General features: G+C 43.9%; 1 protein-coding gene across 2 annotated transcripts; it reads left to right on the forward strand.

Moving 5' to 3' along the window:
- The first annotated feature begins 17,677 nt into the window (after positions 1-17,677).
- VGLL2 (vestigial like family member 2) lies at positions 17,678-39,454 on the forward strand. Of its 2 annotated transcripts, none has more exons than XM_084831435.1 (4): positions 17,678-17,758; positions 23,886-24,216; positions 35,432-35,941; positions 38,468-39,454. In XM_084831435.1, exons 1-4 carry the CDS (start codon positions 17,678-17,680, stop codon positions 38,506-38,508), a joined length of 963 nt encoding a protein of 320 aa, XP_084687561.1. In that variant the 3' UTR covers positions 38,509-39,454. The 2 variants fall into 2 exon arrangements, with proteins under 2 accessions (XP_084687561.1, XP_084687552.1); XM_084831426.1 differs by lacking the exon at positions 38,468-39,454 and adding an exon at positions 38,313-38,356.
- The last annotated feature ends 32,635 nt before the right edge of the window (positions 39,455-72,089 follow it).

A 72,089-nucleotide genomic window follows, 5' to 3' on the forward strand; every position in this document is an offset into this window, starting at 1 on the left:
TCTCTCTGTGTGTGTGTGTGTGTCTCAAACAGGCTATACAAATTGGGATCCATCAAGCTAAAAGTAACCCATCATTCAATAATAATAGTAGTAGTAGTAGTAGTAGTAATATCCCATTCTTTTAGTTTCTTTCCCAGATCAGGTTACAAGGGCAAAACAATGAAAATCATAAAAATATAATACAAGTAATCAAATAAACAAAAGCAGTGGTTTTAACACAAGCAGAAGCTAAAATGTACACATTAAAAGCCCACCAAAACAGAAGTGTCTTCATTTTAGGGCAAAAGACACTCAAGATTTTGACAATCTTCTGTTTGCAAGACCAAGCAAGCTGCAAAACCAGTATGCTCATAATGGATCACCATACATGACTAGTAGGCTACATTCAACATTTCTGTAATTAGTGGTTACATTTATATACCACCCTTCAGCCTAACAATTCAAAGGCAGTTTACATCCAAGTAAAATAAGAACTTCAAAATAAAATCTCACAACAACAAATACCAAAGGACCAACACTTCATAAAAGCTACAGATTCCAAATAAAAATTCAAAACTTAAAAAGCCTGGGAGAATGAAAAGACCTTCTGATGCCAAGAAGATAATAAAATAGGCATGTAAGGTGGCTCACAAATTATCCAGGCCCACTCTAAGATAAAGTAAATGGCAGAGCAGATCCTTCCATTACCTCATCTGCCTCCATCTTCCTGCCTCTACTATGGTACCTCATCGCCATGTGGTTTCATACAATCCAACTAGCACAGAAACACCTGGAAGAAATTCAAGGTGAGTTTATACATGCATGCTCATCACTCAGACACTGAAACATTAAGTATTTACACTTCACAGCTGTAAAGCAGCCATCACAAGGCCAACACATTCTTTCATATAAAACACAATACATTTTTTTAAAAAATGGAGCCAGTTCACACATTCAGCTGTGCATCATCAAGTGATGTGTTATTAAGAGATACAGATGATGATGTAAATCAGCCCTCAAAGATATCATTGAAGAATTTCCAGGAATCATGAGACTTCTGTAATAAAAAAAAAAGTTCAGATACTGTTGTACTTGGACAGATGTTTCAGGTTCACATAAGATTGCCATTCAGTGATTCAGTGCAAAACTGAAATGGAGGAGCATCAACCTAGACTTTTGACACTCACTTCTAAATATGCCTCGAATCTGGCTGCAATTCTGCCTCCTCTTTTTTTCCTATGTAAAATGTTCTAGAAAAGCACAGGTCCCCTTTTCTGCTGTTCAGCAATTTGGCTTACTGGACAATTGGGAGCTATGAAGCAAGCAAGGAGATGCCTTCAATACAAATGGCAGAAAACCCAATGTAAATTTTACTGAACACAGGGAAGAGTTCATTTTCAAGCCAATGCTGTGACAGTGAGGGTGGTGAAGAAACAAGTCTTTGTCACCATTGTGTCTATGCGGTGCCATCTGGTGGAGCTTTTCTGACTGCCTCAAGGTCTTCTACAGCTTGGCCCACAAAGTGATGTGAAAGAGCCCTCAGAGGTACACTGTGACCTTCCTGCCAAGCACTTTATGAATAAAATTGCTTACATCTGCCACAGTTTGGATGCCACTCATTCTGCAATTCAGTTTATGGATGTGCCAGAACACTATTTAGTCCTCTTTTTGCTGGATGGATTTCACTTGTGGTGAGGATATGGACAAGTTACTTGGATAAGGTAGAATCATAGAATCACAGGGTTGGAAGGAGCCTACAAGACCATCGAGTCCAACCCCCTGCTCAATGCAGGAAGCCTGATTCCCAGGCCGTCTCCCATCCAAGTACTAACCAGGGCTGACCCTGCTTAGCTTCTGAGATCAGACGTGCCACCTACCACTTCTGGGCTCAACCCTCACCTACATCTAATAAGAAGGGATTGACTAACTAGTACAGGAAATAGTGAATGCCTCTTTATGAGAGGGAGCAGTCCTGGCTGCCTTGAAGGAGGTGGTTTGAGAGTGGCCCTGAAGAAATTCTTCTTACCACATGCCTTCACATGTACCCAAATTGCAACTCTTGGGCTCTTTAACCCAGAGTCATGGCATGCTATGGGAAAAGGAGGTTTCTAAGAAGGAGAATTAACAACAAGACAACAAGCCAGAGTTTAGAGTAGTTGGATATGTGTTTTACAATATTACAAAAATAGATGGGCAGTATTCAAATGGAACCAGGAATTGTTTGCTTAAATCTGCAAAGGAAGTTGGAGGACAATAGAAGCCAACATGAAGATGCAACTGAGTTAAAGAACGGAACCTAAATGAAAATAAATCTTGCCCAAGACAATGTGGGTAACTTTAGATCATTACAGAGGCAGGAGAGTAAATGTAGAAAGGCAAGGAGACTAGAGTGGCAAAGAGACCAGAGCATGAATATTACCTATCCCAAAGTGAAGGGGGTGGAGGGGAGCTCTTCTTCAGGGGTCTATCATGAACCAGGAGATCAGCCTTTTCACCAAGTTACCAGGGCTGTGTGGGTTATTCCTTAAAATTATGATGGTAAGCCCAGCATTATCACACTTTTATATATGCCTTAATTATAGCCCTTGCGTTCTCTTCAAAGATGCACCTAATGAGTTCTTCATCTGCTGCCATCAGCAGAAAAGGGACACGTGACCTTTACATCCCACTGATAGAGAGCTCATCTTAGGATTGGATGTGGAAAGTGATTGATATAAAGCAGATGCCATATTTCTATCTCTCAGCTCAAACACACCCATAAATAAGAACCACCGCATACTTTCAAGCAGTTTGATACTGAAGTACGGAACAGATGTATTGTCACACATGTGCATGCAATAAATATTACCTGTGTGTGGTTAGTACAGATCAGCTATTCAGTGCATTGTTCTTATTAAAATAACATTGTCAGTTGGTGCAATGACCAGATTTAATTCTGCATTATTATTATTCTGAGAAGAAACTAATAGCATACATTAATTTTAATACTGTATTTTAAATGTTATTTTAATATTTATATGTAAACCACTTAGGGATTTTATTATATTTAGCAGTATATAAATATCACAAATAAATATCTAGAACAGTACAGGGACCATTAAATCCCTCAGTATGCTTCTTCACAGCACCACGATTAATAACAGCAAAGATTCATAAGCCCAGTTTATACAGACACCCAGCTGGCAATCCTTTTCCTCCATGGTGGAGAATTGGGATCATCCTTCCTTCCAGGACCCTCAAGAAATGTGAATTAGGAGAGCTTCACTCTTATGCACACGGTAGCCTGATTTAACACATTCTTTTTTCTCTTTTTAGAGGTGTGCCTTTTTAGAGAAAGAAATATGGATCAAAATGCCTGTGTGAAGTTCTCACATCACATCTTTCCTAAGGTATGTGGTGGAAGGGAGGCCGTGTGACTCCTCCAACATCATGGGAAAGGAACCAGCAGCCTGATGACTGGATTATCTATTTATTACATCTATATACATTTACATAGTTCTCTCCCCCCACCATGTTATCCTCACTACAAGCCTGTGAGGTAGGATAAGCTGAGAGATAGTGACTGGTCCAAGATCACCCAGTGAGCTTCATAGCTGTTTGGAGATTTGAACCTGGGTCTCCTGGGTCCTAGTCCAACACTGTAACTGTTACACCAAAGCACTAGTTCTCATATCCATGCTTATCAGAGTACCGGCTGCTCTGGCTATATGGGATCAGCTTCAGGAAATGCAGCCTGAGGATGTAGACAAGGTCAGCTGAACCCCTCCAAGTACCACCTGTGTACATGACCCTTGCCCATCTTGGTTAATTACATCTGTGCAGAGGGGACTGACTGGGTGAGTCTAGGAGGTGATTCTTGCCTCCATGTGAAAGGGAGTGGTCCCAGCTGCCTTGAAAGAGACAGTTTTGTGGCCTCTCCTTTAAAAAAAAACCCTGTCTGGACCCTGATGATTGTAGCAATTATCACCCAGTCACAAATATCCCCTTTTTGGACATGGTACTCAAAAAGGTGCTGCTGATCCAACTCCAGGTACTTTGATAAAACTGAATATCAGTAATCTGAGATTAGGCCTGATTTGGTCACTAAAACAATTTTGATCACCCTCATGGAGAGAGACAGGGGAAATGCAAGCTAGTCATTGATCTCTCAGTGGCTTTCAGTACCATTCAGCATGGTATCCTTCTGGACTTACTCTGGGAGTGGGAGGTATGGTGAAATGGTTGTTCCATGTCTACCTGCATGGCTGGTTCCAGAAAGTAGCATTTGGGAGATTCAGCTTGAACCTGTAGCCATCTTACCCATCTTTAAAGTGTTTTTTAAAAATATTAAAATTATTGTTGCTGCTTTTATTCATTCATTCATTCATTTATTCATTTTTAAATTCTCTTCATAGTGATTTATCACTCATTTTATTATATTGGGTATAATGTATGTCACCATAAGAGCTTTGGCACATAAACTGAAATCATCATCGCCATCAACCATTTTATCCCCCATGCTTTACAGCCTTTATATGAACCTCCTGAGTGAGATTATCCCGAGATTTGGAGTAAGGTGCTATTAATATTCTGATGAAACTTAGATCTTTCTCCTTGTCCTCTGAGTCAGGTGTTGCTACAGACCTGTTGAAATGATACCTTGATGTGGTAATGGGCTGGATGAGGGCCAATAAATTGAAATTGAATCCTGACAAGACAAAGGTACTGTGGGTGGATGATTATATGGCAAATAGTTGCTTCTCTTGTTTTGGATGAGGTTGCATGTGCCCTGAAAGAACAGGTGTATTGTTTGTGGATCAGTAGAGGCACAGGTGGCCTCGGTGGCGTGGAGCACCTTTTGCCAATTTCAGCTGGTTTCACCAGCTACAACCATTTCTGGACAGAGATAGTCCAACCATGGTGTTCTGTGCTCTGGTAACTTCCCAACTGGCAGCATCAGTTGGTGCAGAATAACAACTGCCAGAATTTTGACTGGTACAGCCAGGTTTGTGCATATTACACCAGCTTTAAAATAACTCCACTGGCTGTGTATTTGCTTCTAGGCAACTCAGTTCACTACACTGGTACTTACCTTTAAAGCCCTAAATGACTTGGGGCCAAAAAACCTGAAGAACCCCCTCTTCCTAAATCAACCTGCTCGAGTGTTAAGATCGTGTGACAAGACCCTTCTCAGGCACCTTTATCAGAGGTACAATATGTGACAACAAATGAAAAGACTTTTTTTGATGGAGGTGCCCTGATTATGGAAAATCAAAGGCTTCCCGACAGAGACTCACCTGGCACCCACATGTTCCAATCTTATCTAGTCTTCTCTCACTTACACTGACTTCCGGATTATTCTTGAGCCCAATTCAGTGTCCTAGTTTTGACCTATAAAGTTCTCCATGCATTCAGACTGCAGAAAAGGCTTTCCCTATGTGTTCTTACCTGTGCTGTAAGGCCCTCCTCCCAGTACTACCTCCTTATTCTTAAACTTGGAAGGTGGCTACTACAGACAGGGCCTTCTTGGTGGTGGCAGCCCAGTTATGGAATGCTCTCCCCAGGGAAATTTGCCTGGTGCCAACACTGTTGTCTTTTCATCACCAGGTTAAGACTTTTTGCCCGATACACACATTTTTGCATTCAATTTCCCCTAATATCATGCATTTTTGTATGCTATTTTCCTGAATGTATACATTTTGTGTGCACTTTCCCCTAATATATGCATTTTTGTACATACTTTTAGTAGGCAAACCGTGCCACAAAATTTGGAGAAGTACAAATATCAAAGTATAACTGCATTTTATTTATTTTTATTTATTTTATTTTATTAAATTTCTTAATCGTCCATCTGGCTGGTCATCTGGTTCATGTATTGGTATGGGAAGTCCAAATTGGGGAAGTTTCCATTAAAATCTTGAATAGCTCAGACAAGGGCCCAATAGGGACCAATCTGTATATCCGGCACTTCCTCAGAGTGGCATCCCCCAGTGTGCAGTTTCCTTAAGTGGAATTTGAACATGGTCTTGAAGGCCTTAATAAAAGTGCCCTTTGACCCCTTGGAAATGTTCTCCCTCAAGATCCTGACCTTAAAGACCATTTTCCCGGTGGCCATCATCTTGACCAAAAGGGTCTCAGAACTAGGGACACTATACCCTGAGAAAGAGGCATTTTTTATAGTGACAAGGTCATTCTACAGCCAGACCCCTCATTCATTCATTCATTCATTCATTCATTCATTTATTACATTTCTGTACTGTCCAATAGCCGAAGCTCTCTGGGCAGTTCATACCAAAGGTCATCATAGCCTTCCACTGTGCACAGTAGCTATTCATCCCCTCTTTCTGCCTCCAGCCCTCCACACTCCTGGAAAGGGAGTGGTACCTTAGATGCCCAGAGGGCAGTAAAGTTCTGTCTTGACAAAACCAAGACTCACAGGCAGCACAGTACTCTATTTGTTGCTTTCAAACCTTCCACGTCAAGAAGGTCTCTGTAGTGTCCCTGTCCCAGTGGCTACCTGAGTGTATCACCCTGGCTTACGCCTCCAGCAACCTAGCAGTTCCAGAGGGGACCCTGGCACTCTCAGTCAGAGGGGGCGAAGTGTGTGTGTGACCATTTCAGTGGCCTTCTGGAAAAGGGCTCCTGTAAGGCACCTACCCTGTCACACATTATAAACTCAACTCATTCTCCTTTGAAAGGGTATCTTTAGCACGTGTGTTCTCCAGACAACTTCAGTCCAAGGAGGGGACTAGCTTGGGGAGGGGGTGTCTGTTGGCCCACCTGAAGATGTACTGCTTTTTTACATCCCCAAGGTAGATGGACTTCTGTACTCAAGCTAGACAAGCCTCACAACCCTCTTTCCTTAGTTTGCCCAACAACGCAGTAACTGGTGGCATAGGTGTTATTAAAAGAGCCCAGAATCTTCTGAGCTGTCCTAGTTGCCTTTTTTTTTTTTTTACAATTTCCCATTGACTTGAATTGGAAAACAGAAAAGGCCATAACTTTCAGTTTATATGATAAATTCATGAAATTTGGCAACCTGGTAGCCCCCATGGAGGGTATTGAGCCTGCCAAATTTTAGGGAGTTTGGTCCATTGGCTCTTGTGCTAGTCACTGATAAAATTTGCTTTTTTAAAGAAAATCTCTCAAAGCAAAGAGCTATATATTTTTGTGTTTCCACATAGGTGCATGGAATTGGAGGACCTGGCAGCCCCTATGGAGCTGACTGACCAAAGTTCAGACAATTAGGTCTGGTGGCTGTTGTGCTAGCCACAGGTCAAATTTGCTTTTTTCAAGAAAATCTGTCAAAGCAAAGAGCTATTTATTTATTTATTTATTTGGTGCTTCCACATAAGTGCATGGAATTTGGGGTCCAGGCAGCCCCTATGGAGCTGACTGAACCTGCCAAGTTTCAGACAGTTAGGGCCAGTGGCTTTTGTGCTAACCATGCATAAAGTTGCCTTTTCTCACAGACTAAAACAAAAGGCCAAAACTGTTAAGCCACACAGGGGATTAGACATCCTAATCAGAAGGTGTTTAAGGTTACCATTAGGAGGTCACTATCCCTAATCTCTGGTGTAGGTTTTTTTGAAGTGCAAATAGTAGTTTCCTTTTGTCTGTCCTGAATCTGCCACTATCCAGCTTCACGGATGACCTGAGGCTCCTCACTAAGGGAAGAAAAAAGTTAAACATCTCTTTAGCTGCAATACACATTACCTGAGAAAAAGTCACACTGAACTCAGCTTATTTATTGCACTGCTCCATTTTCACTACTCCATATAATTTTATCAACCTACCCCCTTATTTGCCTTTCTTCTAAATTACATAGCCCAAACACTGAAACCTTTCCTTATAGAGGAATGATTGCACCTCACTCTCAATCACCCCACTGTGACTGGAGACTGCTGGGTTAAAAGTTCAGCCCTATGGCAGCTAGATGTCATTTGCCAAGGCTCAGTTCCACCCTTCCAACTTCTCCTCTCCCCGCTCCCCAATCTTAAGAAATTTGTTACATTTCCCAAACAGGTTGTCTGGGCTTCAGAATTGTCTGAAGTGATTTGGACCAATCCGACCCGATTTGGTCCAATCCAGACTCTCTTCACATCTGGACTGATTTGGTCCAAATCACCCTGTTTCGGTTCAGAATCTGGATCCAAAGCAGTGCACAGCCCTACTTAATACAAGCCTGCTTCTTCCCTCTGAACTCAGTAAGCCTTGCTGTTACTAGGAGGCCTTAGGACTCACTTCCTTAGGAGAGAACTTTCTTTCTCTTTATTCCACCCAGAGCATATCCTGGGGAATTCTTAAAGAGAATTCTCTTCAGTGGGCAACAGAAGTTCTGAACTGTATTTGACTTTATACAAACAGACAAGAGGGTTGGCTTTTCTCCTCCTCACTCAAACCTTTGAGAAAAGTGGGTGCAAATGGTTGCAGAGAAACAAATCTGGGGCTGTTTTGTTTGTCAGTTGCCATTATCCAGCAATAGGAAGGGCTGTAGCTCAGTGGTAGAGCACATGCTTGGCATGCAGAAGGTCCCGGGTTCAATCCCCAGCATCTCCAGGTAGGGCTAGGAAAGAATCCTGCCTGAAACCCTGGAGAGCCGCTGCTGCCGATCAGTGTCGACAGTACTGGGCTAGATGGACCCAGGGTCTGACTCAATATAAAGCAGCTTCCTGTGAACAGAAAGCTTCAATAAAAATAGGAGTTTTTGGTTTGTTTTTTTAAGTGGAGGGGAGATAAATATTACTCATTTATACAATCCTACGTATGCCTACTCAGAAGCCCCAGTATGTTTAATGAGGCTTACCCTTGGGGAAAGTGTGCATAGGATTCCAGCACAACTGCTTTTGCAGGGTGGTTTGCACCCTGATGTTCTGCAGGTTTACTCAGAAATAAGTCCTGACTTGTGAGCATGGTATTGCAGGCTTACTACAGTGCCTACCCAATTCCAGTGTAATTAATTTGCTGCCCTTTCAGCTCAGTCCTATACATGTTATTTGTGTGTGTGTTTTCATTTTGCATGAACTCTAGCTTCAAGGCACTTAGTACATGCTCAGAGTTTCTCTATAACTTAGCCCTAGTTTTGAAAACAAACTTATTGGCTGAATCCTGGTGAAGTCTTGGCACAAATGAAGTTATGGGGAGGAAGATACAACAAGAGGTTGTGCATAACAAGGAGGAGGTAGAGAGGAGTTGCACAAAACAAGACATCTGTCTTTATGAAGAGTTGCTGGAGGATGGTAGGATGAGGAGGGATGGTTGCATGGAGGGGAACAGAATTGGTAGGGGGAGAATGTAAGTGCTCAATGGTAAAATAAAAGCATTCTGCATATGCTCAGAGGCACTCTATTTTTAAGAACATAAGAAGAGCCGTGCTGCACCAGACCAAGGTCCATCTAGTCCAGTGTTCTGTTCACACAGTGGCCAAGCAGATGTCCACGGGAAACCCACAAGCAGGACATGAGTGCAACAACACCTTCCCGCCCATGTTCCCCTGCTGCTAACATTGGTGAAATGTAAATACATTCTAGTAATTATAAATTTGCATGCATATATATCCTTCAGAAACTTTCCTGGGGGACACCTCTAATAACCTGTGCATTTTCATACAAATTTACCCAAGAAACTATTGGGGGGGGGGGAGAGTGAAGGGAAGGGAAAGCAAATCACTCCCTCCCCCAAATTGGAGAACTCCCCTTCCACATGAACTGCTGCACCTATTCTTCTGAAACTTGGCTGGTTTCTTACTTAGGGACACCTCTAGGCTGTCTGTAATTTTCAGAACCATGGTCCACAAGGAACATAGGGAGATAAGTATGTCCTCTTTTGGAGACCTCAAAATGTCAAGGCCACCCTTGCACAAAACCCCAGGTGGCTATCATTCTGAAATTTGGCAGATATGATCTCCTCTGATGGGGCAATGAATCCTGACATTTTTATCCAATTCTTCCAAGGAATAAAAATGTTATTGGCAGTTCCCTTTAAAAGAAAATAAAAATACAACCCCTGCACCTATTTTTCTGACATTGGGAGGTGTAATCTCCTTCTATGGTTACTATGCCTGAAATTATCATCCAGTTCTGACCAAGAGAAAAACGTTGCAGGTTTTTTTCTAGTTTCTTATAGTAGTCAACAGGAAGCATAAAGACTAATTTTTCTAAACCTTGACTCAGGATTGGTGCTGAGCTGAAGTGGACTGACTTCAAACTGGCCCGAGCAGAAGTGGGATGTTTTCCAGAACACTGAAGCAAGGTCTGAGTTGAAGGCGGGGAGCAGTCAGTGCACACTTCTTATGTATGTATGTAATCTATACATACGCACACACATATTAGACGCAGGAAGGGTGTGTACATGCAAATTTGTGTTATGGGCCTGTGCCCTGGATCTTTTAAGAACCTAGCAATGCCCCTATCTGGTGGAATGACAGAAGTAGATTGGTGGCTGAAAGGTTATGCTGACTCGGATGGGCCCTGTCCACATTCAGCTTTGCTGGAAGAATCCACAGGCAATCTAAAGATGGAAACTGCCTGACTCCCAGCCCCAGAGGCTTAGCCTAACCCCAAGCTAGTTGGTTCAAGGGAACGGAAATTCACCGGTGAGTATAGAATTTCCATTTCCATCTTAACCATGCAATCTATACATGTCTTCTCTGAAGTAAACCCTATTGGATTACTCCCAGGTATGCATGTACATGATTACAGCCTAACGGTGCAATCCTATACATTTCTAATGAGACGTTAAATCCCACTGATTTCAATGGGACTTACTTCCAAGTAAGCATGTTTAGGATTGCAGCCTAAGTCTTCAGTTTCTGTCCTGCATTCTTGCAGACATCTTCCCCCCACCCTGCAATATCCTATTTTCCACTTTTTTATTTCTTTACACGTTTCACAGTGTAAGATTATACTATTTATTTCAAAATGTATCAATTAACCTTGTATTCCTTTCTGCTTCACATCTTCATGCAGTTTATGTTATTGTTCCTTATTCATGGCATTCATTGCCAGCTGATATGCAGTGAATTGATTCTCACTTTCTTGCCATGTTTAAAAATGTCTAAGGGCGCAATCCTATGCATGTTTATTAGACAGAAAAAAGGCCTACAACTCCCAGTATTCCCCAGCCAGCCATGCATAGGATTGTGCCCTATAGCAATCACTGAGAGTGCAGGGAAAATGTAAGGTAGCAAACCTATTCACATTTACTCAGGAGTAAAGTCACTGAATTCAGTAAATATCCCTAAGACTGAGCTGTGGCGAGACTAATGTGCCTTTTTTCATTTAGCATTTGGGGTTACATAGTTGTTTTAATGTTTTAATGTTTCTCTGTTTTTAATCTGTTTTACTGTAGTAAGGTTTTATTGCCTCAAATTGTTGTACACTGCCGTCATACCTTTTCAGCAAATAGGGCAGGATGATGATGATGACGACGAGGATTGGCTATTTACAATCTGGTTATTTACAATCCCGTTTAATTTACTCAAATGTTTGGGATTTGATCTCCCTTGGAGATGTTTGAGGCTGAATCATTTAATGTGTATAGAGTCTTAATCCTACAAACAGAAGGGAAATCTTTGTCCCGCAAGGCTGCTTTGTGTTTGTATCACCAGCAACTAACTAAGGATTTCCCCAAGCATGGAAGGAAATCCTGGGTGTTTTAGAAATGACATACTCAGTTTACATTGCATTCTGTCAACATAGCTGCTGTGGCTGCAGGATAGAGGAATATGGCTGGGGTAATATTGCATTCTGGCAATCTGTGTCTGTGAGAAATGCAATCGCTGTGTCATCCAGTAAGGCTTCTCTGTTTTGTGCAAAGTTCCAAATGGTTCCTTTTTATTTAAGGAGGGGTGGGGAACTTCAGGGCAAGGGGCAAAATCCAGCCTCCTGGGGTCCCAATCTGGCCTTCTGAGGTTCCCCAGATGGCCAAACCCCTTCCCCGGGCCCTTCCCCCAACCACTGACCATTTGGTGATTTCCCAACTATTGTGCGTACCCATTCCCCAACCCCCATTTGACAAGGCTGAAATGCCTCTCCTAAGGCTTAGTTACTGGCAGTCTGAGCTTGACGCTACAACATGTATTTTGGCACCACTCCGTTTGCCTGAGGCCCTGCCTGACACTGGAATGCAGCCCCCCCCCCCAGCTTCTCTGAAATTGAATTAGGCTCTTGGGTTGAAAGAGGTTCCCCAACCCTGATTTAAGGACCTCATAGGACCTTGAATTGTGCCAGGAAAAAATTAAGATATATCTCTGCAAGTCTAAAGCTAAACTAACTTGGAAGGAAATTCTGAAAATCAATTCTCCTTCTTCTTCTTCTTCTTCTTCTGGACCAATTAACACTTTAATTGATTGGATCAAACATGGATATAACCATTATGCCTTAAATGTAGTCCGAGCTATTCTTCCCTCTTCCTCGTAAAGAGGGAGCCATAATTCAAATTCCTAAATGTCACTCTCCTTCTTGGATCTTGCTACAAGGTGGACATATAATCGGTTCCTTACACTGCAGTCCTCTGCATTTCTGCTCAGAAGTAGGTCATGTTAAGTATATATAGGATTGCAGCCACAATTGAGGACTCTACACCATGCAGACTCTGTGCTAGAATGGCACTTGGCATTTGAACCTTCTTATTAAGAGTGAAGGACTGAAAGTGGAATTTAGTTGCCCAACACTGAAATCTCACATGCATTTGAAAGCATATTAATAAATCAATTAGAAATTTTCTCCTGCTTCTGTTAATGCACATTACTAATGTCCAAGTCACACTAACCCTGTATCAAATGTCATCACACCCCACTCCAGCTAGTTTGGGGAAGATGGTCACTGGGGTCAGCTGTGGGTTTAGAAGTGTCCTTGGCAGGGTGCCGTTCAGTGGGGCCCAGTTGCTCCTTTGCCTCCCACCTCCTCCTAGACAAAGGACAGGTGGTGACTCAAGCTATTTCCTGCTGCTGTCACCAATCACAGACATGCAAGCCAGTGGCAATGGTTGCTGGGAGCACACAGCTGCTGGTAGGGAGAGGGCAATTCTCCAGGTTTCCAAGTTTTACTGTATTAAGTGGTATATAAGTATAACAAACAAACAAAAACAAATAAATAAATGGTGATGGCTGCTGCTACTTCTGGCCTCCTGCTACAAGTGGCAATGATTACAAGAAGCAGCCGCCCCTGCCACTACCAGCCCCCCCCCCTCTCTGGGTGACAATACCGGCAGTACTTTCTGCTCCTAGCAGCCATTGCTGCTCATTCATCTGGCCGTGATAAATAACAAGCACCAGTAGCATGAAGGGTCCTCCTCTCTCAACTGTCATCGCTACCTGCCATTCCAGCGGGCTGGACAGCGGGAGATGAGAGGAAGAAATGGGGCCATTCCACCAGCCCTGCTGAAAGAGCACTTCATTTTCTCCTCTTCCCTTCCATCCTTTTTTTCCCTTTTGTGTCATGTATTTTGCGTTTGTAAGCCGGTGAGCAGGGACTGTCTTGTTGTACTGCTTGCATGTAACCTGCATGTTTGGCTCAGGAGTGGGATAAAAAATACTTTTAAGTAGTAGCAGCCTACTTTTGCTCTCTGTATAATGAAGGAGCCGCTGCTGCACATGGGGTGTGATTCTAGAGGGCAGGGGGACACCTTGCTCCAGGAGGCAAATTTTCCTACTGCAAAGAGTGAAAGCAGGGGCAATAGCTGTACCTCCAGGATGCAGGGGCCTTGGTAGCTGCACAACAATGCTGACCCCCTGATGCCAGCCCTCATATTCACCCATGGGTACCCCAGATGCTGGACTATGGCACTTGATAGCTAGACTAGGATGCAGTCTCATAATACAGTGTGTTAAGGTCCCTTTTCTGCATTACTTACCCACCCACACCTCTACGCAGGGCCAGCCCTATAATGAGGCAAAGTGAGGTGGCCATCTAAGGTGCCAGCATGGTCTGGGTGGCGCAAGGCTCTCAGATAGTAGGTGAAATGCACACTCAAAAAGCAACCATTTCCAAATATGTACAGCTGTTTGGGGCAGGGTGTGTGTGGCGGGGATCCTCTTCATGCAGTCCTTTTAGTGTGAACAGTAAGCTGGGAGGCATCTCTGTGACCGTGGCTATTGAAGAAAGGATGTTTCTAAGTGAGGCTTTCACTGTGCAATTGCCCCGTCTTGAACACAGAATTTTACAAGGGGGCCAGTTGACAGTGTCTTCCCTTTGTGACCTTCCTGTATTTTCCCACCACTACTCCCATCTTTTTTCTTACCACAAACAACCCATTAAGAAGGGAAATATAGCTGTATATGCTTTCGAACTGTGGTGCTGGAGAAGACTCTTACGAGTCCCCTGGACTGCAGGAGGTCAAATCAGTCAATCCTAAAGGAAATCAACCCTGACTGCTCATTGGAAGGACAGATACTGAAGCTGAAGCTCAAATATTTTGGCCACCTAATGCAAAGAGAAAAGTCACTGGAAAAGACCCTGATGCTGGGAAAGACTGAAGGCAAAAGGAGAAGGGGACGGCAGAGGATGAGATGGCTAGATAATAGCATCACCGATGCAATGAATATGGACTTGAGCACACTCCGGGACAGAGCGCAGGACAGGAAGGCCTGGCGTGCTGTGGTCCATGGGGTCACGAAGAGTCGGACACGACTGAACGACTGAACAACATAGCTGTATAATATCTTTTGACTGGTAGTACTAGTAGCTGCCTGTCTGGAAGCACCCCAGGCATAGCCGCAATCATGGAAATGGCCACTGGATCTCTGAATATACATCCCAGTTCACAGTCACTAGCCTTTTTTGGGTGCTCATGTACCCATGCAAAACTGCAGAGTGAAATTCATAATATAAACAAGCCCATGGACTTTGCTATATTACAGCTGCAATCCTATACACAATTACCTGGGAGTAAGTCCCATTGAACTCAGTGGGGCTTACTTCTGAGTAGACATGACTAGGATTGGACTGTGAGAATCACTGAAAAATATGTGCTGTTGAAACATCTGTAACATCCTTCTCTAATCTGGTGGCCTGCAGCTGTTGTGGACTTCAGCTCCCAAGAGCCCCAGCCAGCATGGCCAATCCTGGGAGCTGTAGCCCAAAACATCTGGAAGGCACCAAGTTGGGGGAGGCAGATGTATAACAACAGGGAACCTTGTTTACAGGGGGCCTATTTGAAGAGGGCATTGTAGGGATATCATGCCTTGTGTATTCACACTACATGTGATTATTCCTCAGGAAATACTGATGGCCAACTCACTAATTCTAACATGACAAATCAGACATGACAGATCAGATAAGTATGTGGACATTGCAGGGAAGTAGATTTTGGCTAACCATTAGGAGAAACTTCCTAACAGTAAGAACTGTTTGACAGTGCCTCCTGAGACTGCCTCAGGAGGTGGGGGGGGGGGTTTCTCCTTCACTGGAGATACTTAAGCAGAGGATGGAGGGCCATTTGACAGGGATGCTGTAGTTGCACTGCCTATTTCATATCATACATTGAGCAGCAAGTTGGATTAGATAACCTTCAAGGTCCATTCAAGCAATATGATACCTTGATTAATATCTCCTGTGGTCATTAATTTCCCCTGCAAATGACCTCCAGGAGGGTTAATCCATGGGTTGTTGTTACATAAGAACCCAGAATCATGGGTTTTTCAAGGGTTATTTCACCAGACAAAAGAAGCAGTGGGAAAGTGCAGTCAAAAATCCCAGCCTTTTTACATGCCAGTACTATTGTGCTGCAAAGGCAGTTGGGATACAGGGAGGGGGCAGGTGAGATAGGAGGGAAACAAACAACCCAGGCAATGAGAAAACAAGCCATAGTTTGTCTGCTAGACAAACCCTGAGTAGGGCAACAAACCATGGTTTAAATAAACCATGGGTTAGCATTACATGCGAAGCAGGAATCAGAGCCTGGCAAGGGGGGAGGCGATGTTTAAACCGCTAAGAGAAGATGATGTGCAGGAGAGAAACCAGTCAACATAGATTAAGCACTCCCACCCTGTTCTGCTCACTGATTCTCCCGTATAAATGTCACCCAGCCAACCGAGCTGGGAACCTCATGCTACCCTTGGAACAACTACATGAGGTACTGGAAAAAATAATGTACTGTGCAATTCTTACTCAGAAGTGAGTTCCATGGTGTTCAGTGGGGCTTCCACCCAGGTAAGTGTGTATAGGTCTACAGCCTAAATTGGTGCGTGTGTGTGTGTGTACACACACACACACTAGGTGTGCTGCGCATGCATCCTAGAAACAAATTCCTTTGCTTTAAAAATAAAAAGGAATTCTATGTTGATAATATTTCCATAGTTATTATGAAGGATTTTCATAATGGACCAAAGAAAGCACAAGTGCAACATAAAATACAAAGATCTTGTGCAATTTTATATTGAATATACCCCCAAAGCATCTTTAAATCTTGCTGAGAACCTCCCTCTACGTTTGAATCCCCTTTCTCCATCCCCTCATGCCAACCTTCCCAAATCTGAAAAGGACCCAACCTGCCCTATTCGGAGAACACATAATTGCAGTAAGACACCTCTTTCTATTACTTCAGGTACATACTGATTGGAATGTATACAGTGTTGACATTATATTCGCAAAGGAGCAGTTCGAGGTAGTCTTTTCCCCGAGTTTTAAGGCGCTTTATATATTTTGAAGCATGGAACATAGATAAAGTGTTAGCCAGTCATAACTAGAAAGGGGGGGGGGGGCATGACAAGCTAGTTTCCAAATTTCCCAACTCGTTTCATACATAAATGCGCTTGAAACTTGGAGAGAGGTCTTCTGCATTCAGCGAGCCTCACACTTACATCACTGGCGAAATATTAATGTACTTCAGAGTAAGGAGGAGGAAGATTGGTCCCTCCAGTTCCCTGGTTGCATTAATTATCCCCCCCGCCTAGTAAGGTTGCATTAATTGATCCCCCATTACGCTGGCACCGATCCCCCCCCCCCGGCTTGCATTCATTGATTTTTGACTCGTTTCTTTTCAGCTAGACGCTGGGGTGGGGTCACCTTGTGGCCATCCAGATGTTTGGGCCTGTAAGTCCCATCATCCCTAGCCAGCATGGCTATTGGTGAGGGGAGCCGCAGGCCAAGCCGCCCGGAGGGCCATAAGCTGCCCAACCTGAAGCTAGCCTAGAGCAGGGGTCACGGCGCTGCCCCGCCATCCGCTCCTAGGCTGGCGTCCCGGATGGCTCCACCCGCTCCGCGGCAAGCGGAGCGGCGAAGAACGCGCGGCGGGGACGTGGGCAAGCGCGGCGGCGGCAACAGCCCGTCCAGGATCCGCGCAGCAGCGCGGCCGGAGGCACGAGGCAGCCCGGCGCGAGCGTCGCAGGCCGCGGAGCGCCGCGGCAGGGGTGCGCGCGCGCGCCTCCCCATTGGCCCCTCGGCTCCCCCGCCTCCGCCTGACGCCGAGCGTGCCGTTTAAATGCCTCCCGGCTGGCGCCCGCCGCGCCTGTTTGTCCGGAGCTCGTTTGCTGGAATTTGTGTGCTGGCAGGGGAGGCGACGGCGACGGCGCTGACGGCCAGCGGGGCCCGGCGGCCGCGCAGGAGGAGGGGAAGGAGAAGTTCAAGTCTCTCCAAAGTAGTTTCTGCCCCCTTCGTCGCTTCGCTGCTCCAGCGGCTCAAGCGCCCTGCCAGGGCAGGCCCATGAAGAAGCCGCCCCTTCTCTTGGCATAGCCAGAGCTGATGCGCCTCCACCACATGAGTCCCAGCTGCCTTTAGCCATGAGCTGTTTGGATGTTATGTACCAAGTCTATGGTCCTCCCCAGCCTTACTTTGCAGCAGCCTATAGCCCTTACCACCAGGTAGGTTGCGGGGCGGCGGGGGACGATGCTACCTTGAAGCAGCGGGGGGGGGGAGGGGGGAGGAGGCAGGGATGCAGCGTGCACGAGATGCCGAGTGGTGTCTTCTCAGTACCGGATTCCTCAAACCGGCGGGGCTGGGCATTGTCTTGCAAAAGCGTGTCACTGGCAAGCGCAGCGTCCCAAGCTTGGCACAAATATACGCTACTGATGACTAATTAACGCAGTCGGCGGGTTCTTTCCCTCCCTCCCCGTGGGATCGGGGAGATGGATGGTTGAACTAAACTTCTCGCATCACATTCCCCCGACCTTACCCTATCCTGAGACGGAAAGGACCCCACGGCAGAGTTAGGCTGAAATGCGAATGGATTGCAGAGCAAACTACCCAGCCCTTGCCTTCCAGGGGAGCGACTTAGCGAGAGATTCCGTTAACTAGGGTTGTGGATCTTCCTGATGGGAAATGGTTTGATTCGGAGTTGGGCTTCATTGATTTATTTATTTCTTCTCCTCCTCCTCTTTTTAATATGGAGCGACAAACATGTTGTTATGAAGGCCAAGCGCTATCTGAAAATTGCTATGGATGGGGAGGGAGGATTCATTGCCGGACTAATCCTGTGCACAAATTGTAGTTCAGTCCTAAACATGTCTACTTGGAAGCAAGTCCCACTAAATCCAGTGGAATATATCTCTCTAGTAAGGTTAGTTTTTTTTACGATTGCAGCCTTGGTCATTGAAAGCCCATTCACATCAGTGGAATTTAAGCAAGTGAATTCGTCTGTAGGATTACAGCCCTCCAAAATAATAAAGCTCTAATCGAATTGACTCGACCTTGGGGGAGCTGGAGGTGGCGACGGCCCCCTGACAGGAAGCTCTGGCGTGGGCTGGTCCATGAAGTCACGAATAGTCAGAAGCGACTGAACGAATAAACAACAACAATCGAATTGAAACAGTAGTTGTAACAATAGATCAACCATCAACTCAGTAGGTGACTTTAATTAAGCAACTATTCTCTCATCCTCAGCCTCCCATCACCCGTATGTAATAGCTCTGGTCTTCCTTACCAAGATGTTGTAAGGATTGCTGTAATAGTCGATTGAGCTCTTTGAACTTGAAATATGTTGAATAAATGCCACGTATGGTAACAATGATTTTTTAAAAACCTATCAAACGGTTCTCCAGAATTTCGTCCTCCCTTGGCTTTTGCGTTTCTTGCTGAGGTTTGTTCTTCTTTCTCGCTCTTAATTTCCAAGAGACTGGACAAAGCTCAGCAGACAACACAGATCCACAGCTTATCGCAGGAAAGCTCAAAACTCTTGACTTGAAATAGACAAAAATATTTCAGTCCTGACCTACCTGATGCCAGCGCCTACCCTGCATCTAGGTACATTCTTTCAAATAAGAAAACCAATCCATTTTCATTTCCAGAAAAGCCGATGCGATCTGAAGTGGATTGTGCACTGAACATGCCTCTTTAACGAACCTGGGTGTATTATTGTTTTCCTGGGAATAAATTGTTGCCCTTGAGGAGGCCAGATATTATTATGATAAATATTATGATTAATTATTATTGATCAAGTAGCAATTGACTAAAGCAAACAAAAAAATGTATACTCAAATGCAACACAAAATTGCACCACAATCCTACGCATGTCTACTCAGAAGTAAATTTTACTGAGTTCAGGAGGACTTGCTTCCAGGAACGCATGTAAAGGATTACATCTCCAGTTCCATATACAGCCCATCTTGTAAAGAGATTTCTAAACCTGGTTTATAAACTGTTTGTGTTGGAGAGAATAGGAATTCAGTTGAAAGGAAACTGCACCTGTTTACCAGCTTTTTCTGCATTAACAAAAAAAACCCTAGCAAATGAGGCTATTCTGGCCATCTCTATTTCTGTCTTCCATGGCTGTCTTAAATTCGAAGGGATTAGGCACCTGAAATTCATGGTGCTTACCTCTCAATAAAGATATCTAGGATGTGACATTAGGCTCTGCAAGACAGGGGTATAGGTAAATCCTATACCCACTTACCTGGGAGTAAGGTCTATTACTTATTTTTGAGTAGAGATGTAGAGAATTGCTCTGTAATCCATTTAGCGGAAAGTAAGAATTTTTTGTCGAAATCTTCAGAAGTGTCTTTCAAGTTGATCTAAGTTCCTCCATACAACGAAGTGTAAGATAGTGTGAGCTGCTTTCTTCCTTGTTCCTTCTTTCTGCAATAATGCCTTAAACGTAGTCTTAGTTATTCTTCCCTCTCCCCTGTAAGGAGGGAGCCATAATTTTAATTCCTAATTGTAACTTTCCTTCTTGGATCTTGCTACGAAGGTGGACGTATAATAGGTTCCTTACACTACAGTCCTCTGCATTTCTGCTCAGAAGTAAGTCATGTTAAGTTCAATGGGCCTTACTTTCAGGTAAGTATATATAGGATTGCAGCCACAATCAAGGACTCTACACCATGCAGACTCTGTGCTTGAATGGCACTTGGCATTTGAACTATCTTATTATTTATTAATTATTATGTCTTTGAAATCATGGTTGACCTAATTTTCCTTCCACTCATTTGCTGTTCAGCAGCTGTATTGAAACCTGACATTTCTGATGCAACATCCAGAGACTCTGACATAAGTCATAATTTTAGTAATTAAAAATAATATTAACAGTAATAATAATAATAATAATAATAACAATAGTAATAACAACCACCACCACCACAACAGATCCCTGCTCTGATGAATTCCACATTGCGGGTGGGGGGCACTAGGAGAGGCAAAGGAGTGAAGCAAAGGTTGGGGTTGCAGGGGAAGAATATGTGTTCTGTCCAGTTACTCAGTCTTTAGCTGCAATTTCAGTGGTGGGGTTTGTTTAGTCAGAATGGAGAGCTAGCTCAAGGCTTTCCATGGTGATAATTGACTGAATAGTTGACCATTTGCTGGCCTGTAATGGGACCCCCACCCCCAAATCTGCTGCCTGAAGTGGACAGCCCAGTGACAGGGCTGACCATGGGTCAGAATAGCTTCCCGACTTGCTGTTGTAAGAACATAAGAAGAGCTGGGCTGGATCAGACGAAAAACCTATTTTGTTCAGCATCCTGATTCCTACAGTGGCCAACCAGGTGTAGTAAGTGAATAGGGACATAAGTGTACCAGCAGCGCTCTCGTGCTCCTTCCCCACCCCAGCATACTGCCTCTGATCCTGGAGATACTAAACTGCCATGGTGATTAGCGGCCATCCTGCATGAATTTGTTTAATCCCCTTTTGAAGCCATCTAAGTTGCCATCTTGTTTTATTTTTGAGATGGCAACGTAGGAGAATATGATTTGCTTATTTATTTATTTATTTATTTACCCTGGCTTGTTGTTCGCCTTCTTTCTCTCGATGTGTCCAGGTCCCAGCTGACAGCAGCTTCCTGGTTCTCGCAGGATCTTAACGCTGGGTCCAAATCCAATTATTTGTTTCGCCCTTTGTGGCAGCCGCGGTAGCAGCTGCAAGACACGCTAACCACGGTAAAGCAAACACAGAAAACATTTAGCAGACTTTCGAGAGAGCTCTCCTTCTCTGTCTCTCTCTCTCTGTCTCAGAATCTAGGAAAGATAACCGGATCCTGTTGAAAATACCTCTCTCCCTGTGCTTGCCAAGGGAATGCTTTTCCTCCCAAAATGTTGGGAGCAGCTAGTTGTGTGTGTTTCTCTTCTCCAATCCACCGCCCCCCACTGCCACCTCTTCCCAACTATAATCAGAAAGCATTCTTTGGATTGAGCCAAATGTTGTAAACACACACTCTAGCAACTTCATCACGCCCACCTCATGGAACTTGAACGCAGAAGAAGTGGCAGCAGTGATGACCGCTCAGTTTCTCATGATCCCCAGTACTTAATTTAAAACAGAAAAAAAATTAGGCTGGAACCGCATGGACGCTTATTCAACAGCCGGTCCAGTCGTGTCAGCTGTAATCCTGCTCCCTTAAAAATAATGGGAGTTTTGCCATTCATTTCTGAATGGAATCAACACACCCAAATCTCTTATTTTCTTGATTTTGAGGACTGATTAGTGCATTTGGTCCAATGGGCCTCATAAAAACTGAGGATCCCCTGCCTTTTCACTTAGCCTTACATCAGTCTCTAAAGCAGGGGTGGGCAGAAGGTAGATCTGGATTTACCAGTAGATCTCAGGGTAATCTGTAGTAGATTAGCAAAGATTTCTGACTCTCAACCATTTAACAGTAGCAGCAACTGAATTCTGCTACTGAAATAAATCTTTGGGTAACTAGGATTTTGTGTTGAGAAAGGCTGTGAGTTCCATTCAGTTCTGGTACTCAAAAGAAATTCCTGGGCTCAGAATTAATGCTGAGTGTATGTCTTTTGCACAAGGCTCAGGCTGGAGGATCTCTGTGGAATCTAGTCAAACACGACAACACCCAGAGTAGATCCTGCAAGCCTAAGTCTGCCCAGCCCTGCTAACTCCAGTTATCTTTATTAATATTATTATTACTACTACTACTACTACTACTACTACTACTACAAATTCCTTTGCTTACTTTGGCTATCTTGAGTGTATATCACTGCTGTCTTGTGGGAAAGGGAGCGTAGCTTAGTGGTAGAGCACCTGCTTTGCATGCAGAAGGTTCAGATTCAATCCCTGGCATCTCCAAATACAGCTAGAAAAACTCATGCCTGAAACTCTGGAGAGCTGCTGCCAAGCAGTGTCAGCAATACTCGGCTAGATGGACCAATGGGCTGACTCTGAACTGGAAGGCAGCTTCCTATTCGCAATACGTGTGACAAAAATGCCTAGCCAGATGGTTGATCAGTTCCTACTCAGCTTCCCTCCCCCTCCCTTTGCAAAATATGGATTGGGGGGGGAGTGCTTCCCAAATACGAACACTTTTCTCTGTCCCACCCGGCTCCTTCCCAAGGCCCTATCAATGGCATTTCTGTCTTTCCAGTGCCACCATGATGTGTACAGGCCCCTTTGGCTCATCAGCCACAGCTCCAAACGTTTCTCAGAGCTCTAGATGCAGGGGGGAGGAGGGCGCAGCGGCAGCTAAAGAAACATGCTGGCTGAGTAGACTTCAGGAACCCAGAGCATGTTGCTTGCTCCCCACCAGCCTGTTCAATTCTCAGAGCCAGGTGGTGGAGGATCTGCCTGGAATTAAAGCTCACAGACAGTTTGATTAGGAAAAGAAAGCTCTCGCTCTGGTTCAGAGAAGCGGGGGTGGGGAGCTACCTGTGACCCGCAAGCCTCTTGTTAAGCTAGAACTCTGGGACTAAAGAAGCCCATTCAAGCTGAGCTTTCTGGTTTTAAAAGGTTGTGGATCATTAGATGGTAGATTCATATGACTGCTTCAACACAAAAACATACTACATCCAAAGGTTGCCCTTTGAACAGCAACGCTTGGGAGGTGTGGTGAGTCCATGTGTGCGTGTTGTGTTCACACGTGCCCCCTCCACCCGTCCACAACAACTTCATCAAGCCATGAACTCAGCGTGTGAAAGAGCCAGCATAGAGCAGGCACCTAGAGACAATCCCGAGCAGATGGATAGTGTGTTGGTCTGTTCAGTTATCCAAAGAGTCCAAATGCATCTTAAAGACTGACAAAGGATCTGTTTCCAGAGCAGCGTAGGCATGTTAGTCTATCGCGGAAGAACAGTTCAGGGTACGGACTGCAGAACAGCCTGCAAGAAAAAAAAAAGTCTGGTGGCACCTTAAAGACTAACAAAATTATTCTACCTCCCAGCCCCCACACCCCAAAACACCTCTAACTTAGAATAACAATAAGTTGTACTATGTTTATCAATCGTTGCTCAGGATTTCTTTAAACATTACAGTTTTTCACACACTCGCACACATGATATCCATGCTTTTCTAACCTAGAAATTACTTCCTCGGATGCAGAGAGTAGTCTCTAAACTGGTGGATTTATACAGAAAGGCGCATGAATTGTTGCTGTTCTTACTGCTACTACACAGCGAGGCTACAAAGCAGAACTTCAGTCATCTGCTCCCATTGCCTTGAGAAACACAGTGCTTTGCAAAGTCCATCATTCATGTGTTCACTGTCAGTACAAGAGGAGATGGCCGTGGTGTGTGATGTGTGAATTGGCCCTGAACGCCTTTTGCTGTCCTCCGCAGAAACTCGCCCTTTACTCGAAAATGCAGGAAGCGGCCGAGAGCGCCAGCAGTGCCAGTACAAGTGGTGGTGGTGGCGGCGGCGGCGCCAGCAGCTCTTTCTCCAGCCACACTGCCCCCACCAGCATCAAAGAAGAAGAGTGCAGCCCTGAGAAAGAGCGTCCCCCAGAGGCTGAATACATCAATTCCAGATGCGTCTTGTTTACCTACTTCCAGGGGGACATCAGCGCCGTGGTGGACGAGCACTTCAGCCGGGCCCTCAGCCAGCCTAGCAGCTACTCACCCAGCAGCGCCAGTGCCAAGACTGCCGCTAGGAGCACCGGCTCTTGGAGGGGTGAGCTGATATGCCTGCCTGCCTGCCTCTCTCTCTCTCTCTCTCTTGGAGGGGTGAGCTGATATGCCTGCCTCTCGCTCTCTCTCTCTCTCTCTCTCAACTGTGTCACATCCTTCAGATCATCTCTCCCTGGGCACTCTCTGAAAACCATTGGTTTTTGCCAGGCTTCCCCAACATGGTGCCCTCCGGGTCCGTTGGACTACAACTCCCAGGACCATGCTGGCTAGGGTATGATGGGGGATATGGTTCAACATCTGGAAGGCATCAAGTTGGGGAAGCCTGGTTTATGCCTCCCCCCAGCAACTTCTGTGGAGCAGTGCGGGGGGGTGGGGGGAGACAAAATTCCATTTTGATGCTGCCCCACTATTTGTGTCACTGGTGGATGACAGAGCTCAGAGAAGAGAAATTGGAAGTGCATCCTAGTGTACATGGGTTGCGTAACCCAGTTGAAGCCTTGCCAGTGAAAAAACAATGGAACAGCAAAGTCTGGGGATGTTTCCCGGTTCCATCTTTGACAGCCTTGCTCACCGTTTATGCATAGCTGCCAATTCCAGAGGTGTGGGGGGATCATGTTTCTTTGTTGCAACAAAACCAACGAAGAGTCTCCTGGAACCTCAAAGATGAACAAATGCCACAAGACTCGTTTCTCATTCTTGTATAGGGGGAGCTCGAATGCAGGATTTGAATGGGACTGAATGCTTTAAAAGAAGGGGGATTTGCTATAACTTGAATGTGCTGTTTGCTTGTGAATAGACAGGCTCTGCTTCAGGCACCTTATTCCCACAGAACTGACCTAGCCGGCTGGGGGAATGTAGAGTAACGGGGTAGACTCAGCCTTCCCTAACTTGGTATCTTCCAGATGTGTTGGACTGCAACTCCCATAATCGCCAGCTTACATGGCCGTGCTGTCTGAGAATTATTGGAGTTGCAGTTCACCACATCTGGAAGGCACCAGATTAGGGAAGTGTGCTCTGTATCATGGCAGGGCTGGGTGCGGGGAAGCATAATCAGTTAACATCAATTTCCTCAGTGTTAAAAGGGCTTTCAGAAGCACCGGTGAAAATTTTTCCCTCCCCAACTGGGGGCACGGGTGTGACAAATAAGACTATATTATGGATTTGCCTATAGATTCTGAGCTCTGGACTTAGTTTTGAGTTCCAGAACCAAACAGAGCTCACAGTCTTTCCACACAAAAACCCACTCCTGGTTACCCCACCCCAAGCTCTCTTCATTGCAGCAATACAAGGTAGGGCTTATTTTTTATTTATTACATTTCTGTACTGCCCCGTAGCCGAAGCTCTGTGGACGGTTTGCAAAGGCTAGTCACTTTTTGTTACTGCCGTTCTTAAATAACTGGGAGTCTGCCTACCCCGTGCTCTACTTTTAATTAATTGGGAGTCCAGTGGGGCCCTGTTTTGAATAAACACGATTAAGATTTGGGCTGTCAGGGAACTGCAGCAATCCATATATAAACATCAATTGGAAGGAGGCGAGATCTTCACATTTCCAGAGATGTGATATGACTTTACTCCAAAACAGTGGGGGAAGGAGGCATTGCGCCACAAAACCTTGCCAGTACCTAATTCCAAACATTGCACAGAGGTCTCCTTAATTGAAGTAATGGGCATGCGAGAGCGAAAATGAAACATTTCTTATGGAGGTATGCCGCTGGAAGCTGGTGGCAGAAGCGAGCCATCCATTGTGGTCAGCCACTGTCAGGAAGGAGGTTGCAGGAGTAAGATAAGTTCTCTGGTCTGATATGTAAGGGGTCTTACATATTTAAATCTCTCCCACTAATCTGTGGGAAGTAAACATTCTTTACGCTGGCTGGATTGTTTACAGCTGTGAACTTCCACATGTTTGTACAGAAGGAAAGTTCTGTTACGTAGACAATTGGGACTTTAAAGAAATATTGCCTGAGTATGGTGACACTTTTTATTCTTGCGGCTTCTGTTAAGTGGAGGTATATACTAGCTTTCTGGTCACGCAGCCCTTATATATTTTTTTAAGTAGGTGGGACAAAAGTAGCTCTGCTGGTTGTAAGAAAAAATCTAAAATCCATCTTAGTGTAAGACCTTTATTAGGCCAACTTAAATGTCACAAAAATGTGAACGCTTTTGAAATCTCCCACTCTCCACATCAGGCAAGGTGTTATAAAAAGCAAGTTGTAGTTTTGAAGTGGCATAAGCTCCAGTCCTACACCCTCTTAGCTGGGACTTAGTCCCACTGAACTCAGTGGGCCTTCTACTGAGTAGACATACATAGGATTGTGCTACTAATCTGGCAGAAGATCATCACCATGCTTGTTTGTACATCTCATTTGGTTTTTTAAAGAGTTGTTTACATAAATTATATTTTCTGTGATTAACAGGGGTATGAAGCAATCATAAATGGTTGCTGTTTAAGTTGTGTATCTCCTGCTAACGGGATCAACTCCAAAAATCTTCTATGAGAGGTTCCTTACTCCACTGTCCAGATACTTGAAAGACAAAACAAGCACCCCTACAGGGGTCCCTGTAGCAGTTGGCAGCAACATCGGGGCTCTCTGCTCTTTGGGCTGTTGGTTGCAGGAACATCTCGATGGCCAGTTTGGGAAAACACAACTGGGACAAGCTCGGTGAGCATGAGAGTATATTGGGGAGCGTGCCTGCTTAGTCCAGGCAGGGCTAAGAGCCCTTTAGCAGTGTTTTGATCTGCAGCAATTAGCAGGTGATTCAATTTATCTTCCTGTGGTGAAAAGCATCACCTGTTAATTCCAGCACATCAGGCAGCTGTTAAAGGCACAAGAGTGGAGGCTGAGCTGTAGGGTTTTGTTCTTAGTTGGCAACAGTAGCCTGAGACGTATTACATGAGATAACGCACCCTGTCATAATTTCCTTTGAAAAATTATGTTCAGACTATCAAGAGATGAGCAGTTGAGGTTACAGTCCTATATACACAAGAGGGGATATGAACATAGGAAGCTGCCTTGTAACGCCTCAGGCTAGTGCAGTATTGTCAACATTGACTGGCATCGGCTCTCCAGGGTTTCAAGCAGGAATTTTTCCATCCCTACCTGGTGATGCTGGGATGGGACCTGCTGTGCAAAGTAGGGGCTCTACCACAGAGCTACAGCCCCTTCCCTAATCCCTGAACTCAGTGGGTTGTATCCAGTATGTTAGTCTAACTTCATTTCAGTGTGTCCACTCCAAGTAACATTGGCTACAATCCAGTGAGGTTTACTTATGAGTAGACCTGTACAAGAGGATTGTATTGTGCTGTCAACCTTTCCTTGTTTTAAGAGGCTCCAGGCAGTTAATTGCAGGCTTAATGAAATGCACCTTAGCGGCCGTCTAGCTGTGAGACAGCCGCTTTTGCAAATAGATGCTCTCTCCCAAGTGCCCCCAAAATCAATGAGATGTAACCTCTCAAGGCAAACGGGTGTGGTGGTGTCTCTTCTTAACTGAATTTGGAAACTGATTGTACAACACAAAATGGTAGAGGGCAGTGATCACTGCAGTCTTCTAGGCACAAAGATCGAAATTTTATAATTGTGGCCGTTTAAAAAGCTTTTTAAAAAGCTAACCTGCTAGATGGGAGCGGGCGAGGAAGTTTGTGAAGTTCACCTCCATGGGCTGCTTCAAACTTAAATAGCCCGATCACCAAGCCCGGAGACCCGGAACACTTTCAGAATACCTTGTTAAAATGATCCCTCTCCCCAATACTTTTTCTCATAAAATTAAAGTTCAGCTATGTGTGAAGAAACACACATCTTTTTAAATAAGATGATTGTGAAGTAAATAAATATAAAGAAAACAAGTGAACGATTTTAAAACGCTCTAGGACTTGCTTCTGCAACAGAATCGGGATTTTCCACCTGGAAACAGCTGGAATTATGGCAGAGCAATCGAACTTCAACCAGTTAAACTGGCATCCTGTTTCGGTAGCACTAGCCTTGCGAACCTAAATATTTGTTTACCTGAGAGCAAATCCTATGGAATTTTAAATAAACTGTTTAGGACCGAATTGCCCAGCTAATTAGGCGTATATCACGTTTACTTCGAAGTAATTTCCACTGTCTTCAATAGAACATGCTCCTAGTTAGGACACTACCCTTAGATTCAACGAGTTGACAAACCAGAGCTAAAGATCGGACTTCACTAACATATTCTTTAAACAGAAGTTGCCTCTTCCCACACCCACTTTCAAGGAGTTTTATTTAAAAGGTGTGATAGTGCCTGGCCCTTCTACCATTGATGTTGACCACCAGACACTTTTAAAAAAATAGTAATCTGGATTTTCAGACACACTCACTCACTCACACTTCAGATATATGGCTCTTACTTGAAGATGTGGGTTTTTACTTTCAGGTGAACAACGTAATGAGGAATAATTTACATGTCCCCTTACCTGGGTGTTAGCTCCTTTGGACACAATGAGGCTTCCAAGTAAATATGTATCGGAATGTGTTGTTAATTGCTTTCTTAAACAAAAATCAACCAAGTATTTAAAATTAGCCTGCAAGAGTTCTCCCTCCTTTTATATTTTTTAAAAATTGTATCTGTATTCTGAAAGGAGGGAACTATATCACAATGTATGAAAATTCTATGTAGACCTATAAAAGACAGTCACAAAATTCAGGAAACAAACCAGTTAAGATGAGAAACTGAGACAGCAATCCTACACCCGCTTGCCTATGAGTAAATCCCATTGAACTCAGTGGGTCTTCTCAGTAAATATGCAAAGTTTTACTCAGTTACAATTCAAGCCACTCAAGTAAGACTACCAGAATGATCTTTGGTGAAACATAAACTGTACAATCATAAACATGTTTACTCAGAAGAAAGTCCCAGTTCACTAAATAGGATTTATTCCCACTGACTTTAGAGTTGCAGCCTATTTATGACTGATAAGACTGTGCTAAGGATCACTGAGTTCAGTCCAGACTTATTCATGCTTAGAGTAGACACACTGAAATAAATGAAACTTAAATTAGTCATGAGTAACTTAGGTCCTATAAATTTCATTGGATCTACTGTAAGCATGACTATGTCTGGATCCTACCCATTTTGTATAGGCATTACTCTCAAGTAAATGTGTTTCGATGAGGATCTGACTCCAAGCGGCTTTCCTGGCCGGGAGATACAGGCTGCGACAATTATGCGGTGTGGTTGCAGGGGTGTGCTCACCCCAACAGTGTTTCTGCAAAATGAACGAGTACAGTTTATATATTTACATTTCTCTCCCGTCCTGCAGCAGTGCTTTCAGGGGTGTGTGTGTGTGTGTGTGTGTGTGAAGCATGTTTATATACATACAATAGACATCCTATGCATGTCTACTCAGATGTAAATCCCATTGAGATAAATGGGCTTACTCCCAGGGATGTGGATACAGGATTGCAGCACTAGGGTTTGTCTCCAATGTGATGGGACCAAAGTCCCATTCATTTCAATGGGTCTACTCTAAGTAGGACTGATACTGGCTACAACCCATGTGTAAACCCGTTTAGAAAACCTGGACTAACTGGACATGTTCCACGCCTTGGTGTAAAGAACTTTCCACCTAGTTTTAATTTGAATAAAATGAAAAGCAGCTACAGAAGGCTGGGTGAGGGAATTGTTGATGCTGCTCAGTTGGCTCCCGCTTCCAGCTGCTGGGGGAGGGGGGACTTATGAGGACCCTGCAACCAGCCCACTTGCTCCAGAGCAGTTCTGGGGCAGACCCATTGACTCTTGAGATCCTTGGGGGGAGGGGCGGCAAAACTAGTGGGTTTCGGAGTGCACCTTGTCACTCCAGCCCCTAAACAGGAAACATGGACATCACATAATTTTGTTTGGAATCAGCTATATAATAAGAGCTGGGCCAGCCCTATCCTTAGGCAGAGTGAGGCAGCTGATTTGGAGCATCATGAAAGGGCAGCAAAAAGTGTTAGTTATTTAAGGCGCAATCCTTTACATGCTTAGACAGAAAAAGCCCTTCAGCTCCCAGCTTGGCTGGCTAGGGAATGCTGGGAGTTGCAGGACTTTTTTTCTGTCTAAACATGCATAGGACTGTGCCCTTAATGTTTTACTTTTATTTTTACTGCCAGGGAAAGAGAGAGATGCTGGTAACATTTTCTTGCTACTCTGTAACATTTACTAGCCTTGGGTGCTATGAACCTTGATTTTTGGAGGTGATGGGAGAAGAGTGGGTGCCATTTGCTACTCTTCCTTGGGCAGCAAAATGTCTGAGCCAGCCCTGACAGAATCAGAATGGGCTGTATGTAGCTAATGTTAGTTGTACTTAGAGTAGACCCATTGAAATGAATGGGACTTAGACTAACAATGGATACAACTCCGTGGCTAGAGGCAATGTGCAGGGCAGGATCATATTTGGATCCAGGTTTTAAGAAAAATCTCGCCTGATGGATCCAATGATCGTACATATACAGCTCATGCGAAAATCTACACAAAGAATCAGTCACTATCTCAGTGCCCAAGGAGTAACTGTGGGGATTTGACAACATCGTCAGTTATATAATCTGACCTTATCTGTGTTTACTCAGAAACAGATCTGGCCAGGACTTACTTATTCCCTTGCACAGGATAGGAGCCATACTCTGAACTTATCCACCTTACCTGACTTATCCCCACTTACCCAGGACTAAGCTTCATTGAACTTCTGAGTAGACACATGTATAGGACTGCACCGTGTGACTGACTTCTACCGAATGTTATTTCAGGAGGATTCCACCTAGGCTAAAGGGGCTACAAGCCTCCAAGGCTCTTGGCAAAGGATGGAGTCTACCAAACGCAGGAAAGGGTTGTCGAAAGACAGCTTGACTAAAGTTGTGGATCTGGAGCCGTGGAGGGGATTTCCTGGCAAGCACAGAGTGTTTACCCACTGTGGATGAACACTGGGGAAAGAATGGCCATGCTGTGGGGCATGTGAGATGTGCCTTTCCTTCATGAACAACAGGGTTCCAGCAAGGGGTGGGGGAGCTACCTGTCTGGTTTGAGAGCTATTTCCAGGCCCCTTTCTTTAGGTGTCACAGTTGCCTCATATAATGCTCTTTAATATTGCATTAGTTCACTACAAATAGATAGATACCTTCTTTGTTTCGTCTGGCAGGTATAATTCACACTTGCTTTTAAATCTCCCAGTTACCCCTGGGTAATCACACACAACAGTTACAGTGGGATCCTATACATGTCTTTTATTTATTGATTTCATTTCTATCCCACCCTTCCTCGCAAAGAGCCCAGGGCAACTAACAACCTATGTAAAACACAATACATCACATAGCATTAAAAAAAATTGTGTGTGCGCGCTAAAACCATAGAAGATACAATCAGCAGTAACGCAATCCGATTGAGTTCAGGGGGGCTTACTCCCTGGTGAGCGAGTATAAGATTGCAACCTCATTCCCTTTCTTATAGTAGCCCTAGAATGTAGTTCTGGGAGAGTAGATGGAGGAATCATTGAACAACAGCACCCATGATTGTTTGTGAGAGTCTCCATGACAGTTAAGGATGCAATCCTATGCATGTTTAGACAGCATACCTCAGAGAGCATGGCTGGCTGGGGGAAGATGGGAGTTGTAGGACTTTTTTCTGTCTAACCATACATAGGATTTTGTTTTAAATGGTTATATATATATATATAATAGCTATTTGTCATCCAAGGTACTGCCTTCTATCTAAAGCATTTTGACTGAAATCCTCCAAAAAGCTACAGTCCAAAAAGGCCTTGCTCACCAAGAAGTAGATGTAGTAGCATCTCTCCAGCTTTAATATGATCTTACAGAAAAGCAGCTAAGTTTTAGGGACTAAATTTTCAGCACCAAACAATTTTTATTTTCAGACCCAGGCTTTGAACTGTTAAACTGTTGATGATTTTATTGTCATATTTTTTTAATCTATTTTATCCTCTCTAATGTTGACACTTGTTTTATTTTTATTGTCTCAGCCATTCTGAGAATATTTCAGTTGAAGAATCACAGAAATGTTGACATAAATAATAAATCATGATGAAGATGCGGATGGCATTGATTTGATAGCGGATTGTTATTTGAGAGAAATCTGTGGCCATTGTCCAGGGTTTACCGTGTGTGCAGATCCTTATGGCTTGTGTGTTAAGGCTCGGACATAAAAAAAAAAAGCTAAATTCCCAGTCAGCTATGAAGCTCACTAGGTTGCCTTGGAGAAGGCTCTGTCTTTCAGCCTAACATTCCTGGTGGGATTCTTGTGAGGAATAAATGATACCCTCCCCCCACCCTCCCAATGTTATACTGAGTTCCCTGCAGAAAGGATGGATACAAGTATAGCACAAATAATCTGTGGGGACTACTCCTTGGATTTTATCTTGAAGGGATCTCCTTGAGAATCTCAGATTGGCTTTTGTGAGATTCTACAACAGGATGATCTCTTGGGATTGGGCATTTGATGTTTGTTTGTTTGTTTTGATAGGGTGTGTGATCTACCTCAAGAACCACTGGCTGCAGCTCAGATTTTCTGTTTGAGTCATAGTCACCTGCTCTGCAGCAAGCAAACCTACTAGTGATCTTGAGAAACGTGGGTTTCTCTCTATGTGAACCTGTGATAATTTCCTCATGAAGCAAGGCATTACTGTTAAATCCAAATGTTTAGGGGTTCTTTTAGTATACTACCTCTTGAAGAAGATTGGAGCTGAATTAGGGGTTGTTTTAGAGTTTGAATGAGGTTTCTTGAGGAGTAGAGGATCTGGGGGGGGTTTCCCCGAAAGATGCAAATAATGCTTTTTAGCTAGTTAAGTGCCAGGGCATTTTCACACATGACACTAAAAAAGCTCATTCAGGCCCATCTCATGTTTTTTGTGCTAATCTTATCAATGTGGGATAGAATACAAAAGTGAAATCAAATTACATTGTAGTCACTGTAGACATTTGGGTTATATTTTGATTTAGACCCTCACATTGTAAAGGTGAAAACAGACTCTGTAATTTAAGAGTAGAGATTACCTGGAAGTTCCATCATTTCATGGTACTCTAAAACAAAGGCATGTGTTTCTGTCTCCAGTGCAAGCTCTGAAAATCACCATTCAGCAGGTTTTCAGCATGATGCAGTCTGAATGGAGAAAACTCGGCTTTGGGGTTACTAAAAAAACCAAATTTAATGATTTTAGAACAGAATACACATTCTAGGGGCATCTCTACACCAGCATAAAATCCTGCATTTAAAACGGGGCTTTCTGCTTCTGTTTTAAATGCAGGATCACAACGAGGGGCTTTCTGCTTCTGTTTTAAATGCAGGATCACAACGACTCACTTTTTCACCTGCTTCCTTTCCTCCCTCCCCTTTCCCCCTCCTTCTCCCCTGTATCTGAGTCATTCATTATCTTTCATTGATCTTGCTCCTCTTCTTGCCCCTTTTCCTCTTTTCAGGAGGGAACTCCAGTAGAATACGACAGGATAATTTGATAGCTCAAATTAGATTTATTTAAAAATGGAACAAAGGGTATTTAGTGCAGGAGATGCCCTGGAGGGATGCTGTGTGATGTAAAGAGCAAGCCCATAAGCTTCTGTGAAGGAGCCATCTCAATAGCAGGATAAAAGCTCCATGTGAAGAAAGCCTAGGGGTGTTTCTACATTAAGCAAAACACCCACAAAAACCCACATCCTTTCCAGAGCTTTCTGCTTTTGCTTTCTTTGCTGGATTAGGAAGGGCTTCTTTATATGGCAGCTACCTGGTTTGAACTGAGGGAGTGCCATCCTCCCTCCCTGGCATGTGTGCAAAGGGGGGGGGGGAGTCTTGTTTTCGTAGCTTAACTTCTGCTGAACTGTTTTGTGGCAGCCCCCAGGAAACCTCTGATTTACTTCTGAGTAGACATAAAATGTAAGATTGTGCTGTAAGTCTGCAACCCTTGGCACACTTATGTGGGAGTAAGCCGCATTGAACTCAGTGGGTCTTACTTCTGAGTAGACATAAGATCACCATGTAAGTCTGCAACCCTCGGCACACTTACTTGAGAGTAAGCCCCACTGAACGTGCTCTGAATCAACAGAGGACGTCGGTTCTGAGCTTGGTGGGGTGGGGGATCAGATGTGTCTCCCTTTATTGCAGGGAGGCATTTTACCCTCTTATCGCTCCAGTTGAGAAATGCAGAGGCAGAGGATGCAATTGGCCGGTGATTCTTGCCCTCACTCCTGTCAAATCTCATCCTGACAGTACCCCCAACAACTGAAAACAAACCCCCACAGCAGGCAGTTTCTTCCACTATTGGAGAATTTCACGTGGAGATCATGGCACTCCTGTTCCGTGGGCTGGAAAAAATGCCATTTTTTTTGCGTTTGGGGACAACACGAGATAGGCTGGAGGAAATGGCAGGAGACACCCTGGAGGGTAACAGTATCATCTAAAGAGCCCGCAAACTTCCGCAAGAGAGCCATCTCAATAGCAGGATAAAAGCTCTGTGTGATGAATCCCTAGGACATGCTACTAAAAGCAACTTCGAGCCTCTCTGTCTCAATTTTGTGTGCATTTTTTACAGTTCTTAACATGGGAAAGAAAGCAGGAGACCCTGGCTGGGTTCAGATGATCTCTCCCCGCCCCAGGGACATTCAGTAGGGGTTGTGGGGTGGGTACAAAGCCGCCATGCCGTGTGCCGGGTTCAGGCGACATGGCAACCCCTGCTGCATCACAGGTAATTATGCAAATCGTGGTCACATGAAGAGCACATGTGGGGATGGGGGGAAACAATGATGGCTTCTTTTACCCCCATGATCTTCCAAACCCAGCCCCTGTAAAATTCACTTTAGAGGTGCTGAAAATGCAAACACACACACACACACACACACAGGCATCACCTGTAAAAAAAAAAATGGCATGGGTCTTTATAATTTAAGGAATACTCTCTGGGGAGCATGTTTCTATTCTGAATGTGAATCAATAATGAGGAGACCATGTGTTCAAGGACTGTTGCGACGGAAGACAGTATTGGAAACAGAGTAGTAGAAGAAGGATATTACCTCAAAAGTACATGGTTGGGGTCATATAAATCGGGGTGGACAGAAGGTAGATCTCCAGATGTTTGGGGCTTCAACTCCCAGAAGCCCTGCCAGCATGGCCAGTGGTCAGGAATGGTGGGAGTTGAAGCCCAAAACATCTGGATATCTTCTTTCTGCTCACTTCTGATATAAATGACTATGAGTAGTGATGTGAATTAATTGGCATCCTTCTGATGCTGCTCTGATGGTTTCTTCTCCACCCCCTTTGTTCAGACGGATCATTCCCCATGAGCCAGCGGAGCTTCCCACCCTCCTTCTGGAACAGCACGTACCAGCCCTCTTCTGTGCCTGCCTCCCTGGGCAGCCCACTGGCAGCTGCCACCCACAGTGAACTGCCCTTTGCCACAGCGGACCCTTATTCTCCAGGCTCGCTGCACAGCCACCTCCACCAGGGTGGCCCAGAGCCCTGGCACCCCGGCCACCACCACCACCACCATCACCACCACCACCCATACATTGGCACGCAGAGTTCAGCCTATCCCCGGCCCACCACGGTGCACGAGGTCTATGGCCCGCATTTTGACCCCCGCTACAGCTCGCTGCTGGTGCCTGCTGCTTCTGTGCGCCCCCACCGCCTCACGCCTGCCTCCGTGCCCACGCCTGTCAGCCCTCCATGTGAGCTGGGCAAGAGTGAACCTGCCACTTCGGCATGGACAACACCAGCACCTTTCGTCAGCTCAGCAGGAGAGATGGCACAGAGCTTAGGCCTCAATGTGGACACAGGTAAGGCCTGGCAGACGTATCTTTCTCTTTCTATCTGTCCCTTCCTTCACATCCTGAACAACCAGTGGTGTAGTGGTAAATTTGAAGTGCGGGTGCTCATCACGACAGAGCCATACCCCCAAGGAGAACCCCAAATTGCAGGTAGCTGGGTTGATCCATAGCAACAAACCATTTCTAGGAGTTTTCATCTGCTAGGAATAGGTCTCTTGTAAAGCTAATGGGTCTTAAATGCTAATTTGAGACCAAGCCACTCCAAAATACTTCACATTGCAACAGAGAACAATATATTGTCGCTGGGAAATTCATTTGCCACCCAGCTACTGTGAGGATAGTAGCTGAGCTCAGAGGGAACATGGGATTCTGAGGGGGGTAGCAGATGACATCAGCATCTCTGCTAATAAAAAAGTGCAGGCACTGCACCCATGAGTTTTGCTCCACTACACCACTGTGAACAAACCGTGTTGTTGTTGTTTTAAATTAGGATAGATAAGTAGAAAGGGATCATCTGCAGTAAGGTCTTTCCATGGAAATAATATTATATGCTGAACTCATTTCCTGCCCCACCGAAGGCTAAACGTTACCACAGGAGATGACAGCACTCCAGGTTTCTTTCTCTCTCCTTCCCGGTAACATGTGATGTCACACTTTTTTGTTATATTAGGTCATGACATTGTCCGTTTTCTCGCCCTGGCCCCACGGAATTGGCTGCTTGTAATGGGGCCAGGGAAGTGCACAGCATGATGGTGTCATGTTAGGCATTGTATCATACATGTTACTAGGAAGAGAGAAGAAACAGACATGGAGCAGCAGCCGTGGTTCAGGGAGGAGTTCGCAATTTTTCATTCCACCCTCAGTAACCGAAGACCATCCATGCACATTTGAGGGAGGTTCGTTTTCAAAAAATGAAGATCCATATTGCAGTAATACCTTCATTAGGCCAAGTCAGCGGTGCATCACAAAAAATGTGCAAGCCTCCAGATCTCTTCATCAGGCAAGATGCTATATAAAGCAGGCTGGAGGAGAATAGGAGCGGGTGGGCAAGGCTGAATAATGTTGAGGTCATGAAGTCTGCATGGTCAGAGCCTTAAGATGAAATGGGGTGTGGGGGAGTTTGCAGATATTCAGATCTAGCTCTACCAGGTGAAGTGATGCTTTCAGGTTGCATCTAGGACTTCCCTTAGGACTGGGAACAAGAAACAAACCAACAATGTTGATCCGCCCTTTAGGTGAAACACACAGGTTCCTTGGTACATGAAAAACAGAAGGAGAGAGAAACTAAACAGTTTTTATATTAACAGAGCTGGAGATAAAGGGAAGGATCTGATGGTGCTATTGGCGTTGTGCTAGTGGGAACCAACACTTGCTCAACATCAGTGGCACTTGCTAGTCACGCTAGTGTTGTGCTAGCAAGTTGTACTGATACCAGCATAGGTTTCCACTAGCACAATGTCAGTAGTGCTAGTGATAGTGCACCGGTGGATCCTTCCCAATTTAACTTTTTCCCAGGCAACTTTTATGCTTCATCAAATTCTTAATAGCAGACTGTTTTTCCTCATTAGAACGGTGCCACATATATTATTATCCTCATTTCTATTCTAGTATAAATGCAAACGTAGGCAACTCCCGCTCCCCGCCCCTCCGTCTCTGAGTAAAGAATGGTGGATCCCACTGTCCCAGATATTAAGGCTGAAACCAATTGTTTCTCTAAGGGCCTGGTTTTGAATAAAACTCGACACATCTCTTGTGACTTTATTGCATTTATTCCCCAAGCAGGGATGACTCCAAGGGGGAGCAATGGGAAGTTTTGAATCCTACTTACCCATTCTAAGGTCCTGCATAGCATGTAGGACCTACATACTCACCCTCTTTGTTCTCCCAGACTAGGTTTTCTGGAATCACCCCTATACTCAAGCTCTGCTCAATAATATTGTAAATTATCTTCATCCTCACAATAAACTTGTGAGATAGGGTGAGCTTTTTCTTTTGTCAGGGCTCACCATGGCAACCTATTTCTTAGTGCCAGGCTGACATGCAAGTCTGAGCCCTGGCACCTGTCCTTTTTTAAAGAAATTTGGGACTGAATTGTAAGAGCCTGTTCAAACAGATGAGGCACTAAAGGTGAGGGACTTACTCAATGGCTGAGCTGGATTTCAGTCTTTCTCATGTGATGTTATTGGTTTGGATTTGGGTGTTGTCTTCATTTATCCTTCTTTTCAAGAACACTTCTTATGCTTTATCTAGGTGACTTACTGTAGCAAGAAATGGTGGTTTTACCTTTTTCTTTTCTTTCTTGATCTTATTTTTTCATTCTTCTCCTCTTCCTCCTTTTCTATTTTGTTTTATTTCCATTTCTCTCTCTCTCTGTTCTCAGGTTTGCAGCCTCAGGATAAAAGCAAGGATCTCTATTGGTTTTAGACCTGCCCTTCTCTTCCCCCTCCTCTAGTCAGATCTCTGCCTAAAGTAGGACTGGTGGTGACAGAGCTGAAATCGAGTCGATTTGTAACAGCTTCTGATCTTGGTTTACAGCTCGCCGTTATTCCTTCTGTGGTGGATCCCTCCTGAGCTGAGCTGCTGATTCTAAAGCTCCCCCTCCCACACACAAATGCCATCTCCTCCCCCCACCCCCCACCTACGTCGTCGTTCAGCATCTCATGTCATATTTCAAGGACAAGGGCATGAACGTGGGAAAGGCCATGATGGGGACTAAAAGCTGCTTTGACTTGGCATGTCAACCAAGAGAACAATAATCCATTGGGGGATGAAGAGAGAGCATTTCTCTCCCCTTGAAGTTGTGAAGCCAAATGCAGTGGCTCCATGTACAGAGACCTGTGGCCAGGCCCTTCCAAAGCATCGCTGACTTTAGGAAGCAAAAGTATTTTTTACAGGTGATGATGCCATAAACCTTTTTGTTGATTGGCATTTAAAAAAAACATGCAACTGTTTGAAAGCGGCAGGGAAAGATATTTGGACCTTGTGAATGGGATTTTTGTCCCTTATGCCGTAGAAACAGAGAGAGGAATTCTAAACTCCTAAGCACGTTTGGGACTTTAAAAAAAATGGACAGATCTTTCAGACTTCAGTGTGGTGATGAGTGGCAAGTGACTCGTGCGGGCCACCTGCCTCCAGGCTTACACAAATGCAGCTGTTCGAGAGACAACTGTTTCAACCCCCGAAACTTGACAACCAAGGTGGCACTTCTCCGAGTTTGGCACAACAATTGCATTGGATAATACATACATACATACATATGTGTATATATAAGGTTTTTATACAAGGAACGTTTTATGATGAAAGCAGAGACCCTTCCAAAAAAGAAAAGAAAACTCTTGACAGCCTTCAGGAGGAACAACTGGAGAAAGCGGGGGTGGGGGTGGGGAGTAACTGGGTAGACAAAGGACCTCATTTAATCCAAACACTGTGTCTTTCTAGCAGTCCATCTTTTCGTTTCTTTTTGGAAGGGATATATAAGAGGTGTTTATTTGTAGGAAAGTTGCATTAAAGATGTCTCCTTTCACCCTCTGATTGTTTTGTGAAGAGATTGACCAAGACAAGCTGGAGATTTTTTATGCACAGTAACAATCGCAACCATATTTTTTAAACAAAATGGTGAAAGCTGTATGTGAACTTTCCTAATTTTTAATTGAAAATTCTCCATAGGCTTTGCTGATGCGCTTAACATTAAGCCTAGCCCTGCTGGGTCAAACCAAGACCCCTCTAGTCCAGCATTCTCTTCCCACAGTGGCCAGCCAGATGCCTATGGGAAGCCCGCAAGCAGGACATGAGTGCAATAATGCTGGGGACCCTCCCACTCATGTTCCCCAGCAATTCATACTGAGAGACATACTGCCTCTGATGCCAGAGATAATATATAGCCACCATGACTACTAGCCACTGAGGCATTATCCTCTATGGATGTGTTCCATTCCGTTTTAAAGCCATCTACATTGGTGTCTGTTACCACACCTTACATAGCAACAGCAGCTTCCATAGTTTAACTGTGCACTGTGTGAAGAAGTGCTTCCTTTTGTCTGTCCTAAATCTCTCACTGTGTAGCTTCATTGGATGCCAAGTCCAGTATTATGAGAGAGGGAGAAAAACCTTTCTGTCCACTTCCATACCATTCATATTTTTTTGTATAAACCTCTATAATTTCCCGTTACTTGCCTCTTTTTTTCTCAACTAACCCCCCCCCCCATACAAACATTGTAACCTTTCCTCAGAAAGAAGTTGCTCCAGCCCCCTGATTATGACGATTTTCTGCACCTTCTCCAACTCTACATCTTTTTCAAGATGTGGTGACCGGAATAGTGCACAGAATTCAAAGTGTAGTCGCACCATAATTTGTTATAATGTCATGACAATATCTGAAGTTTTTATTTTTGATCCCTAACATGGAATTTGCCCCCTTTTTCATGGCTGCTGCACGCTGAGTATATCTCCCACAACTACAAGACCTATTTTTTAGTCAGTCACCACCAGCTAAGTTTCTATTAGCATATATGTGAAGTTAGGGGGGGAAATTGCATCACTTAGACTGCAATGCTGTACATGCTTACCTTGGAGTAAGCCCCACTGAACACTGTAGGATTTACTTCTGAGTAAGCATGCATAAGATGGCATGGTAAAAATGTGTTTTGTTGGAGTGGTTCAGAATATTCAGCCTCAAATGAGGATGATCTTAAGCTTAAATTCTGGGGCAGTTCAGGCTGGAATTTGAACAAGAGAGGTCCTGTGGTAGATTACATTAACAAGGTATGATCCCTGCAGTGGCCTCCACCTACGTTTCCACCTTGCCTGTGCTCGCCAATCCTTGCCCACAGTTAGAATGAAGGGAGATCGAGGTTGCAGTCCTAAACACACTTGCCAGGAAGTAAGCCTATCTGAACACAGTTGGACTTCAGAGGAAACATGCACTGGGGCTGTAGCTCAGTGGTAGAATAAATGCTTTCCATGCAGAAGGTCCCGGGTTCAATCCCCGGCATCTCCAGGTAGGGATGGAAAATCTCCTGTCTGAAACCCTGGGCAGCTACCGCCAGTCACTGTTGCTTCCCCTCTGCCCATTAGGATAGCCAGATGCCAAAGAAGACAGGGGTCCTGCAGCTTTATTATTGTTTAGAAGAGAGAATTCAGCAGGTGTCACTTGCACAGCAATACCTGCTGAAATTCCCTTTTCCACACACTTTCCTCTTTCGCCCCTGGCCACCCTAGTGCCCATCCCGTCTTCTCATGTGTGGCTGTACTGGAGAGGCAGAGAAGCTGAGCTCTTTATCTGCTGGCTTCTTTTCTTCATGCCTGATGTTCCTCTTGGGCAGACGTGGGAAACAGTGGTCCTCCAGCTGTCATTAGACTGCAGCTTCCATCAGGCCTCGCCAACATAGCCAATGGTGAGAGATGATGGGAGATGCAGTTGAACATCTGGAGGGCCGACACATTCCCCATCCCTGCTCTAGGGAGAAAAGAAAGCAGGAAAGGACATGGACCCAACAGGATGTGGGGCGTCTGTATTCTCTTGTGAACTTGGCAAGATGGGTCTTTCTCCTCTCCCAACATTTGCATTCTCTTGCAAGGAAGGATGGGAGGAAGGGGCTGACCTCTCAGCCTACAAGACACCTCAGTGAAGAAGCATCTCCGCTGGTCCCTTTATTTCCACCTCCTTTCTTCTCTGGCAAGGGGAGACAGCTGCGGGGGGGGGGGGTCGTGCTCCCAGTTTGTTTCAGATCTTTCTGCATCTAGTTGTAAATGCTGCAGCTGTTCAAGGGTCAGTGTTTATAGTGGCAAATCACCACCCTAGACTGCAGCACAGTTTCTCATTAGGACAAGGGCACTGCCAGCAAGCCAGGAGTTGCTGCAGAAGAGTCGGCAAAAGTTCCCCCCCTCACTGCCTGAGGCGACTGAAGTTTGGTTCTTATCTCTGGCTTTCCCTCTGGCTATAATTCAACTAGATTTATGGGCCACGGAACAGGGCCTATTGGAACCAAAGGCATCCCTGGTTGCTAATGTTTCAAGCAGCTAGAGAAGATTTGCCAGGGGATTCCGCTTATCAAGGGAAAATGGTCATTTAAAACTTTGCAAGTGTAGGATGTGAGATACAGCATAATTATTTTAACTAGATAAGTGCCTGGGGGATCTCCTTAGCAAGTATCAGTTAAGAGCTACTTTAAATGGTACAAAATTTCCCATAGCTCACATTTGGCTTTATGAAAATGTGTGCAAACTTAGTGTAGTTAACCATATGTGTCAACTGCGCATTCAGCTTTTGCTACATGCTCATGTTGTCAAGTGCATTTATTCCACATGGCCATCTACATCAGGGGTGGGGCAGAAGAGAGATCAGGATCTACTGACAGATCTCTGGGTGATTTCCAGTGGATCGGGAAGGGTTCCAGACTCACCAACTGGCTAACAATAGCAATAGTTTTAAAGATTTTCCCCTCTAGGGGTGCAATGCTATGCATGTCTAGGCAGAAAATGGTGCTACAACTCCCAGCATGCCCCAGCCAGCTATGCTGAAAATTGTGTTGCTGAAAAAAAGCGGGGGGGGGGGGACGACAACGACGACGACAGGAATGGATTTTTGTGTGAAAGAACTGCTGAGCTTGGTTCTAGTATTCATCACAAATTCCTAGGCTGAGCATGTACCCAGAGGCATTCTGTTTAATTCTTAGCTTATGTCCACTCACCTGACCCAGTATTTTACACCTGGCTCCGGTTGGTGGATCTCAGGGTTTCTAGTAAAACGCAATGGAGTTCCTGTAAGCCTGAAGTTTGCCCACCCCTAATCTACATAGTTTGCTTGCTTTTTTCTATCATTCGTAAGAAGTATACATAACATCTGAAGTGTCATCAAGTTCAAAATGAATTGCAAGAAGGCAATGGAAAGGCTGGTGAATTCCTTATATATCTTATCTTTTAAACCTAAACATATGCATTCAACAATATAGCTGGAAAAGAACATAGCAGCTCTTGACATTAGGAGAGATGGTAAAAAAGAAAAAGCCAACCTGTCACAAAATGTTCTGGATTTGTTCTTAATATTTCTAAAGATTTCCTTGAGGAAAATGTTTCCTTAAGCAATGTCTCCCTTAAACACTGTATTCAAAAGAAAGAATGATAGTAGTATTTATATACTGCATTTCAAGTGTTCACATACTTTATCTCAGTAATACAACATGCTGCAAAGGAAGCCAGCATTATTCCCATATCGCAGAAGGGAGGACTGAGGCTGAGAGAAAAATGGCCTTCTTAAAACCATGTGATGTCATAGCTAAACTGAGATTTGTACCAGAGACTTCCTAGCTCACAGCCACAGCTACACATCAATACATTTTGTAAAAATGCATACAGCCCACCAACTTTTGAGTTCAGTACATTGTACTATACGATCCAGGATTAATAATTCCTATCTGATGGAACAGCTCATAGACAGGAAGAAATCTCCATTTGAACCAGAGAAGCAGCTCCCAGAGACTGTGCTTTATTTTTTGAGGTGGAATTTTAACAAGAGGCTGCTTCCCAACAAATCCTCCTAAGCACATATACAGCTGGAAGAAATGTAGATGGCAACTTCAGAGTTTGTACAGGGGTCCCCCTGCTGTTGGTGTAGAAAACAGTTATTTTAGCATCAGCATGGATGTACAGATTCTCACTTTGTTTCTCCATAGGCTTGTTCATGTGAGCCTTGGCAGCGGGGTGAAGCTGTTTTGCCCTAGAACCCCTTGTCATCTTGCTTCAAGGAGAAGCTGCCTTCCCCTCTTGCTTTCCCTTTGAAGTTCTATTTGGACCTATGCTATGTTCTAGCAAGGGTTTAAAGGCATGCACACAACTTGGGACCCATTAATGTATGAATGTAGCCCACCAACCAGTGGCCTACATGCTGATAACCTCCTTGTTTTTGTAGACCCATGCAGGAAGCTTATTATTATTGATACAGAGGTTTCAAAAATTCAGACTATATTTGTTTTGTAATTCTTACAACAACCATGCAAGGTAGGTCATTATTAATATCTCCATATCGCAAAAGGGAGTGGGGGGCTTAAACTGAGTGAGAATGGCTTGCCTAGGGTTGTCTAGGCAGTTTCTAGCAGACATGAGATTTGAACCTTTCTGATTTGGAGCTCAGTTGCCTGTAGTGACAGCTGGTGCTCATTGGGGCTGGTGGGGCAGAAGGCAAGGCAGAGATTGCTGAGGGGGTACAGGAGAAGACTGTGTGTGGCACATGGAGCAAATGTCCCTGGTTGTAGAAGGATCTCTCTACAAGTGGGTGGGAGACAGGCAGGGGGTCATAGCCCCATTTGCCCCAAATATAGAGCCACCTCTGGTTGCTTGTGTACTCAATGATATACTGTTGATGAGGAACCAATATAGCTCTGTAGCAAAGCATATGCTTTGCATGCAAAAGGTCCCAGTTTCAGTCCTCAGCATCTGTATTTAGAAAAGGTCTCAGGATGCAGGTGATGTGAAAGGCCCCTGCCTGACACGGCAGAGCTGCTGCTGGTCAGAATAGACAATACTGGCCTAGATGCTTCCTTGGCTCGTTCACACTGCACTTGTATCCTGCAATTGAGATTGCTCCTTCATGGAAGTTTGCGGGCTCTTTACATGATGCCATGATCATTCAAGGCGTCTCCTGCACTAAATTCCCTGTTTTTCGTTTTTAAATAGATCGCAGATAATGAGCTATCAAATTGTTGTTGTTCAGTCGTTCAGTCGTGTCCGACTCTTCGTGACCCCATGGACCATAGCATGCCAGGCCTTCCTGTCCTGCGCTCTCTCCCGGAGCGTGCTCAAGTTCATATTCATTGCATCCGTGATGCTATCTAGCCATCTCATCCTCTGCCGTCCCCTTCTCCTTTTGCCTTCAGTCTTTCCCAGCATCAGGGTCTTTTCCAGGGAGTTTTCTCTTCGCATTACGTGGCCAAAATATTGGAGCTTCAGCTTCAGTTATCAAATTACCCCGTTGTTTTCCGCTTCAGTTTCCTCCGTGAAAACAGTAAAAGCAGCAGGAAGAGGAGTGAGATCAATGAAAGATCATGGAAGACTCAGATATGGGTAGAAGGAGGGGAAGGGGTGGGGGAAAAGGAAGCACGTGAAAAAGGCAGTCGTTGTAATCCTGCATTTAAAACAGAAGCAGAAAGCTCTGCTTTAAATGCAGGATTTTAGGCTGGTGTAGAGATGCCCCCTATCTTCCTACATCAGCTCTATCTTTAGCTTACTCCAGGTGGGAGTAGGTCACATATTGGGCAATCTAGTTTAAAAGTTGGTACATATCTGGGCAAGAAATAAATGCAGTGGGTTCTTTATGGTTGCATCTGATAATCAGGGCAGGGTCCACATACATGGTACAGGGTTTGCAGGGGTCAGGTTCAGTTTAAGGTGGGGGAGCAGGAAGTATTTCTCCAGATGTTTTGGACTGCAATTCCTAGCATTCCTGACCTGTGGCCATGCTGGCAGGGCTTCTGGGAGTTGAAGTCCCAAACACCTAACTTCTGCCCACCCCTGCAGTAGAGTAGTGCATCCAGTTAGAATTGCCCATTCCTCTTTATTGGATGTATTCACACTTCAGTGAAGACCTCAAGGGTACAAGTGCATAGGGTGATTTCATATTATGTATACCCATCATCTGATGACGTGCATTGGATGATCTGCATATATGGAACAGCTGTCATGGGTGAAATACATCACATTAAACACACTCATTTCAATGGAGGCAGATTACACATTCAGCTGCAACCTGTCATGTGGCACAATGTGTTGACTGATGTGCATGTATGGATGAGCCAACCCTTCATTGCCATGATGGGCCCGATTTGATAAAGGGCAGCATAAGCAGCCAGAGGGCCTGTATCTTCTTGCATGGCCTTTATTATTCCCTTTTAACAGTCTAAGGCTGCAGTCTTATGCATGTATAGACAGAAAAAAAGTCTGGCTGGGGGATGCGGGGAGTTGTAGGCCTTTTTTCTGTCTAAACAGGCATAGGTTTGCACCTTAAGGCTGCAATCTGTACCTGTTACCTGGAGGAAAGCTCCACTGAACTCAATAGAATTTATTTCTGAGTAGATGTGTATAGGGAGTTCTTATTTGCATACTCCCCTTATCTTTTTCCTAGCTTATACTTTTTTGAAGTATATCTTTTTTTCTGTTCAACGGTTAAGGGGCAGTGGAGTTACACTGGTGGTGGCTGTATCATTCTTATGGTTGCTGGTTGTGTATAACTGAAGCACCAGTATTTATGCGAGTAGCAGGAGTTAGATAAACACAAACCTCTTCCAGACAAGTGAAACCTCCCCCCCTCCCCCGCAATGCAGGGCCCAAAATATGATCTGAACCAGAATTTGATCTCCCACCACCACCACCTCCCTTTACAAGTGAAGGGCTGCAATGCTGCTGTAGCCACAGGGTGAGATGCAAATGATTATTGCCTCTTGACAGACCTGCACAGCTCTCTCTCTATGTAACTGCAGCCCCCACGAGTTGGATCAGGCAGGAGACACTCGATAGCTGCTGTTTCCGTGGTTGAAATATTTGTGAAGTTAACGCATAATCTGAAAGCAGAAGCTAATAAATTATAGGGTGCTAATTGGGGCCGGCGTGGAGCCGTCAATCACATTAGCCTAAACACACAGAGACCCTCATAACCTAAAAAGGCAAGAGAGTCTCCAAGAACAGCTCCCAGTTGTCACCAGCCATGACATCCTGATCCATCTCAACAAGAGCATCGGCTGTCAAGGGAGACAGTGTTTAAAGATTTCAGGCTGCAAACCTATGCATACTTTCTAGGGGGTAAGCCCCATTGGACTCAGCGGTGTTCTTCCCCCCACCCCAAATAAATAACAGAGGCTATTATTTCTGAAAAGATGTGAGAAAGATCAGGCTTTAAATCTGATAAAATACTGCAGATCTTACTGCATCAGCCAGTGAGGGCAACTGTCTTCACGGACACTTTTAGTATATTTAGCAGTCATCCCTCCACCCCCCACCCCTGTTTTTTTCCAGATACTGTGCCTGAAATTATTATTCTTTTACAAATGCATGCTTTGAAAGTCCTCTGTCTCCCAAGTTCTCTACAACCCTGAAAGAAAATGGAAAATTCAGCTTGATAAAAAAATACATTTGATTAACGTGATTTCTTTACTTTTGAAATATTAGCACATATACAGGACTCTCCATTTCTACCATAAATGTTTATCATGGACAGTTGCTCATAGCAGACACAAATTGGGGTTCATGCATTTGATGATATTTATGAATCAATTAAATTCAATGACATTTCTAAGCAATGTACAAAAATACCATAAAGGTACTTAATAAAAGTCCTGCTTGCAACCATCTGCTTATAGCAGACAAAATGACATCTCCGTGCTTAAACCTGCAGGACCAACTTATATTGCCTGCTTATATCATGAAATGTTTTCCCACTACTAACATATTTTAACTTCAAGTGTTGAGCATTAAACCTGTGGAAGCATGGTGGTAAGAGCACAAGCTAAGAGCTGGACATGCAAATCTCTCAGCTTGGCCAGGAAATTACGAGGTAGTCTGCCATCTTATACGGAGTAAATAATACCTGCCTTCTTCACCAGGTTCTAAGGATCACTGGTACAATGTATGTAATATGCATTGAACACTCTGAAAAATGTGATGTAGATATAAAGGCTGAAATTTGCTGCACGCTTATTTGGAAGTAGACTTAGGGTGCAATCCTATGGCTGCTAGCCAGTGGCTAGACAGCCATAGGATAGGTCGGTTCCCGGGAACTGACCTCAGAGCCTGCCTTCCAAGGGCGGTTCCTGGAGAATTGACCCCCACCCCCTCCTGCACCATGTCATACGCCTGCAATGCAGATCGGACCTGTGCTCCACACTCAGAACCGCAGTGCGGAGCAGTGAAAACGGGGCGTTCCTGGGGGTGGGGCGGTCAGAAATGCCGGTACCACACATCCTATGTGCCGTCCGGCCACCGCTACCCACGCTCTGAGTTCCCAAGGCTAGGCAGCCAAAATCTGTCTAGCTGTGAAAGCAGGGTGGGGAGACTGAGGAGGATATCTGCTCCTCACCACTCCTCCCGCCCGGCACTGAATAGGCAGTCATCCCCGGGCTCGGAGGCGACCATCAATCCAAGAGGATTGCCCCTTTACTTTGGTGCAAACATGATACACTCAGCCTTCCCCAACGTGGTGTCTTCCAGATGTGTTGAACTACAACTCTCATCATCCCCAGCCAACAGGGCAATTGACCCTCCTGGCTGGGGAGGGCATTGCATTGGGAAAGTCTGGCATACACTTATTGCTGTAATATCAAAATGACTCCAGGTTTGTGGAATGGGCATTATTGCCCCCTAATGCTGTCTCTAAACTAAGGCAAGCAACAAAAAAGCAGGAGAAAAATGTCAAGTTGCAGAGAGGGCCTGGCCTTGGTGCCACTGTTTTTGGAAGTCTATGGCGTGGCCATGATTTGCCTAAAATTGGTCAGGAAGTGGGGCTTGTAGATCTCATTAAGAGTGCCATTATCTTTGCCACCATAATTTGAGCACAGAGGGACATCTTGGAGAAAAGTTCAACAAGCAACTTGAAAGCAAGGAGTAGGTGGGTATTTTGAGCTTAGCTGATGGATACATGAATAAACATGTCAAAACATTTTGAGTGCCAAAGCATTCCGCAGTTGAGAGCAATGCAACTTTGCATAACTGGGAAACATTGTGTCAAAATCTGTTACAGAAATAAAAAAAATTAAAAAGATGAAAATCTCTTATAGAAATTAACCCTAAACCATTATTTGATACAAATTATCAGGATTTCACCAATGCACTGGCCCAAGAGAGCTTCAGCTATTGGGCGGTATTGAAATGCAATAAATGAGAAGCAACAGCGCCTCTAAGTATAGCTAGTTCCATTATCTGACCTTAGTGTTCAGCATCAAACAGATGTCTGAATTTAGACCAGCTACCATTTATATAGCCCCACGTGGTAATGCACAAATTGAAACCTATGGGTTGCATGATAGAGGGCAGTAAGCCGAGTGAGAATGTACATCACATGAAAGTCTGCAGATTTTGTGCGATGAATCTGCCAGAGGAAACAGAGGCTGCATGACACATACTGAGACACAACCACATTTAGTCAGTCAGTCAGTCAGTCATTCATTCATTTACAGTATGTATATACCGCTCCACATCAGAAGATTTCGAAGTGGTGAACAACAAAGATAAAAGAATAAAACACCAGATTAAAGTTGCATATCACATGTTAGTCTCTATGGTAACAAAACAGCCAAAGGCAGAGGGAGTATTGCTAATATGTTTCAGCCATATCATAGAATCAATAGAATCATTGAATAGTAGGGTTGGAAGGGGCCTATAAGACCATCGAGTCCAACCCCCTGTTCAATGCAAGAATCTAAGTCAAAGCATCCCTGACAGATGGTTGTCCAGCTTCATCTTGAATGCCTCCAGTGTGGGAGTTAAGTCTTTGAAGTTCTTGCATGTATGTGTGTTTTTTAAGTGCAAAAGCAGCCATGTGCCTGTGCGTGTGTGTGAGTGACTGTGATGATGATAATAAAGATCCCAGCAAAGAGAGGGAAAGGAGGGAGTAGTTTAACCCGTTGCTACGCTACTGCGCTCTTAATGAAGATCTCTTCTCTGAAGGTACTATTCACATTGAGAGGAAATTCCTCATTGGCATCAGTGGACGATTTCCTCCCAAAGCAAATAGCTTCTTTGGAGGAGCAATTCTGGTCAGCACCTCAGCAGGAAAGGAAAGGGTTAAAGCTGTGAACTTACCCACTGCAATCCCAATTATCAGGGCCCCAATTATCCCCCGTTATTTGCATTTTTTTTTTAAATGTGCATGTTAAATGCAAAGATGCATTTAATATGTCCAGTTTGGCCCTGAAATATGTTGTGCCCTTTACTGTTTTGTGACCATGGAACATCATTCCCCAATCTGGTGCCCTACAGATGTGTTAGACTACAACCTCCATCATCCCCAGCCAGCATGCCTTCAGTTGTGTTGGACTACAATGGCCACACTGACTAGACTGCCACAAACTTTGCCACCATAATTTGAGTACAGGGGGACAGGACCTCCAATATGCTCCAGTACCATGTCATATGCAACTCAGTTGTGTCTTAGTATGTGTCAGTGCAGCCTCCATGAAATGCAAAGGCATATTTAATGTCATGTCTAGTTTGATGCTCATCCTTCACCCTGTGACAGGGTCTCTTTCTGAAATATTACCTGCCAAAATTGAGTGGAGATGCCAAGAAAGAAAACTGCAGCCTCTTCTCAAGGTGAGGGGTTTAAAGGGCAACAAACGTTCTCATAGTAGTGTCTGTATGCCACAGACCTGGGTTGTCTAGAACCCAAAGTGAAAACCCTAACACTTCAGTATGCAGAAAACGTAACGCATGAGAGTGCCGATGATGATGATGATGATGATGTGTACAATGAGAAAAGATTCACAGCAGCAATGGTGCCAAAACAGCGAAGAGTTCTGCATAACACGGGCAAGATCAGCCACCTTGCTGTGGAATGGTTGGAGTCCTGGCCTTTATCCACAGAGACATGGCTTGAACACATGAGCTCCTTGGACTAGGGCTGGGATAAAAATCCAAATAAATAAAATAACATTCTCAAAGGGTTTTATTACAATGGATAAGGCTCTTCTAGATGTACAGAAGAAGGTCCCTTAGCACAGAAGGGACCCCCCACCCCCGCATCTACTGTCCACTACAACCTGCCTCCGCTTCATGCTTTGGAAATGTTCATACATCCAAAAATGCTGTCACGCAGCTCAACATAATTTTATGTTGGTTCTATGCTGCATACATACCACAGAACGTGCACGCTAGAAGAAGCACAAGATCACAAAATACAAAGGAAATCCACTTATCATCTGATTGTCATATTGTCATGTGCTTATGGAATGGCAAATGGCACAAAATTGGTTCTGGACCATTCCAGAGAGGAGATTTATCTGCAGCCTCTGAGTCCACTGGTACACAAAAAGCGTTCATACATACGTTTGAGGCTTTTTCTACAGTGTAATTCAGCCTTCCCCATCCTAGTGCCCTCTAGATGCTTTGGACTTAATTTCCCATCAGCCCCAGCCTGCATGGCCAATAGTCAGGGATGCTGGAAATTCTAGTCCAAAACTTCTGAAAGGCAGCCGGTTGGGGAAGGCTGGTGCAATTGATTGATTTCTGTCCACATTATCCCATGGGCTTGGGTCACGTGATCACAATAAATTGTTAACCATAAAACCTTTTTATTTCTACAGGTTGATGTGAAGGCTGCTGAAACAAAACAAAACAAAACAAAAACGTTAAAAAAAAATAAAAAATAGGTGTATAGTCTTTCAGTTATACAAATATGCCCCTTTCTTTTTTTTTATTTGTTCTCCTTTGAGAAAGAAGGGGGGAAAGAGAGAGAAAGGTCCATTTCACTTGCATGGATGCACAATGTGACTTTCATACATGCAGACAGTCAGACAGTATAAAGATAGACAGGCATACAATTCACAGCTCTTGGTTTGGTTTGGTTTTGTTTTGTTTTAATGATGTAAATTGTATGTCAGACAGTCAATAGCCCCACCATTCTTACTTTTTTTACATAGTCATATACAACAATGGGTTGAATCCAGAATCTGCCTGCCATGGACAGAATGACCCCTAAGATAAGGGAGAAGAGGAGATGCCCGGGCTGGGGAGGTCATGCCATCAGCTCCTGAAGCAACCATCAACAGTTTGAGAGGACTGTTGGGGCAGCCCCTCTCCCACCTTCCCTGGGCTACATAAAGACCTGTGCAGCAGTAACTTTTGAAGTGGAGGCACTCATCATGACAGTCTCCATAGCCCTTGTTGTTGTTTATTCGGTCAGTCGCTTCCGACTCTTCGTGACTTCATGGACCAGCCCACGCCAGAGCTTCCTGTCAGCCGTCGCCACCCCCAGCTCCCCCAAGGTCGAGTCCGTCACCTCCAGAATATCATCCATCCATCTTGCCCTTGGTCGGCCCCTCTTCCTTTTGCCTTCCACTTTCCCTAGCCCTTAGAAGAGTCCAAAATGCAGACCTATATAGGTCTTTTGTAAAGCTAATGAGACTTAATTACCCATTTATGACCAAGACACCACAAAATACTTTGCATTACAACAGCTCACAACAACATATTGCTGCTGTCAAAATCCGATTTCCCACCAGTCACTGTGAGGATTGCTGTGAAGCTCAGAGGGAATAAGGGGATGGTAGATAACATCATCATCCCTGCTAATAAAAAAAAGTTCTGGCACTTCAACCCTGTGAGCTCTGGCTCCAGTACACCACGGGACTTGTGTGCCCTGAGGACACACAGGCCAGGGAGCTCATGTCTTCAGTTCCTGGGCCTGAGAGAACTATGTTCTGGTGTTTGTTTAGGGGGGGTGGGGGTGGGGACATTTGTTTGCTTGTTTCTATATTTAAACATTCTAAAGTGCCTTGGGTGCCTTGGCAGAAAGGCAGTATGGAAGTGTATTAAATAAGTAATATGTTCTAAGGTTGTGGGAAATATGGATGCTTTAGCGCCTAATCTCTCAACAGTTCTTTCACTTCAGTGTCAAAGGAGGACTTTGTGTCAATTCTCCTCAAGGTGTATGAGCCAAGGAAGTACAATCTCTGTACGCCTAAAATGCAAATAATTCTGAAAAAGGGATTTTCAGATGACTAAGCCATGAACTCCTTGTGGCTGGGAACACAGGTCCAGTTACCATGCAGCCATCAATATAAATTTTCCCCTGTGGTGGTTCTAACCGTGTGGATAGCAGCTTGTCACTTGTGGCTGGGAACACAGGTCCAGTTACCATGCAGCCATCAATGTAAATTTTCCCCTGTGGTGGTTCTAACCGTGTGGATAGCAGCTTGTCACTTTGCTTGCCTGCCTGCCTTTCATCTGTCTATCCATCTGCATGCATGCCTGTCTTTGTCACACCGTCTTTTTTTACATTAAAAAAATTATTCTTCCTTAAATGTGTTTCTGACATAATCATGTTTACATCAATACTTATTTTAAGTTTATATAATATATATTATACTCTAACAAAATAAAGCAGATATTGAAATCCAATTTAAAAATATTGCAGCTGAGTTTGAGGCACTACTACTTTAATAGGCACCAATGTCTCTTGGCACCAATGGAGAATTTCTCTTATTACACCAGCCAGTAATCAAAGTCATCCAAGCAATCTAAGATGTAAAGATAATTGTGAAGTTAATTGCTGTGCTGGGGGCAGGAGAAGCTTAATTTTGGGAGGGAAGCAGCTGGAAATGGAAGGAGTAAATCTCCCCTCCTCCCTCTGTGACGTAGTCACAATCCAGAACAGGGCCCCATACTTTACTTTAGAGTAAAGAGAAACAAGAAAGGAAGCTGCATGCTATGTAATTAATGTAATGTATACTTTGACCTACAGAGAACAGACTTGTGATTTTGGGGAGTCTTTTCACACCAATAACTTAAGCAATTAAGTTTGAACTCTGGAAAAATTGCTCCTAATTTTCTGAATGGCCTTAGGGAAAGTCACTGTCTCAGTGTCCCATGTTGTTATTCTGATGAAGAGAATCTTCTGATATCATGTTCAGGATGGCTTCTCATGAGCCTGTCAGTCACCTTTACTCCTGAATGGTGAAGGAGGAGAGGTGCTATAAGAAAGGTTAAAGTGGCAGATAAATGTTCAGATCCTTAAGATGTGCCAACAAGAAGGCAAGGTGGACCGCCCCTCACCCACCCACACACCTGCCCAGATAAAGCCTCTCTCTGTGTACCAGCGATGGTTAAAACATGCAGTCCTTTTTCACATAAAAATCCACTCCTTGTTCCCCGCCTCCTTCAAGCTTTCTTCATTTCAGCAATCTAGTTTAGAGGGGAGGTACCCTTTTTGTTGCTGCTTTTGTTAAACAGTTGAGAGTTAGAAACCTTTGCAGATCTATTACAAATCACCCAGAGATTTACCAGAAGATACCTTCTGCCCACCCCAGTGTAGTGATTAGAGTGTGGGACTAGGACTTGGGAGATCCAGGTTCAAATCCCCACTCCAGGCATGAAGCCATGAAGCTCTCACTAAGCCAATCTCTCTCTCTCTCTCTCTCTCTCTCTCTCAGCCTAGCCAATCCCATAGGGTTGTTGTGATACTAAAGGGGTGTGTATGTGAACGGTGCATTCCCCCCTTGAGGTCCATGGAAGAAAAGTGGGATATAAATGTAATAAAATTAATGTATTTTCTATACCTGTAAATTCCTGTTGTAATCCCCTCCCAAATGTAGAGCTGTGGCCAAGGTTGATTGTGTACCTCTTTCAATTTATTATTTTGGATTTTCACACTGCCTTCCAAAATCACAACTGCTAACCAAACACTGTTTTTCTCAGTCCTAACCTGAACCAACATATACAGCCTTATCTGTGCATTTGTACATGAATGCAAAAATAAATGGCTAAATGGTTGTGAGTTATTATTGTTTCTATCATCTGTGCTTATTCTTAGTAACTCATTCCTTATTTTATTAATTCCCTCACTTAGTTTTCTTCTGTACTAGAAAATGAAGCATGTGACTGATACCCAAGTTTACAGTCGCTTAGGAATCAAAAGCAATGGCCTGAACAGAAAATCTAAGTCATCATGTAAATTACTTTTCTTTTACCCCTTTTTTGTTCAGATTTTAATAGTGCAATCCTGTACTCAGAAGTAAGTCCCATCAAGCTCAATGGGGCTTACTCCCAGGTAAGTTAGTATAAGATTGCAGTCTAAGGCAGTTGAACCCAATAGGACTTACTTCTAAGTGGACATGTATAGGAATGTGCTGTAAGTCAATTTCACGTGATCAGAGACTCTAGAAAAGATCGCTAGTTGAAAGTAAAAGTCAGAAAGATAAATTTAGGTACCAGGCCTGGGGGATGGGAACAGGTTTATAGACAAAACACATTTCCAAACCATGATGACAAACTAAGCTAAGAAAAACATCATTTGATACTCATTGTCAGTTTAGGATTATTAAGGCAATATTTAGTCATTCAATCCTTGTCTTGAAGCTTGTTTGAATCATCTTGGTATTTTGTTTCCTTGATTAATAAAGCATTTTGTAGGGACTTAAAGGCAAACTATCTTAGATTCACAGTGCTGGCAAAAAGTTGAAAGCATTTTTGCATTATTCCCTTAAGAAGGAAATGTTAAAATAATTACTTCTAAATACAACAAGAGTATTTACAGAGCAGACACATGCTGGCTGACCTAACTAAGTATAGAACATTGGAGATGCAGCCACATTTATTTTCTGTATAATTATCTAGAGCTGATGAGGTGATCTATATACAAATGTGGATACAAGGTCACTGTGATATTTTTTGCCAGATACAGAGATAGATTGCAAATTCTTTCCTCAACAGGTCAAGAGGATCCCACAACGTATAAAATGTTGTTTCCCTCTTTAAACCTTGTGCCACTGGGGGTGGGGGGTAAGGGGACATGTACATTGCAAGCAGTTTCCTTCTTTTTATCTCTGTACTTCAAAAGTTAAAATACCCCCCAAATAATGTTTCACTTTCATATTTATTAAAGCAGAAAAATGTTTAAAAAGAATTAAATATATGCCTGTCCTTTTGTAGCATACTGTTGCATAAAACTACAGGTTAAAACATTTGAAGTATGCATTGTTTAAAATGAAATCGTATGTTCTCCTAAAAGGATGTACATGAACACTGCAATTCTATGTATATCAACACAGAAGAAAGCCCTACTGAGTCCAAATAGTCTTAATACCAGTTAGTGTTTATGGGATTGCAACTTTAGCCCATAGGTACATCCACAGAGCAGCTCTGTGTGCAACCAAGAGGTTCGGTACAATCCTATGCGTATTTACTCAGAAGTGTTCAATGGGGCTTAGTGCATTAAGGTAAAGGGGGGTAAGTGTGCATAGGACTGCAGCTTAGGAGACGTATTTTACACAAATGCAAGTACCTTTTCCTCCCCAAGACATCCTCATAGGAGGCTGGCCAGGAAGATAGCATAGAACAGCCTTCTCAACCTGGTGCCTTCCAGATATGTTGAACTACAACTCCCATCTTTCTCGGCCATAATGCCAATGATCATTCTGGATGGGGTGATGGGACTTGCAATATACCACATCTGGAAGGTAGCAGGTTCGGGGATGCTGGCATAGTCCCTGCTAGTCCCTGTCAGCATACTGGCAGGCAACTAATTACATGTTGAAACACGTTGTATGTCTGGGTGTGCTGAAACAGTATACCCACTCCCCAAAATTTTAGTGGTCAGGTCACACAACGACAGATGTGGGCTGAATGAATCTGTACCAACTTTTATCTACATTGATCAGGCGGGTGCGTCATAGGGTCGCCAGCTATTATTTGTTTGTTTGTTTGTTTATTGCAATAATATATATCCCACCTTCCTACAAAAACAATATTCAAGGCAGCTCACAATTTAAAAATAAAACCACAATCTAACAAAGCCAATGGTACATTCTTAAAGCTTTCAACCTCTTGTTCTTAATATTATACATTTCTTATTCACCTGAAGGTATTACTTGGCGATGTACCAATGTAAGCAGTATGCATCCTTTGCTAGGGTTAATTGCATAATCAGGATTTACTTCAGCTGACTCTGGTGATCAAGGCTCCTAAATTCAATTTCCCCTATATCGTTTAGCATACATTAGAATCTGAACCTAGAATGTTATGTCAGCAGCAGACTAAAGGACAAGTGACAAAATCAGATTTATGTATCTGTTACATTTATATCCTGCCTTTTCCTCCAAGGAGCCCAAGGCAGTGTACACGATCCTCCTCTTCGTTTTATCCTCACAATAACCCTGTGAGGTAGGTTAGGCTGAAAGTCAGTGACTGGCCCAAAGTCACCCAGTGAACTTCATGGCCAAGTGGGCTCTTGAACCCGGGTCTCCCCAATCCCATTCCAACACTCACTGCACCGTACATGTTATGGATCAGGCATGTGGAGAATGCTGGAATAATGAATCTAGGGAGGAGCAGGCAAGGCATCTGCTTTTGCTGCTCTTCAAGCAAGGAGAGGTTAGTCTTCTGGCACTTATACCTCACTTGACCAATCAGAAAGCCTCTTACAGGCTTTCTAGCACATCAGGGACAATGGCATTGTTCTAAGAGTGTGTACTATGCAGATATTCATGTGCAGATCATAATCAGACCTTTACAAAAGGGTGTGCAGAGGTGGCTGGCACCATTTTTAAGGGTGCATTTAAAGAGGCTGCATATTTTGTGCATGTATTCAAGGGTACTTTGCCCTTCTGGGGGAAAAAAAAACTTTGTTCCTTGCAGCTGTCAGCACTTTCGCACATGCTCAAAAGGTGCATGTGCACTCAGTCCAAGGTGCCAGCATTTTTTATAAGTCCATAACTTCTTAATGTTAAAGAACAGCTGGTGGTAATTTCTACCTTGAGAGGTATTGAGGAAATCAGAGAAGTGGTCTGTTGTACTGATCTCATTTCAACATTTTTGAGGCAAAAGAGGAAGAGAGTAAGGATTGCTCAAGGCAGCATCAATGCTAGTGTGGAAGCTGTGGCCTGTATATATAAGGGCCATGTTTTTTACTTAGTTCCAGCACTGCTAAAATTAGGCAATTGATTTATGTGTAACCAGGCTGAGATCTACATGTGTTAATGCATCTCTCTAAACACTGTGCTCTCATCCCCTCAGATTTCACAACCAAACAGGGTTCAAGGTAAAACGGTCTAGTGGAAGGCCTCCAAGTGGCCTCTGCTTAGTGCTGTGCTCAGTTGTGATGGGTCATTGTGGAGCACATATGGAAACATGGAGCTGGAAGGTACTAAATGAGCACTTAGCCTAATCCCAGGCAATGGAGACACAGTAATATAACTCTATCATCCCCACCTCCCTGGCAAGATAACCATATGGAACCCATATCCCAAGTTGCCACAAACCATTCAAGTTTCATTGCCTCCAGATCAAATCAACATAGCATTTATATAGCTCTTTCTGAATGTTCAAGGCCCTTTCCATACATTATCTCATTAATCCTCGTAACAGTTCTTAATCTTATTTTCCCTATATGATACTGTATCAGGAACTCTCACTGAAGTCCCCTCCAGTCAGACCTCTGACTGAACCCCGCTGGTACCGGGCTCTGCTGCCTGCCTGAAGCTTCTCAACAACCTCACAGCCCAGCTTCCTGCTCTCCACAGCCACTAGCTCTGGATTCCAGGTCTCCCTTGATAACAGTTATCTCACACTGGCTTTCTCTTTCTTCAGTTCTGAGCTAGGGTAGCCCTATGGCCTCTTTTACTAAGGACAGTCCACTGTTTTAAGGGCTGTCCAGTCCAAATCCAGTTTAAAGATAAAGAACCATCAGAAGGAAGAGCTGGGCATTGAAGTGGCCTGCCAACAGCTCCTGGACAGCATACTGAACAGGGCACACAGGTCACCTGGTCACAGACTTCCATATTATGGTGAGATGTACTATACTTCTATTTAAATTAGAACAATAATTTCTAAATTTGCATCTATACATATAAATTATCATATGCAAATTTGATTTAAATCACTGTCCTCGCTTGGCCTTATTTTTGGTGATGCACGTCTTCTTTTCTGGAAATTCACAAGGACCACCCTACTCTGAGCACTCCTCCCTTCAGCCAAGAACCATTAACTACCCTGTCACTAACCGACTCTGTCCTTCACTGTCTCTAACTGACCTATTTTCAAATCTCCTGGCCAATCATGTTCCTTATGATCCATAAGGAACCTTTGTAGATGTTGACGCACCTGGCTAATCTAAACAAAAGTAATGCATCTCCCTAGTCAGTTTAAACTCAGCCTGAAGCCTCTTTCATAAGCCACCATAACCAAGGCAGCCACAACTGTTTTAGGCCAGCGCACAGTAACTAAGCTAGGCCACTGACCTACTCAGTTATATTATAACATCACAGGGGTCACACAAAATATATAAACATAAGCAAGACATAAGCAAACAGGTGAAAACTGTGTTTCTTCACAAGGACACAGGGTGCTGTTCTTATCAGTGACATGCTGAGGGCAACACGCAGTCTCCGCAAGTGAACCTGCACAGCAGGAGCCCAGAAAGCGAAGTCAGCAACATGGTCCTAATTCAGACCTTGGGAGCAGCTTATGCATGGAAGCATGGCGCAGCAAAACAAGGGTTCCGGCTGGGTATCCACAAGTCTAGCCTTCCATCCTGAACTAGAAAGCAATTGGCACAAGTGGCAGAATGTCTGACTCACTTTTCTATTTTCTATGGCTCATTGAGACTGCTTTCTTGAAACGTCTGCCTTTATGTGCAGAAGCAGCCTAAACATCCCTAGCACGGATGTTTGCAAGCCAGGAAAATAAATGTCTTTCAGCTTCTTGTAGTACAAAGAGCACTGAATCACACTCTGCTTGTGAACAGCAATGGTCTGGTGGCTTTATCCACAAGAATCTATACCATGGACTGTGGAAACTTTGCTACCAGCCTGGATATTAGGACCTTTTCAGAAGTAAAATAACATCAGGCGGAAAAGACCTTATGCCATCTGAATGCATTATCATGAATGAAACCATACTACAGCCTCTGCTGCTTATCTATCACAGGCTTTAAAAAACAAAGGAACAAAAAAAATTAGCCCTGATCTTGCATTGGTGGTTTGCTGCATCATCTGCTGTTTTATTTTATTTTTTAATTGTAGTTTTCATTTGTCTTTTTTATGATGCTATTTTAATTAAATGTGTAAGTGCCCCCATTTTGTTTTTAAAGAAGTGCAGGATATAATTCAAATAAATAAATACATACATACATACATACATACATCTCTACCCTCCTCCAAACCAGTGGGCAGATTTAGCTCCCACTCCAGGGTGTCCTTGAACTCAACATTTTATTGTTTTCTTCCATTTATTTATTCATTTATAACATTTCTACACTGTGCCCCAACACACAACTAACATCAAAACAACATTCATCAGAAAATAGTTACAAATGAATGACTGCTCCTCACAACTTCAAACATCATTTTGGTGGGAATAAGACCTGGCGGGGTGAGGGATGGGAGCTGGCCTACACTGAGAAAGACCTCGGGGCGGGTGCAATGTATCTGTGCATTATATGCACACAGAGACATACGTCCCCTAAGAGGCCTTTCAGTACAGAGCCTTCTCTCAACCACACCAGTCATAAAGATGGGCATCTTGTTGTTTAAATAAATGTAAAATAATACTGCTACTTTGCTCAGCCCCACTTCCTGACTTGTACCATCCCTTCTCTGGAGATCAGTAATGCACTTCCATAGGCATTACCTTTTCCAAAAAAACCCCAAGAACCCTTTTTCTCTTGCACACATGCACACACACAATTCCCACCAGCTTAAGGTCTTTTATGTCTGACAGTTTCATGTCAGTTCCTTCACACCCTTTCTGGAATAAGCCTACCACAAATTCCAAAACACTTCTTAGTGGAAGAGGTTTGACCTTTGAACTCCCTTCCTATTATTGATTGCTTGTTTTGTAAAATGACTACAAGAAAGCTAAAATGCAGAGAAACGTGATTAATGGCTGCCACTGTCCAATGCAGGTTCAGGATAATATAGAAGGAGTGAAGAATGTCAAGAATCTGAGTATTCCATTAATGACAGGGAAAAGTAGCAATAAGCTGTTTACTTTGCTGACAGAACCTGTGTCCAGGTGTTGAGTGTTCCATGACTGAGATAAAAGATGGCTCAAGAGTCAAAAGAACTCATTCAGACTTTGAATTTTAATCCTATGTCATTGATATCACACCTTGACCCTGTAGGTTACAATGGCTTGGTTCCTAAGATAAGTTAACTTAGGGCACAATCCTATACATGTTTAGACAGGAAAAAGACCTGCAACTCCCAGCATGGGTGGTTGGGGAATGCTGGGAGTTGTAGGACTTTTTTTTTTCTGTCTAAACATGCATATGATTGCGCCCTTAAGGAAGTTTATGGAAGGAAAGTTTTCCATCCCCTTCTCCCTCTTGCAGCCACCTATGCCTCCTGAAAAGTCTTTCTGGATGGAGGGGAGAGGTCTCTTGAACAATAGCAGTGGGGCAAGGGGGGGCCTTCTATGGGGAAGAGGAGATGGGAAACTTTTCTTCCGTTCATTTTGTTACATTAACATCTTAAGATCCAAGCCTGATGATGGGCAATTCTCCCCTCCCCCAGCAGCACCCTCCCCCGTGCCCTATCCCACACGGCTGGGGGACGGGCTTACCTACAGTAGTGTTGTAACAGAGCCAGAGCTTGCAGGAATGCAGTTTCTGTTTGCCCTGTTGTGAAGGATACTTTCCCTGCTTGTACATCCCCCCTTCTGAGAGTGGACCCTGCAGACCTCATGGCTGCAACACAACATAGTCAGTGTCATATAGTGGTCAGAGTGCTGGACTAGGTTTCAGGAGATCTGAGTTCTAGTTTGCACTTGGCCACGAAGTTCCCTCAGTAACTCTGGGCCAGTCACTGACACTTTGCCTATCCCACAGAGTTGCTATGAGGATAAAATGGGTTTATCCTTGGGTTCCTCCGAGGAAAAAAGGTGGGATATAAATGTAATAATTAATAAATAAAACCATCTTGCCTACATTTTTGGACTTTTCTGTCCCTTTTCCATTCCCTGTTCTCCCCCACCCCCCTGCCACTTATCCTGATGAAGAGTTATAGGGAACTCAAAGGCTTGCACAATCTTTTGTGGCATTTTGGTTGGTCCAAATAAAGGTAATGTTTAACTTTGCATGGACCAGCATGGCTATCTTTGTTTTTTACGAGACAAGGTGATGTTATTCTCCTTCGTGTGTGCATGCGTGTGCGCATGCACGCGCGCATGCATGAATGAGTTGGATCTGATGCACTGCTGTTGTTTCTGCTGCTGTTGTTTTAAGTTGATTATTTTATTTTAGTATTGTGTTTTTTAATTGTCATGAGTCATCATGATGGTCCCACTTTGTGAGTCAGGAAGGCAGGGTAAAAAAACGCACCAATCAATAAACACTAGGACCAGTATCTCAGCAATTCCTAGGCTACCTCAGCTAAAATTCAGTTTCCTTGGCCCATGATTACGTTTCATATTACCTTTTTATAAAAGCACTGTGAAGTTTTAACCAAAACAGCAGTCTGTTTCCTACTTTTTTCACAGTGATTTGCAGTCCCTCACCAATACATCTTCACTTGTCAGTCCGCACACTTCTGCCAACCCCCCCCCCCCACACACACACTTAAAATCCACTGTGGAGCAATACCTTTATTAGGACTAACCAAAATACTACAAAAGATTGTGCAAGCTTTTGAGTTCTCCAGAACTCTTCATCAGACTAGATGGTAAAAAAAAACAACAAAGAAAGAACAGAAAAGTCCAAAAAGTAGAGCAAATGCTGTAGCTATGAGGCCTGCAGTTTAGACCCAGTCTCAAAATGGAGATTGCAGACTGAATGCATTAGTTACATTCTGCAAAATTAAGCACCTTTAAGTCCCATTGACTTAAATGGAAAAGAGTTAGGCTGCAAGTCTAAGCAAATATACATTACAGCAGCCTTCCCCACCTGGTACCCTCCAGATGTTTGGGACTACAACTCCCAGCATCCTTGTGTATTAAACCATGTTGGCTGAGGCTGAAGTCCAAAACATCTGGAGGGCACCAGGTTGGGGAAGGCTGCACTAGCGAATGACCCACTAGATTCAGTGGAATTTACTTTTCAACATGCTTTGGATCACACTGCACATTTTGTACTAAAAAATTAATGGCATGGAAGCAAGATTGTGCCTGCAGTCTTCTAATCACCTTAATTCTGTGTAAATTTAATGGAGACTGAATTGTTGTGCTAGGTCATCTATACTGTTGTCCTGTTGCCAAGGAATTGCAGCAATAACTGTTGGAGATGTAAGGGCACAAATGTCTAGAATTCTGACTTGAAGCTGTGGGTTGTTGTGAGGGATATCAGTGCTGGATGTGATAGGATTTCCTTCCCAGTCCTGTGATCCTTGGTCAAATTGTCCTAACTAATCTAATTCTGATCCTATGGAGGTTTTGCCCTTCATTTTAAAATTGGAGTTCCTGATTTCTCAGCACATGTAAAAAAAAATCTGTCCTTTATTTAAGTGCCAAATTGAAAGATGAACTCTTGAAAACCAAGCCCTATGTGTATGCGAGAGATGACTCATGTTTTCCAGGCATCAGGCCCAATTCTATGAGATGCTGGACACTCACACCTTTCATTAATTTCAAAGGGTACTATAAAAGTTGTTAGCATTGTCTGGTCAAAGAGTCATCCTGGAAGACAATCATATATCTGACTTATGCTCCATGGCATAAGAGGTATCAGCTAGTTCAACTCACCATGGAATGCAGTTCAGAACAGAGCTACCTGCTTGCTTTATTAAAAAAATTAACAACCCACCTTGGACAGAGAGGTGCATGTTTAACTCTCACCGTTTGAAATAATAGACTGGAAAGTGCTTGATTTTGGCTGGGTGTTGCCTTCAATAAAATAAGGAAATGGCAATAAATCATTAACTCACCATCCACACCACAATTGACTTTAATTGGCTTGAGTTATAGGTCTAATTCCTGCAGAGTACACATGAAGTAGAGATATATTGCCCAGTGAAGTGTGCGCTGTTTAAAGCTTCTCTCATACATCATGTAAATTCCATGGTCTCCCCTTCAAGTCTGCAACTTCTCTGCTTCATTCCACAACTATGAGACTGCAGGACATGGTGATCATAGTATTCTGGCAGGGCAGGAGATCGCACATCTTTAGCCTGGCATAGAAAAGCAGGTGCCAGCACATTCTAGATTCAGAGGGCCAAGGCATTGTTTCCGTTCTTTTTAATTTGCCCATTGCCGCCAGGATTTCAAAACTTGTCATTTTTATTAAAGCCATGCACCTTGGCTGTTTGACTCCACTGGAGATGAGTTGGGTTCCGGAGATTCAAGTGCAGTTCTTCTTTTGCATCAGGCTTAACTGGCTGAGAAAGGAAACATGGCATGACCTTGGCAGGAAAAGCCATGGCTAATAAGCTTGCAAGGTTCTCATAGTGATCAGCTGGCTGAGAAGTATATTGCTGTTCCTTTTCTACACTGGTCTCATTTTGAATTATCACAAATTCTGAGCACATTATATAGTCCCCAAGTCAACTAACTGTAGCAGACAGGTAGATTGAACAGCAAAATGGGTGGCAAGCCTGCCTCCAAAGAATGAAGAGCCCCACTGCTGAGTTCCTAAGAAAAGAGTTCACATTTGCCCAGCCCAATCGCAGACCCTCTCCTTCTCTCTGACTTGCAGCCATAGCTTACGTGTACAATTGTTTCATCAACAGCAGCACTGGTCTGTCCATTTTTAATACACAGCTGTCCAAGTCATGTCTGCAATATCCCTTTAGACTACCTTCTAGTATTGTCCTGCAATGGATACCTCTAGATTGTTAACATGCACTATGCTTGCAGCCATTTTAAGCACAAGTTTAAAGTCTGAGGATCCATAAACAATCATTTGTTCATTTGTGACAGTTCAATTAATCCAGAATAACAACTGTAGCCTCATTTTGCAGCCATGATCACCAACAGGGTTAAGAATCAATATTCCGGCAAAAACAGGCCAAAAAGAAGAATGTCTGCTACTCTAATTGGTCTGAATGTGTACAGAGGTGACAGAAGTATATTGGCCCTCCTGGCTTGCCATACCAGGAAGTGTCTGAATCAGCTGTCTTTCTGTTCAGCATTGCCCGTGCACTGTCTCCATGCCTATGGGCCCTGCGTATAGATGCTTTTCAGCCAGTTTAACTTAAGCCTCTCTTTAAATCCAGTAAACAATACTTTTTTGAACAATCTCTCTTAGTGTAATAACAAGGAAATAATAACTCACAGTCCACAGGAAATAAAGAGGTTGTCACAAATGGGGGTTAGGTCCAGTGGGGTTGGTGGATTCTGGATAAAAATGGGTGAGGCCTGGTAAAAACAGTATTTTTTCCCCAGCCTGCTGAGCCTCGTGCTTCTCTGCTGGCTAGACCGAAAGTAGAGAAAGACTCCCACCCAAAGGAAAGTCTCTGTTAGTTGAGTTCATCTCAGGCTGCTAGGATACAGCTACAGCAGGCCTAGCTAGCAGACCCTTGATCTCTCCACCCACATTAGAACCATATACATTTCTTATACTTTAATGCAATACAGAGCTGGGGGCAGCACAGCGTGTGCTGCATGGCCTGTTCTCGGTAAACCTTATTTATTAAAGTAGTTGTTGATTTCTCATCTTCTGTGTGGCGTACTTTTCATGATACATTTCAAGAACTGGGACACACGGAGTAATCTTGCCGACCCAAAAGGGCAAGGCAAAGAGCAGACTGCCTTAAATGGACAAATGGGCTATTGAACAGAGAAGGTTCCTGTGAATATATGAAGGTGCCTTATACTGAGTCAGAGCTTGAGTCCATGATCAAGCCAATATTGTCTACTCCAGCAGTGACTGTCCAGCATCTTAGGCAGATGTCTTCCCTGCTTTCGGGCCCCTTTAACTGGAGATGCCTGGGTTTGAACCTGGAAGATGTGCCCTACCACTGACAAGCTATGGCCCCTCCATGTTTACATAATTATTACACGAATGCATGAAACCTCTTCATGCTAATAACCTGTCCTATGTGAATGACAGCTTCCATCACACAGACCTAAGAGCCAATGTCCATCTCTTTGTAAAACAAGTCCAAATACAACTCTGGAAAGAGAGCTAGTTAAACACACCACCAGAAAAGGCAAATGTTGATAGCCAATCTGAGATAAAGGGGTATTTCTTTCAGACCTCAAATGTGAGTGAGACCAGGCCAGCACAACCCAAGACCCATGAAGCCTAACACAGCTCACCTGGCATATTGTGTCAGGTGCCCCTATCCCCATCCAGACACACACACTTTGTGCTGTCCCAGCAGGCAGCTAAAACAGAAAATAAACTGAGCTTCTGGCGGTGTTGAGTTAAACCAGCCTTCCCCATCCCGACACCATAGCCAGATTAACCATAGGGCTTAAAATTTAAAAAGAGCAAATCTCTAGCCCTTGTAGACCACGAGATATGAAACAAAACATTCAGACACATTCCAATCATTTTGTGAGAAATGGACAATTGTTTTGTCCAATGATTTTGTGAGAAATTAGCCTGCTACCACCTTGCATGTGCCTACTTGCATGTAGGGCTAAACTGAGTACAGGGTTATAGGGGTACAAGTAAACCCTGCCCCAGCATCCTCACAGACCTGACTTCTGTGTAGACCTTGGTGTGTGGGCTGTTTGATTGTGTAAACCAGCTGTGTGTGTGTGTGTGAGAGAGAGAGAGAGAGAGAGAGCGCTTAAGTGTGTGCTTATGTTTTCTATGTCTGCATGCTGTAAAATTCAAAGCTTGATTTGTATTTGAGTTCTCTACCATAGAAGAGATATAAGTCTTTTGCTTCCAGGAAAGAATGGAAGATGATTTCCACTAAATATGTAATTTAAAAAATGTTTTTGCATTACTGTGGACTGTCTGTGTATGCACAGATATCCCATGGGAGTTCAGCATTGGGGGAGAGTAGGTGGCCCACTACAGATAGCCCTGGGGCCCATCATGGCCATTATCTGACCCTGCCTGGCACCCTCCAGTTATGTTGGACAGTTCCCACCATCCTCTGACTATTGGTTACGCTGGCTGGATATTATAGGGGTAGTGGTCCAACACATCTGGACTGTGCCAGGTTGGGGAAGGCTGAGCTAGACCTTGGGAATGACACAACCAGTGGAGGCTGGTGGCTCTGATTTTGGTGTGGCTGTCATTCCATTCTGGGTTTCAGTCAGAACCAGTCAGAACTCTAAAGGGGTTATCCAAGGTGCTGAACCCTATCCTCAAACTGGTTTCAGCATCTTGGATAGCTTCTTTAGAGTTGTGGCTGGTTTTGACTAAAACCCAGAATGGAATTACAGCCCCACTGATATCAGAGCCACCAGGCTCCACAGGACACAGTAACAAGAGATCCACCCAGCCTCCCTGAGACTAAATGTTCTGAGCTTTCTAACACATGTCCAAATTACCCAGCATCCCATCTGCCAATAGTGGCAGTTTCTGTTACGTCAGATAAAGGCAGCAAGGCGGTGGGTGAAGAGAATCCCTTCCTAAACAGATAGATGTTTATTTAAGGCATATTGGTACTTGAGAAAAGAGAAGCTTTGTAAAGCCTCACACTGACAACAGGAAAAAAAATGTTAAGCTTCTCAGCTTTATCATAGGCAGGCCAGTGCTTCCATATATTCACAGGACTCTTGCGCTGGTAACTTACAGCACTAGGAAAGTATGCCTGGATGAAAGCTTATACAGCATCAAGTATGCTTAACCATGCCACTGCTGTCAGTCCTTCACATATCATAAGGTTGATATTGCCTTGGTAGAAGGGTGGCAGGTTGCAGTGGGGGCAATGGACCCTGCCAGTCTTTCATTGCTGTTCCAGTCCAAACACTAGTGTAACAGAAATGCTTTAATAAATACTGCCTCACTTTCCTTAAAATTGGAAGCATTGAAATAGATGAGAATGGCTTTAACTAAAAACAAACACCCACACTACTCTTATTTATTTATTAATTTTTTAATCCAGCCAATAACAAGGGTTGTCTGGGTGGATTACAAGCAGTCAAAAGAATACAATACAATACAATACAAAGAGTTAAGGTTAAAAGAATGCAATACAATACAAATATTTAAAATATTTATTGCATTCTCATGAAAGCTGAGCTGTAATTATTATTGATACCACAATATCGTAGCTGGGGAGGACACAACTAGCATCCTTTACTTCAATATTATTTAAACGTTCTTCTAGCAGACTCAGAATTAAGGTTAAGAGTATTCTGGAATCCAGGCTTTTGAATGAAATTCTACTTACATTTGACTTTGACTTTTGACCTCTTTTATCATGGAACTCTCAGTCCAAAGTAAAGATCTGTCTCTGTTCATATTGTCCTTTCCATAGTACCTTCCTCACCATTCTAGCACTAGTGAGGTCCTTTTGGAGCTGGATTCCAAAGCCCTGCCGCTATATTAGAGATTATGGCTTCTTCTTACCAAAAGTAATGGTGCTCAAAAGCGTTGGCTCAAAAGTGTTGGTTATAGAAACCATACAATTTTATTTTATCTTGGAAAACTAGTTACATAGAGAAAGAAGAAGATGCTTTAAGTAACATAACAACCAAGATCTGTGTATGATGTAATCATTTTGGGAGAAGATCTGATCTTTGTAATTTTAAACACTGCCGTTTTTATCTGATCTTTTGATCCTAGCCTACTAACAACTAATTTTCACGGGAAAATGCTTTTCATTCTTTTCTGGCTGAGTTCTTGTAAACCCTCTTCTGCCCACTGTGCCCAGCCCACATAAGCTAGATATGGAACGAGGGTGACACTGTGTGGTCAGAATAAAGCATGACATAGCTTTAGGCCCACTTTGGATTTCGGTTTCTATCCTTAGGAATCACTGACACTGAGGTCTGTAAATCAAGGGGGGGGGTGTTGAAGTGACTTTTGGCATGTAGGTTGGCCCCAAATGGGTGCAAATGGGCACTATCCACTAGGAACCTCCCCTATGCAAGGCCCCCTGAAATAGGCAGATGGGATGTGAATAAATAGGCTTTGATGTGTGGCTGGGAGTTGTTGTAATGGTAAATGCATTGATGTGTCCCCCAAAAGAAGAGAAGCCACAATTTATCCTTGCATAGTTCCTAGACAGAAGAGGGATTTGTTGGCTGGAGGACAGGGGGCTACTCACAATGGAAAGACTGCAAGTTCCATTCTTTATTTCTTCATATTTATTTGCTGCATTTTTATCCCACTTTTCATTTAATTTCATTTATTACATTTCTATACCACCAAATAGCCAAAGTTCTCTAGGTGATTTACGAAAATTAAAAACTTTAAAAATACAATATTGTTCATAACATAAAACCATTTACGTGTAAATATATAAACACACTACACACACACACACACAGAGAAAGAGAGATACACACAACTTTAACAAACAACAAGAAAGTAATTTCAGACAATTATTGTCTCCCAAGGCAGCTCACATCAATAAAAGAGAGAGAAAGAGAAGGGGTGGGGGGCTGCCATCAGGCTTACAAACTAAAATGACAAGACCCACAAGGGAAGGGGAATGGAGCAAAAAAGAAGAGGAGGGAGATCAAAGCCAGAACAGGGTGGTGAGCTATAAGCAGGCATTTAAATGCACTTTGAGCAAGGCCGATCTTCCCTTAGGAACAGAGGAAGCTGTCTTATGCTGAGTCAGACGATTAGTCTATCTAACCCAGCATTGTTGAGACTGACTGGCAGGGGTTCTTCCAAGGTTTCAGGCAGAATTCTTTCCTTGCCCTACCTGGAGAAGCTAGGGATTGAAATTGGGACTTTTTGCATGCAAAGCACGCGCTCTACCACTGAGCTACCCCCTTCTTTGCTTGTGTTCATGCTTGAATAGCCATTGGTGGCTCTTGTTCCTTTGAGGGATGGATGGGGCCAGAACGTCATTTCCCCCTTCCTTCTGCAGTTGGAGCTGAGCATTCTTTCTGTCAGGGAGAAAGAACTTTCTTTCTCTGCATCTCTCCTGCCCATTTGAGTTAAAATGGTTCAAAAGGCAAAAGTGGGCAGACAGATATCCAGCCAGACTTGCAGACATATATGAGACATTATTATAGGAGATGTTTGTCTGCAATGCTATCTCAAATTGTTACTTTCAATGAGAATTTTGCCCCCTCTTTCTCACCTTGTCCTCTGCTCAACTAATGTTCCTTAGCCTTTCTGACACCACTCCCCTCCGCTCCCCCTGCAATGCCACTCCATGCTCATCTACGTCTGCAGGCTGTTCGTCTCTTCTTCTCAGCAATCCCTTAGTGACACATTAAGGCAAAGAAAAAATGTGTAGTATTCATACTCCGGGGTCACTGAGTAATTTAACACCCTTCCTCCCATGGGTCACAAAAATAGACAGACAGATTTTTTCCACAATATGACACATATTAATCTCTGGGGATGATGTACAGCCAGTAATCTGCAATGCAACCCTACATCATAAGATGCAACATAAATTTAGCCTCTTGAAATGCTCTTTGGCTTATTACGGCTTCTCACTGGCCAGCACTCAACAGCAGTTTTAACCACATTGTATGCTCTGCTGCCCTATAATAAACCATTCAGCTCACAATGACTGAAATAGGCTAGTTAATTAAGTATTTGGGACATAGGAAATACAAAAATATATCCCCACAAACAGAAGCACAACTTGTATTTGGATTCTGTGCATCAGCTAAGGCTGAAAAAACATTTAATTTATATTCATTTTATAAGTTATTAGGGACAGTCCATACAATGCCCTTTAAATCATGCCTTAGTATAGGCAGGGCTCAGCTCAGAGACTATTTTGAATGCAGAGTTCAGCCACAGAAGATGTGAAAAAATAATGAGGAGGAGCTGGCGTAGCATAGAGAGCTTTTTCAGTGGTGACTCTCTCCCCGTACCCCCTGAGATGTTTACCTCGTGCCTACCTTTTTGTTTATTTCATATATTTCTTAGCTAACTTTCAAGACTTTGGTCATCCCAAGGCAGTTTATAATCTAAAACATAAAATTCAATATCAAATTATGAAAGCTCTTTAAATGTAATTTTTTAAAATAAGCCAGTTAAAATAAAATGCCATTTCAAATATCTAACAGCAGCAAATACTATTGGAAGCTGGTAGCTCCAATGACAGTGGGGCAGTGATCCACTCTGGGTTTCAATCAGAATCAGTCAAAATTCTATAGGAGCTATCCAAGGTGCTCTGAACTTTAGAGTTCTGACTGAAACCTGGAGGGGATTCACTGCCCCACTGATATCAGAGCCACCAGCCTCCACTTTTCAATGAAAAGCTAGAGAGTACAAGTGTGTTTGTAAAGCCCTTTTAAGAACAGCCACAGATAGAACCAGCTGTATATCTCTCAGGAGGGAATTCTATAGGATCGGGGCCAGAACTGAGAAGACCTTTTCTCTAGTGTCCACCAAACTTACTGGCAGGGCAGTAAGCGGGGTCTCCAAAGAATGTCTTAAAGCACAGGCAGGTTTATACAGGTGCAGGTGGAACATTAAACAACCTGCATCCAAACTTACTTTAAAGGTAACACCAACACTTTGAATTGGGCACAGAAATACATTGGCAACCAATGCAGCTGGGTCAGAATTGGTGTAATATGATCTGACTGCCTAACCCCGACAAGGACATGAGTTGCTGCAGTCTGTACCAGGATTAGGGATGTTGGAGAAATCCTCCACGGACCCCAGTGAGGCCAGATTCTATTGAATCCGGCCCCCTGAAGTCCACGGAGGATCGGATATCCTACCCTTTCTTCCAGCGCGAAATCCTCGCCAGCGGATCCTCCCTGGAGCCGGCTCCAAAGACCCAGCAATACGGCCACCATGGCTGTATCGCTGGACTGCTGATGCAAATGGCATCCGCTATGCCATTTGCATCCCTGCTCTCTAACGTGATAGGTTACATAAATCTTTACATAGCCTATCACAGTAAAGTGCAGCGACGCCAATGGTGTAGTGGATGCCATTAGCGTCCCTGCTCTTTACTGTGATAGGCTATGTAAATCTTTATGTAGCCTATCATGGTAAAGTGCAGGGATGCAAATGGCATCTGCTATGCCGGACACCATTTGTGGATGCAGACCGGCCGCGGCTGGAAGTCCGGCAATGGCTGGCCCCAGCCGGCGGCTCTGCAGACTCGCCATGGAGCGGAGCTGGCCAGGGAGGATTCTGGGGGGAGGACCAGATTGCCTCCCCTCCCTGCAGACCCCCCAGCGGACCCAGGTAAGTGGTGTTCATACACCCCTAACCAAGATGGAGAAAAGCTAAAATGGGCCAGGCTGTGGCTGAATGACATCAATGTGTGTGGCCATGCCCACTGATGTCAGCTGGTCCATGGAAGGCTGGGCGGGGAGGTAATCTTACCCCAAGCCCAATCTAGTTCTGCATTCCTGGTCTACTCTGAAGAGCAGTAACTCTCCACTATGTTTCTCAGACTTTAACTAGTGATGCCAGGGATTGAACCTTCGGCCTTCTGCATGCAAAACATGTGCTTTGCCACTGAAATTC

This window comes from Heloderma suspectum, chromosome 1 (assembly GCF_057233095.1).
Source record: "Heloderma suspectum isolate Gila_16-S chromosome 1, 16-S_ref, whole genome shotgun sequence".
Classification (NCBI taxonomy): domain Eukaryota; kingdom Metazoa; phylum Chordata; class Lepidosauria; order Squamata; family Helodermatidae; genus Heloderma; species Heloderma suspectum.

Coding starts and splice junctions, on each gene's coding strand:
- VGLL2 (XM_084831426.1), top strand. CDS start 17,678: ATGAGCTGTTTGGATGTTATGTACCAAGTCTATGGTCCTCCCCAGCCT. Junction 24,217..35,431: donor GAGCACCGGCTCTTGGAGGG/GTGAGCTGATAT, acceptor CCCTTTGTTCAG/ACGGATCATTCCCCATGAGC. Junction 35,942..38,312: donor AGGCCTCAATGTGGACACAG/GTAAGGCCTGGC, acceptor CTCTGTTCTCAG/GTTTGCAGCCTCAGGATAAA.